The 72,089-nt window shown below is 46.7% G+C and overlaps 1 protein-coding gene across 1 annotated transcript; it reads left to right on the top strand.

The window, feature by feature from the left end:
* The first annotated feature begins 40,605 nt into the window (after nt 1-40,605).
* On the top strand, nt 40,606-46,769 carry LOC123450805 (LRR receptor-like serine/threonine-protein kinase IOS1). Its single transcript, XM_045127890.1, has 9 exons — nt 40,606-40,693; nt 43,224-43,806; nt 44,018-44,502; nt 44,609-44,725; nt 44,870-45,072; nt 45,174-45,300; nt 45,727-45,783; nt 45,906-46,095; nt 46,190-46,769. Exons 1-9 carry the CDS (start codon nt 40,606-40,608, stop codon nt 46,626-46,628), a joined length of 2,289 nt encoding a protein of 762 aa, XP_044983825.1. The 3' UTR covers nt 46,629-46,769.
* Nucleotides 46,770-72,089: the final 25,320 nt, after the last annotated feature.

Below are 72,089 nucleotides of genomic sequence, written 5' to 3'. Positions count from 1 at the left end.
TATTCCGGAGTGTCTCATTATCCCTGGTATTGTTTCTCGTCATCATTTTCAGCTTGGAAGACTGAAGGAGTGTTTCTCTCATATCTTGGTCCATTCTCTTGGAGATTCATCATTACAGTTGTGTGCCATCATCTTGAATTGTTCCAATCATGAGTAATCTCGTTCTTGCTATCTGGTGTTTTTCTGAGTTGTTTTCATTCTCGATCCTCCGAAGGCCATCATTTTAGAAGATTCTTCGTTCTCAGCTTTCAGCTTTCTTCCTCAATTCTTCTCCAGTGTTGCCTCTTCGTTCGTCGCTCGATTATCCGGTGCCTTGTTCTAGTTTTCTCTCAGGTGGCTCATGGTCTCTTCTTTCTCATGTATCTCCATTCATTCATGGTTGCCTCATTCATTTCAATTCTCACCGGTGTTGCTTTCAAGATTTCTTCTAGTTTGTCTCATATATCTCTCCTCAATCATTTGTAGAAGAATAAGTGGTATGCTAAATCCGTTGCTTGTCATCAATTAAACTTGATGAAGGATAAGCATAACATAATTCTTATTCTTGTTCATAGTAACCTGAATTCTTCTTCCGGAGTGGCTCATGATATCAATTATTTTCTCAAGTGCTTATCTCTCTTTTCCGGAGTTCCAAGTTCTTTTAAGTATCTCTTTGTGAGGCTACATCTAAATCTTGGCAAGGTCATAATCATATTCTTTTCTTCCTTCATATCCTTGCATCATTCATTTGTATACGAAGGTCTTCATGGTGGTTCATCAAGGTTTCAATCCATTCTCACGAGTTCTTCAAGATTCTTGCGATAGTAGTTGTCATTCTCTTATTCTTTCTTGTTCCCAATGATGTAGTTTTATTCTCTTGTTTTGGAGGCTTGTGATGTTGCTCTTTTGGGTCAATCATGTCGTTCTATCAAGATCATGATGTTTCCTTGTTCTATTTAGTTGTTTATTATGAATATTGTCTATTTCTCCCATCTTATCGATTTTTTTTTGTCCCATTTTCCTACCGAAGTGTTGCCGAAATTTTGTGTGAATTCTTGCTTGTTTCTCTTATCATTCCTCATCTCTTTGCAACCTTCAAGGATCGTCGTTTTGACTCGTTTGTCAAAGAAGCAACTAAGTTTTACCTTTTGCTTTCTCAACCTCCTCCCCTTTCATTCTTGGATCTCGGGGCGAGATCCTCTTGTATTGTAGGAGAGTTGTGACAGCCCGATGCCGACGTTCCAGAAGATTCCCCTTTCTTTCTGTTTTCGTCGTGTGTCTATTTTCTTTTGTCGCATCATCATCGCATAATGCGCATCATCTGCATTGCATCGGCATCTCCGTTGCCGCCAGTTTTTAAAAGTTGCATCCGTTGTTAGTTGCCGGTTCTCGTCGTTGTCCGTACCGAGCCCGACCACACACGCACGCGCCCGCGGCAACGTTTAAATCTTGTTTTCAAAAGTGTGCGTAAAACTTTCTCTGATTGGGTTGAGATTTGACGTGCGGTCTTATTTTAATATAGCTAGGCCGCTTGTCGAATTTCGTCACGATCGGAGTCCGTCTGGTACCCGAAGGGTCGACCGTAGTAGCACCGTATTCGGTCTATCGTCGGACGTGTGTCGGTGTTTTAAAATACGTTGTCGGGTCGCCCGTTTTCCCTCTCGTCTCTGGATAACTACTCTAGAAGGCCATTTACTCCATCCCGCGTTCGGAATTATTCGAATCCGACCGCGCGGTTGAAACCAGGGCGGAATTTCGCTAAACCTAGCCCCCCCATTTGTCTATAAATAGTCCCCATGTGCATTTTTAGACAGTCCCCCTTCCACCTCGGGATCCGCGCCACCTACCCCGAAAACCCTAGCCTCCTCCCGCAGCCTCTCTCTCCCCAGCGCCACGGGCTCGCGGAGCCCATCGCAGGCCCGCCCGGGCCCGAGCCGCAGCCGCCCCGTTCTGCCTCCCGTGCCCCGCGCCTCCTACCTAGCGCCGCCGGCCAGCCCCTTGAGCCGCAGCTCCCGAGCCCCACAGAACCTCCCGCTGCCCTTGTTCCGCGCGTGTGCACGCCCTCGCCGGAGTGCACCGCCCCTCCGGCCGCCGCGCTGGCCATGCACCACCGCCAGATCCCGCCGCCGCGATCTCTCCGTCCGGCCGCCGCCTTGAGCCGCCACCACCGGGAACGGAACCCCGGTGGCCGAATCTATCCCCGCCGTTGGTTCCTCGCCCGAGCCTCGCCTCCCTCCGCGTCTTCCCCGCCTCCAGCTGCAGCCGCCGCCGCCAGCAGCTCCCGGTTGGGAGGAGGACGACGAGGGAGGTGCCCGCTCACCAACCCCCCCACGTGGGCCGCTCCTGCGCCAGCAGCCCAGGGCACCAGCTCCTGCCCGAGCCGGCCCAGCTAGGACCGTCCCACCACCTCGCCTCCTCCCTCCATGCGGCCCAGGTGAGAACCCCCCTGTTCGGCCCATTAGTGAATTAGGTTGATTTCGGAATTAAAATATATTCCAGGAAAATAGATGATATTAGAACGTCCGTAGCTTTTTAACCATAAGTCGGATCGCGACGTGTAGCATATGTATTTTGTGTAGATTTTCGCGTAGAGTATGATTTTACAACTTGCATAATTTTTTGACGTAGTTTGACGAGCCAAATGCATAGTTTTACGTGCTGTCCCAATAGGATTCGTCCCGTATTTATTTTCTCGTGCGTGTCCGGATTGCTCGAATGTCGTAGTAGAAATGTCCATGTTTTAGGAACCCCTTTGCCATGTATTTTAGAGTAGACGTTGGTATTTTTGCGTGTATGTTTCCGATGCTAGTTTATTTTACCGCGTCGTGGACTTATTCTCGCATTTACGTGTGGCAATATTTTTGTGTTGCAACCCCACATGTTTTATATGTTTTCGGGGTAGAAAAATACATAGGATTTTTCTGTGTATTTAGTTTTAGCTTTTGAGTAAGTTAGTTCACGCGATATTTTGCCATGTTGCCCTCTTTTCTATTTCGTAGGTTTTTTTCCGTGCTTCGCTTGAAGGAGTTGTCAACTAGAGAGTTGACCTTTGATGTTTATTCTAGCCCCTGGTATTTTTGGTTGCAATAGAAATCCATGTTTAGGTGTGGTTTGGTTGTTATTTACTTGCTAGGAAATAGTGATGTTTTAGGGATGCTGAAATATTTCTAAGTCTCAGATCTGTCATATTTTGTTGCTGTCTTTGCATGAGTTTATCTTGTGATCTGTAGCTCTTTTGAGGTTGGTGCAATGGAGTTAGTTGTAGACTTTAGGATTCTCTAGCATGCTGTGAATTTTCATGCCTTTTGGAGTCCTGTAGCTTATGGTTTGCTGTTGTCAATATGCCTTCAGATTGAAAACTGCACTTTCATGAAGTGTTATTTTCACTAAGTCTGAAACTGTGTTTGAGAAGCCATTTTGTGACTTCTTTTCCTAGTGATCCAGGATGCCATGCTAGATGTTGTTGGTTGTATGTTGTAGTGCTTCTTGCCCTCTTTCGTGTCATGCTTTGGTGGAGCTTATTGGATTGGTGTAGCTTGTAGTTGTGGGGTGTAGAAAATGCTATGTGGCTGATTTTGGCAGATTGTAGTGATTTCTTATTTCGCTCGTAGTAGTTGAATCGTAGCTCTGTTTTGATCGTGCCCTATATGAAACTTGCTTAGAATCTCGGATAGTTTCATATTTTCTTGCTGGTTGTGTGTTTTGAAATGTTGCGGATGCCATTTGCACACATATTGCATTCATGCCATCATATCTTGCGGTGTCCGTATCTTTTGAACCGTAGTTTCGTTGGAGATGTTCTCTATGTGTAAATTGCTTGTAACGACGCGTAGAATCACGTGAACCTATTTGTTTTGCTGTTTAACAACTAATTAAATGTGTTAGTTCAGATCTGGACAGAATTGTAAATTAACATGTGAGGTCATTTTGGAGGTGCTATATGTCATTTACGACCTCATTTAAAATGCCTAGATAGGTAGATTAATTACGCTTCACCTCTTGCCATGTTTAACCACATTTAATATTGCCGTGTATCTAAACGGGATAGAACTAAATAATCAAATGTGGAGTTTCGTCAATATGCAACTCGTGCATATTGAACTTCACTTAATGTGTAGTGTTTGATTGTCGTGAATCGCCATGCCATGTCATGCATATATTCATCTGCTATTGCATCATATGTGCCGTGCTTCGCGTGGTGTATATCGTGTGTTGATTCTTGTTTCCAGTTTCCTCTGTCTCAATAGAGTTCCTCAAGCGTGTTGGATTGTGAGGACCCGTTCGACTACATCGGTTCGTCTGCTTCACGGAGTCATTCTTCTTCCAAGCGGGATCTCAGGCAAGATGACCATTTCCCCACATACCATTACTATCATTTCCATGCTAGTTTCACCATTTCTATAGTTATGTCTCGTTGCCTATCACATGTTAAATATCAGCCTCTCACCAATGCCATGAAACCTTCAACCTGTTCACAACCTAGCAAACCACTGTTTGGCTATGTTACTGCTTGCTTAACCCCGTGTTAGCGTTGCTAGTTGTAGGTGCATTGCTTCCATGTGAAAACATGGGTTCCTTGTTATATCACCATATTAACTGCTACTTAATTTAATGGACCTATATAATTGGTTAAAGGTGGAAGGCTCGGCCTTTCTAGCCTGGTGTTTTGTTCCACTTTTGCCCCCTTAGTTTCGGCTACCGGTGTTATGTTACATAATTGAGCGCTCCTAACACGATCGGGGTTGTTATGGGGACCCCCTTGATAATTCGTTTTAGATTAAAGCTGGTCTGTCAAGGCCCAACTTTGGTACTACATTTGCCTAATAACCTAATAAAATTGCATAGGGACTTTCCGGACCCCGAGGATAATTAATCAACCCCCCGGGCCAGTGCTCCGCATGAGTGTTGGTCCACCCACCTAGAAGTCGGCGGTGCCACCTCGGGGCAACTCGAGGTTCGGCTACCGTCCACTATGCATAGACGGTGTGTCCTGAGAAGGAGATACGCGGCTCCTATCGGGTTCGTCGACACACCGGGTGGCCTTGCTGGATTAGTTTTACCTTTGACGACATATCTTGTGCATCGGGATTCTGACGATGCTTTGGGTAAACTCAGAGTTGAGGTTTTCCACTAAGGAGTCCAACGAGATTGCGAGCTTCGTGATCGAGGATTTGTATGCGGCTTGTGGTAATTTGTGATGGACTAGTTGGAGCACCCCTGCAGGGTTAAATCTTTTCGGAAAGCCGTGCCCGTGGTTATGTGGCAACATGGAAACTTTATTTAACACTGGTTCTAGACAACTTGGAGTTAACTTAATTAAAATATGCCAACTGTGTGCGTAACCGTGATTGTGTCTTTCGTGAGTTCCTTCTTCGATCGAGGACATGGTGGGGTTATTTTTGACGTAGGTAGGTGTTCAGGATCATTCATTTGATCATCAGTAGTCACGTCCGCTATGCGTAGATCTCCCCCCACTTATTTCTTGTACTCGTAAGTTAGCCACCAAATATATGCTTAGCCGCTGCTGCAACCTCACCACTTAACCTTACCTCACCCATTATGCTTTGCTAGTATTGATACCTTTGGAAATGAGATTGCTGAGTCCCGTGTGGCTCACAGTTTACTACAACACCAGTTGCAAGTACAAGTAAAGGTTACTTGACGCGAGCGCGTTGATTTTTCATTTGGAGTTGCTTCTTCTTCTTCTTCATCATCAATCTAGGATGGGTTCTAGGACGGCAGCCTGGGATAGCAAGGATGGACGCCGTTCTTCTTTTCTCGTTTGTTTTCATCCGTAGACGGGCCCTGCTCTTCTACATGATATTTATGTATTGTACGGATGTGACTCTGATGTAGCTTGTGGCGAGTGTAAGCCAATTCTTTATATATCTCATCTTTTCAGTACATGTACTTGTAACGATATCCGTTCTTGCAAAACGACGAGATGCGCTTCTTTCCCTGACGAGGCCCTCGTGCCAAATTGAGGATAGGATCACATCTTGGGCGTGACAGAACCAACCTGATGGCATCGAGCGAGGAGGACGACGAGACGGTGAGCTGATTCAACGACAATCATGGACGCAAACGGGTTGGCAAGCAGATCCAACGATAGTGCGGGTCAGAGGGATGGTAGCGGTAGTCGAGGTGGATGATGGATTTGGAAGTGGGAGATGGGAGAGGAACTGACTGAGAGAGGGAAATGGAACTAACTGAGAATATGATAGGTGAAAATGAAAATTGATCCGGGCCGATATGGTAACTATTTGTGGAGAGCAGTGGCGGCCGATATGGTAACTATTTGAAGTTGGCCCTGTAAAATATTTCAAAATTGTATTAGTTTGGCGTGGCTTGCCAAATGGTAGTTGCGGCGGGCGCCGGAAATCGCCCACCATTGCTTTATGAGAAAGCAGTGGCGGATGTTCACTTCCTGTCCGACACTACACTTTTCATCCTGCATACTTATTTGGAAGAGCCTACGTGTGACGTCTGCGATCTCATGCCCGCTACTGGACTGCCGTTAGCTCTGGCGGGTAAGCCCTATTACATTCCACTGTCATTTTAGAAACGTAGTTGTGACGGTTATTCTGCCCCTCCTGCTACTATTTATAGTTCACCTATAAGCCCTTTCTCAATAGTGTCCTAGTTTTTTGCCCTAAAAGTAAGGTCCGAGTAAATTTAACCAATGTCTTCAACAAGGTAATGACGCAAAAATACTATCATTGCCAGGTATAACCAAGTAGGGGTCAAACCATCAGTTCTCACCCCAAAGCTCGACACGAGGTACTCGAGAAGCACCATCAAGTCATTGTCATCATGTATTATAGCCACCACTTTTCGTGATCCTACCATATACATGTGTAGCACAGTGTGAAGACCATGCTCGAAAAAATAGATAGTCAAGCCGCAACAAGTGCGAGACACCACCAAAGGCTCAGAACAACGAAGGTCACGGTCACAAATGCGATGAAATTGTTGAGGGAGGAAGGTCACCATCCTCATTTGTGACGGTGGAATTGGTTGACAAAATATACTCATTGTTGCCACTGGATCTGAAGGTCCAAAATCCTCTGGCATGTTGCAACAACCGTCTAACAACATAGGACCATGACACCATCCATGCACCTGAGCAGAAGACTGCCTTGTTGGGATGCAAAAGGTCACCGATGTCTCCCTTGTACCAGCAGATGGGATCATGGCCACCTATGCCTCACCATGATAGATCATTGGCTCACCAGAAACACCACTATCACTGCTCCATAGTCATAACTTCTACACGAGATCATCATTTGTAGAGCGCATCTCGCCGTTGAAGGCTACTGGACCAATGATCTCGCTGCTGACACGTTCATCGACCAGTGCAGATACTTAGATTAACTTACTTCGAATCTATCTAAAAGGAAGATAATCAAATATTTGTTTTGCTTTGTAGAAAAGAAAATTTTGGATACTGTCCTAATGAGGTGAAAGCTAAACTATGCATGGGGAAAATTGTCAATGGGATGAAAGCTAAACTTTTACTTTTTCAATGAACTTGTGATAATTATCTGTGTGAAGAAATTATATTATAAGGAAATATATGATTTAGCTTCTTAGTCAATTATGTATGTTCGTGTGGCTATGAAGTTAGTTATTGGACATGATTAAACCATAAGAGAAACTCCAACAGGGCGACCCATTTCATCTGCGCGCGTCTGTTCGGTTCGCCATGGACAGAAAACACCGCCCAACGCGTCGACCCAAACAGAGGAGCATCCACTTTTTGTTCGCAAGCGACCCATTCCAGGCTAAAATTGGGCCAGATTTGCCTCGATGCATACACAAGACGGACATCCGCGTCACCCACCCTTCTCTTCCCACTGGCCCACTAGTCTGTGGCACATAGGCCATTCTCCTCTTTTCCCTTCACCTCCAATGCGCCCGCCCGCCCCGTCTCCTACTCTCACCGCCCACTTCTGTCGTTGTCGCCCGCTTCCGCCGTTGCCGCCAGCCAACTGGCCATAGAGTGACCCCGTCCGACAGTCTCATTTCCCGCAGTTACTGTTCCCATAGCCCAGCTCCACTAGGGTGTCTCGGTGGGACGCGAGGCTCCTCACCGGCCGGATTTGCCCAAGACGCCAGCAAATTGTTCGACGCTTTGCCCACAAGGTACAAATGGACTCCCACGATGAGTCGATTGCCAGAAGGATGGCTTTGGAAAGATTGGCTTCTCCTCTTATCAAAAATGCACTACTGCCATTCGGATGCCTGCATACGGAGTTCCCGGTAATCTCATTGATGAGTATGTCTCAATTAGTGACTCCACATGCCTTGAGTCCACGTATAGATTTTGTAAAACTGTCATAGATATGTTTGGACCAGATTGATACAACACGAATGTTGGTCATGAATGTTAGTAGGGTGTTCCCAGGGATGTTTAGTAGCATAGAATGTATGCAGTCGAAGTGGAAAACTGTCCTTCTGCTTGGCAGAGCCAGTATAAGGGCCATGTCCGAGCTTGCACTGTCATACTTGAGGTCATGGCTTCCCAAGATCTCTGGATTTTGCGCTCGTCCTTCGGCATGGCCAGGTCTCACAAAGACATCAATGTGCTCCATGCTACTTCAATAAAAGACCTTCCCCGGCAACGGTGCCAGGAATCCTTCTGCTACTGGCTACGCCTATAGGGATTTACTTGGCAAATATGCAAAGGATTTCCCCGCGGCCTTGGAGCCTTGCGTTGGTGTTCCCTTGAAGAGGAAAGGGTGATGTAGCACAGCGGCGGTAAGTATTTCCCTCAGTTTGAGAACCAAGGTATCGATCCAGTAGGAGGGTCGCGTCAAGTCACAAATACCTGCACAAACACAAAGAGCTTGCACCCAACGCTATGAAGGGGTTGTCAATCCCTTATAGATTGTTTGCAAAGTGAGAACTGAAAGCAAAAAAGTAAACAAAGCAAAGTAAAAGTAAAAGTGGAGACGATAGTTGTGAATAGACCCGGGGGCCGTAGTGTTCACTAGTGGCTTCTCTCATGAAAGCAAGTAGACGGTGGGTGAACGAATTACTTTCAAGCAATTGATAGAACCGCGCAAAGTCATGACGTTATCTATGGCAATGATCATATATATATAGGCATCATGTCCAAAACAAGTAGACCGATACTTTCTGCATCTACTACTATTACTCCACACGTCGACCGCTATCCAGCTTGCATCTAGTGTATTGAGTTCATAAGAACAGAGTAACGCCCTAAGCAAGATGACATGATGTAGATGGACAATCTCAAATCTATGATGAAAGCCCATCTTGTTACCCTTGATGACAACAACATGATGTGTGCCTTGTCGCCCCTTCTGTCACTGGGAAAGGTCACCGCACGGTATGAACCCAAAACCAAGCACTTCTCCCATTGCAAGAATCATAGATCTAGTTGGCCAAACAAAACCCAAGACTCGGAGAGACTTACAAGGATATCAAATCATGCATATAATAAATCAGCAAAGACTCGAATATAATTCATAGATAATCTGATCACAAATCCACAATTCATCAGATCTCGACAAACACACCACCGAAGAGGATTACATCGGATAGATCTCCATGAAGATCATGGAGAACTTTGTATTGAAGATCCAAGAGAGAGAAGAAGCCATCTAGCTACTAACTACGGACCCATAGGTCTGAAGTAGACTACTCACGAGTCATTGGAGAGGCGATGATGTTGATGTAGAAGCCCTCCAGCTCCAAAGTCCCCTCTGGCAGGGCACCGTGAAGGGTCTCGAGATGAGATCTCGCGGAAACGGAAGATTGCGGCGGCGGAAAAGTGGTTTCGTGGACGCCTTGATTTTTTCTAGGATTTTAGGGACTATATAGGCCAAAGAGCTAGGGCAGGGGAGCTCCAGGGAGGCCACAAGCTTGGTGGCCGCGGGCCCCCTGGCCGCAAAGACAGGGCTTGTGGGCTCCCTCTGGGCCTCCTGCCTTAGCCCTCAATTCCCACGATCTTCTTCTGTTCTTGAAAAAATTATTTCGGGGATTTTATTCCGTTTGGACTCCGTTCCAAAATCAGATTTGAAAAGAGTCAAAAACACAGAAAAAACAGGAACTGACACTTGGCACTGAATTAATAAGTTAGTCCCAAAAAGGATATAAAAGGTATATAAAACATCCAAGGTTGACAAGATAACGGCATGAAACCATAAAAAATTATAGATACGTTTGACACGTATCACTCCACCACTCTCCGGTGTTTGCTAGGATGATAGAAGGCAATTTCCCAGAGGTCAATGTTGAAATCAATGGAGACTAATACACCAACGGATACTATCTAGCTGGCGGTATCTATCCGCACTAGTCTACTCTTATGAATACAATCTCCAACCGTGTAGGAGAGAAGAGAAAGAGATTCGCCCAAGAGTGAGAGAGTGTTCGCAAAGATGTAGAGCGTGCTTTTGGTGTTCTTCAATCTCGATGCAGCATCGTTCTCTATCACGCGAGAACTTGGAGCACCAAAAAGTTGTGGGAGGTGATGACAGCTTGTGTGATCATGCACAATATGATCGTAGAGGATCAGCGTCCGGAACATCTGTGTGTTAAAGGATTTCAGTTTCAAGGTAACAGTGTTGTGTCAGATCAACATGTTGAAGGGGCAACGTTTGCACAGTTCGTTGAGTTTTATCATAAGATGCGTGATCGAGAAACTCACATGCAGGTGTAAAATAATTTGATTGAGCATCTATGGATTCATGTTGGTAACCAGTAGATGTATCAGCAACATTTCCTTCTAGATGTATTTGAGATAATTTAAGAGTTAATTATCCTTTTGCACTCAGTGGTGTCTTTGTGCTCAGTTTTTCCCTCAGTTTTGAATCGTGCTCAGTTTTGCCCTAGTATGTCCGCACCGACTCATTCCATGAACACTGCCATCTCTGTCAGGTCAACATTTTGACTCGGCCCTTACAGGTGGGACCACGCGGTATGAATGCGCTACGCGATCAGACCGATGCTCTCGTGGCTTGTGGGACCCAGCAAAGAGCCATGGGTGTAATATATAAAGCAAATCATAAAGGAACAATTCAAATTCCATTCATTTTAAGGATATATTACATCGATTCGAATGGAATTTTATATAAAAAACTAATCTGATCCTCATTCGTGAGGTCGATAACCGCCGCGTAGTCACCACCGTCGCCCTCATCATCGTCGTCGTCGCCGTCGTCGTCGCTGCTGCTCAGAAGCCAGTCATCCTCCTCAGCCGCCGCGTCTAGCACCACGACCTCCTCCACCGCCGCCACGGCCTGCGCTTCGTCCAAAGCCTCCTTTGCCAACTGCGCCAGCGCCGCCAGCAACCCAGGCGTGTCGGCGGGGTCGCCGTCCTGGTGCAGTGCTGCCTGCTCGAGCGGGAGCGGGACCTCCAGTGAGGCAGGAGGGGCAGCGGCGGCATTTGCGGCTGTGCGGCGACTGGAAGGGGTGGTGGCGGCGGGCACGGCTGCGTGGCGACGGGAAGGGCCAGCCTCCCACGGGATGTTCCCGACGGAGAGACCACGGGCGACGCGCCAGAACGCCCCTATGACGTCGTCAAAGTTTTTTCCTATCCACAAGCGGCGTAGGCCTTTCCTGTCGTACCGGCCGCCGGGGTGCCTCCGGAGTTCCTCCCTTGATGTCGGTGGTCCGAGGGTTGGGTGGGCATCGGCGGAGATTCGACACGGCCGCAGCAGCTTTGCCGACGGCGGCACACGCAACCCGAACCGGGCCAGATATTTGGTCTGGGCGACGGTCAGGTTGGACGGCCAGACGCCGCCCGACGCCACACCGTCGCTATCGGAGTCGCTTGACATGCCGGCCGCGGCAGAGAGAATCGTGCACGAGAAGGAAGAGAGGAGGAGGGGTTGGTGCTGGCCGGGACGGGGACGACATCGGCTTTATAGCCCCGCGGGGGCAGGCGAGGCGTCGGGCGGCCGAACCACGCCGTTAGTGTGCACGGTAAGCGAGGTGTTAGGCGGCCAAACTGCGCGTTACTGCGCATGGCAGCCGAGGCGTCGGGCGGCCGAACCGCGGCATTACTGTATGCGGCAGCAAGGCGGCAGTGCGAGCGCGCGGGAGGCGAGGAAGGAAGCGGTGGTGCCAGCGCATGGCAGGCGATGAGGTGGTGCCAGCGCGCGGCAACCAAGGAAGGAGGCGGCGGTGCGAGTGCGCGGCAGGCGAGGCGGCCTGCTGGTCAGCGGGCACGGTCGTCGAGGAAGAAGGCGGCGGTGCCAGCGCGCGGCAGGGGAGGCGGTCGGCTGGTCAGCAGGCGCGGAAGTCGAGGAAGAAGGCGGCGGAGGAAGAAACCCCTCCCGCGCATGCATGCCCACGTCCGCCTCCCGTGCATGCATACCCACGGCCGCCTCCCCCGCATGCATGCCCACGTCCCCATACTTCCCATGCATGCAGGCCTGGAAAGGCATTAACAACGGTCACATGCCCAGACAGCGTGAAGGCCCAACGGTCCATCCAGCGCGTCCATTTTGTGTGTTGAGAAAAAAAATCGCACAACCAATCAGATTCTATCTCGCGGATCGCCCTCCTCCTCCCCACAGATCGACGTTCTTTGTTCGACGCTAGGGTTAGATGGAGGTCCTTGTTCAGCGCTAGGGTTAGCTCGGTTTGGAGCAGTCAAAGATAGGTTTGGCCGGATTCCAAATGAGGATAATAAATTAAATAAAAATCATAAAAATGAAAAATCAGCGCACATAGTATTCTTATGTCATAGACTAACAATTTAAGTTGATAAACAAGATCTATATACATTTAAATGAAAAGTTTTCATGTGTCTCATGTGATATCTCAAGTATCTCAAACTCTCTTGTATGAAGTGAAGAGAAGTGTTTTGGGAAAATGAACATGAAAATTTCAAAAACCTCACCACAACTTTATTTTGGAGTGACTAAGAAGGATTCAGGGTTAGTTTTTCATTTTCATGTTTTAAACTTGTTTAAATGTTGGTCAAAGTTAGGTTTGACCAGAATTCAAATGGGCATAAATTTTTTTAAAGAAGTTAGAAAAATGAAAAACGAGCGCACATAGTCTTCTTATGTCATATACAAGTAATTTAAGTTGATAAACAAGGTCTACATACATTCAAATGAAAAAATTTAACGTATGAAGTGAAGAGAAGTGGTTTGTGGTTTGGGACATGAAATTTTCAAAAACCTCACCACACCTTCATTTTGGAGTGACTAAGAAGGATCCAGGGTTAGATTTTCATTTTCATGTTTTAGACTTGTTTGAATATTTGTCAAAGTTAGGTTTGACCAGAATTCAAATGGACATAAAAAATAATTAAAAAAATGAAAAACCAGCGGACGTAGTCTTCTTATGTCATATACTAGCAATTTAAGTTGATAAACACGGTCTACATACATTCAAATGAAAAAAATGACGTATGAAGTGAAGAGAAGTGGTTTGGAGTTTGGAACATGAAATTTTCAAAAACCTCACCACAGCTTAATTTTGGAGTGACTAAGAAGGGTCAGTTTTTCATTTTCATGTTTTAGACTTGTTTAAATGTTGGTCAAAGTTAGGTTTGACCAGAATTCAAATGGGCATAATTTTTTTAAAAAAAATTCAGAAAAATGAAAAACCAGCGCACATAGTCTTCTTATGTCATATACTAGCAATTTAAGTTGATAAACAAGGTCTACATACATTCAACTCAGAAGTTTGACGTATGAAGTAAAGAGAAGTGGTTTGGGATTTGGAACATGATATTTTCAAAAACCTCACCACAGCTTCATTTTGGAGTGACTAAGAAGCATCCAGGGTTAGTTTTTCATTTTCATGTTTTAAACTTGTTTAAATGTTGGTCAAAGTTAGGTTTGACCTGAATTCAAATGGGCATAAAAATTAAAAAAAATCAGAATAATGAAAAACCAGCGCGCATAGTGTTCTTATGTCATATACTAGCAATTTAACATAGGTCCAACATCATTCAAACATAGTTCTAACATAGGTCCAACATCATTCTACATCTCTAATAAAATAACCCTACAAACCAGAAAGCGATAAGAACCGTTGATCTTGAATTTAGCAGCATGTATTAGATATTAGATCCCAAATTAGATGATCCAGGTTGAGCCACGTCGCCAGTCAAACACTAAAACTTCGAAACCCTATATCTTTTTTACCTACTTCTCTGATTGATATGACACTTCAAATTGTTCATTACAGCCGCTAATGTTCTGTCAATATAGGAAATCATGCGCTTTAAATCGTGACCATGTTTTTTTATTGTGTGATATAACGGAGAACAAGCATTTGCTTTAATTATTTCCTCGTGGATGAAAGATTGTCTGGTGCACAATCCAACCCCAATCCAAATGAAAGGCTTGTCCTGATCTACTTATTTCCGAAATGATAGTGCTATAAATATTTATGATAAAGGTGGCGGGTGGAGCAGGACGGCCGCGGTCGCGACCGCAGCAGCGCAGCTGGCAGCGGCACAGGTGGCGGCGGCAGCATAGGATGGCGGGGCGGTGACGGGACAGAGTGGCCCGGTTAGAACACTAGGATTGATTTGGGGACGTTGTTGCATGGTCCCACATGTAAGCTCCGGACCCACGTCCATGCAGTCCCACGTGTAAGCTCCGGACCCACTACTACTAACGCCAATAGAAGGAATGTGATCAAAACTGCTCGTTTGGCCTCGCCATAGTAGTTGCGCACAGTATAGGGGAAAAATTAAGGACGATTCACAACTGAGGTAAAACTGAGCACATGGACATCACTAAGGGCAAAAGGATAATTAGCCCATAATTTAATGTTTATTTGGGTTGTAAACTACGAGATATTTATTTGGCTTTTCAATGTATTTGAGACAATTTAATGTTTAGTTGTGCTTTTATTTAAACATATGTAATAAAAAGATCAAAATTAGTCGCAAGCCTGCCGCACGGATGAAAAATGAGTCGGCGCGTTGGAGTTGCTGACCCAAACGGATAAAACACGGACAAATCATGCGAACGTTTGGGTTGCCCGGTTGAAGTTGCTCTTTGTTCGTACATCTTTACCCCCTGTGTTTCCATCATGGGTCCGTGATACGTCCATTTTGCATCATGTTTTGATTTTGATATTTATCGCTTCTTGGGTTGTTATTTCACTTCACGGTACAATTCTTATGCCTTTTCTTTCTTATTTTGCAAGGTTTACATGAAGAGGGAGAATGTCGGCAACTCGAATTCTGACCTGAAAGTGGAGCAAAGTTGAGATACCTATTCTGCACAACTCCAAACGCCGTAAAAATCAAGGAGAATTTTTTTTCCCGATTTATCAAAAATACTGGGCTGAAAAGTGCCGGAGGGGCACCAGGGGGTACCCACAAGCCTACACGGCCCGGCCACCCCCCCCCCCCCAGGCCGCGCCATGAGGGCTTGTGGGCAACCCACTGACCCACTTGCTCCCCTCTTTTGCTATATGGAGGGTTTCGTCTAGAAAAAAATCACGGAGGAGCCTTTTCGTGGTTTCGCCGTTGCCACGAGGCAGAACTTGAGCAGAACCAATCTAGAGCTCCGGCAGGACGATCCTGCCGGGGAAACTTCCCTCTCGGAGGGGGAAATCGTCGCCATCGTCATCACCAACACTCCTATCATTGGAGGGGACTCGTCACCATCAACATCTTCATCGGCACCATCTCATCTCCAAACCCTAGTTCATCACTTGTAACCACTCTCTCTCGCGCGACTTCGGTTGGTACTTGTAAGGTTGCTAGTAGTGTTGATTACTCTTTGTAGTTGATGCTAGTTGGATTATTTGGTGGAAGAGTTTATGTTCAGATCCTTGATGCTACTCATTACCTCTCTGGTCATGAATATGATTATTCTTTGTGAGTAGTTACTTTTGTTCCTGAGGACATGGGATAAGTCATGCTAATAATAGTCATGTGAATTTGGTATTCGTTCGGTAATTTGATATGTTGTATGTTGTTTTCCCTCTAGTGGTGATATGTGAACGTCGACTACATAAGACTTCACCATTATTTGGGCCTAGAGGAAGGCATTGGGAAGTAGTAAGTAGATGATGGGTTGCTAGAGTGACAGAAGCTTAAACCCTAGTTTATGCGTTGCTTCGTAAGGGGCTGATTTGGATCCACTAGTTAAATGCTATGGTTAGACTTTGTCTTAATTCTTCTTTCGTAGTTGCAGATGCTTGCGAGAGGGGTTAATCATAAGTGGGATGCTTGTCCAAGTAAGGGAAGTACCCAAGCGCCGGTCCACCCACATATCAAACTATCAAAGTAACGAACGCGAATCATATGAACACGATGAAAACTAGCATGACAGAAATTCTTGTGTGTCCTCGGGAGCGTTTTTCCTCCTATAAGACTTTGTCCAAGCTTGTCCCTTGCTACAAAAGGGATTGGGCCACCTTGCTGCACCGTTGCTACTTTTGTTACTTGTTGCTTGCTACGAATCATCTCACCACACATCACTTGTTACCGACAATTTCAGTGCTTGCACATTTTACCTTGCTGAAAACCACTTGTCAGATCCTTCTTCTCCTCATTGGGTTCGACACTCTTACTTATCGGAAGGACTACGATTGATCCCCTGTACTTGTGGGTCATCCAGACTCTTTTCTGGCGTCATTGCAGGGGAGTGAAGCGCCTTTGGTAAGTGGAACTTGGTAAGGAAACATTCATATAGTGTGCTGAAATTTGTTGTCACTTGTCACAATGGATACTAATCCTTTGAGGGGCTTGTTCGGGGTATCTTCACCTCGAACGGAAGCATAAAGAGTTGCTCCTCAACCTGCTGCACCTACTGAAAATATTTGCTTTGAATTTCCTTCGGGTATGCTTGAGAAACTGCTTGCTAATCCTTTTACACGAGATGGAACATCACATCCAGGCTTGCATCTGATCTATGTAGATGAAGTTTGTGGTTTATTTAAGCTTGCATGTGTGCCCGAGGATGAGGTCAAGAAGAACGTCTTTCCTTTATCTTTGAAGGATAAGGCGTTGACATGGTATAGGCTATGTGATGATACTGGATCATGGGACTACAATCGGTTGAAATTGGAATTTCATCAAAAGTTTTATCCTATGCATTTAGTACATCGTGATTGGAATTATATTTACAATTTTTGGCCTCCTGACACAGAAAGCATCGCTCAAGCTTGGGGGAGGCTTAATCATGAGCTCTCGAGAGAAATTATCATTCAAAACTTCTATGCTCGGCTTTCTCATGATGATCGCACCATGCTTGACACTTCTTGTACCGGTTGTTTTATGAAGAGAGATATTGACTTCAGATGGAATTTATTGGAGAGAATTAAATGCAACTCTGAAGATTGGGAGCTTCAAGAAGGTAAGGAGTCAGGTATGAATTTCACGTTTGATTGCGTTAAATCCTTTGTTGAGACAAATACTTTTTGTGACTTTAGCGCTAAGTATGGACTTGACTCTGAGATAGTAGCTTAATTGTGTGAATCTTTTGCTGCTCATATTGATCTCCCCAAAGAGAAGTGGTTCAAATATCATGCTCCTTTAGAAGTCAATGTAGTTAAACCCACTCCAGTTGAAGAGAAAGTCATTGCCTATAATGATCCTGTTGTTCCCAGTGCTTACATTGAGAAACCACCTTTCCCTGTTAGGATAAAGGATTATTCTAAAGCTTCAACTGTTATACGCAGAGGCTATATTAGAACACCTACACCCCCTGAGCAAGTCAGAGTTGAACCTAGCATTGCTATTATCAAAGCTCTTCTTCCTGAAGAAGTTGAGGGACATAATATTCACTTCTGTGAAGATGCTGCTAGAATTGCTAAACCTCACGCTAAAGAAAAACATAGGCGTGTTGTTGGCATGCCTGTGGTTTCTGTTAAGATAGGAGATCATTGTTATCATGGTTTATGTGACGTGGGTGCTAGTGTTAGTGCAATACCTCAATCCTTATACGATGAAATCAAAGATGAGATTGCACCTATTGAGATAGAACCAATTGATGTCACTATTCAGCTTGCCAATAGAGATACTATCTGCCCTGTGGGAATTGTTAGGGATGTTGAAGTCTTGTGTGGTAAAACAAAGTATCCTGCTGATTTCCTCATTCTTGCTACTGCACAAGATAGCTTTTGTCCCATCATATTTGGCAGACCCTTCCTCAATACCGTCAATGCTCATATTGACTGTGAGAAGCAAACTGTCACTGTTGGCTTTGAAGGTGTGTCACATGAGTTCAATTTCTCCAAGTTTGGTAGACAACCTCATGAAAAAGAGTTGCCCAGTAAGGATGAAACTATTGCCTTAGCTTATATTGACGTGCCTCCTACTGATCCCTTAGAGCAATACTTGCTTGAGCATGAAAATGATATGCATATGGATGAAAGGGATGAGATAGATAGAATTGTCTTAGAACAATATCCTATCCTTAAGAATAATCTGCTTGTTGAACTGCTTGGGGATCCACCTCCACCAAAGGGTGATCCTGTGTTCGAGCTTAAACAGTTGCGTGATACTCTAAAGTATGCCTATCTTGATGAAAAAGAGATATATCCTGTAATTATTAGTGCTAGCCTCTCGGAGCATGAAGAAAAGAAGTTACTAAAAACTCTGAGGAAGCACCGTGCTTCTATTGGATATACTCTTGATGATCTTAAGGGCATTAGTCCCACTCTATGCCAGCACAAGATCAAAACTGATCCTGATTTCAAACCAGTTGCTGATCATCAAAGGAGATTCAATCCTAAGATGAAAGAAGTAGTAAGAAAAGAAATACTAAAGCTTCTCGAAGCGGGTATTATCTATCTTGTTGCTCATAGCGATTGGGTGAGTCCGGTGCATTGCGTTCCTAAGAAGGGAGGCATTACCGTTGTCCCTAATGATAAGGATGAATTGATCCCACAGAGGATTATCACTGGCTATAGGATGGTGATTAATTTTAGGAAGTTGAATAAAGCCACTAGGAAAGATCATTACCCTTTGCCTTTTATCGACCAAATGCTAGAAAGGCTGTCTAAACACACACACTTCTTCTTTCTAGACGGTTATTCTGGTTTCTCCCAAATATCAGTTGCACAATCTGATCAGGAGAAAACCACTTTCACCTGCCCTTTCGGTACCTTTGCTTATAGACGTGTGCCTTTCGGCTTATGTACTGCACCTGCCACCTTTCAAAGATGTATGATGGCTATATTCTCTGACTTTTGTGAAAAGATTGTCGAAGTTTTCATGGATGACTTTTCCGTTTATGGGTCTTCTTTTGATGATTGCCTCAGCAACCTTGATCGAGTCTTACAGAGATGTAAAGACACCAATCTTGTCTTGAATTGGGAGAAGTGCCACTTTATGGTTAATGAAGGCATCGTCTTAGGACATCAAATTTCTCAAAGAGGTATTGAAGTCGATAAGGCTAAGGTTGATGCAATCGAGAAAAAGCCATACCCCACATATATCAAAGGTATAAGAAGTTTCCTTGGTCATGCTGGTTTCTATAGAAGGTTCATTAAAGACTTCTCTAAGATTTCTAGGCCTCTTACCAATCTCTTGCAAAAGGATATTCCCTTTGTTTTTGACGATAATTGTGAGGAAGCCTTCGAAATACTTAAGAGGGCTTTGATAACTGCACCTATTGTTCAACCACCTGATTGGAACTTACCTTTTTAGATCATGTGTGATGCCAGTGATTGTGCTGTTGGTGCTGTTCTAGGGCAAAGAGTTGACAAGAAGTTGAATGTTATGCACTACGCTAGTAAAACTCTAGACAGTGTCCAAAGAAACTATGCTACCACCGAGAAGGAATTTCTAGCAGTCGTGTTTGCATGTGAAAAGTTCAGGTCTTACATAGTTGATTCCAAAGTCACTATTCGCACTGATCATGCTGCTATTAAGTACCTCATGGAGAAGAAGGATGCTAAACCTAGACTTATCAGATGGGTTCTCTTGCTACAAGAATTTGATTTGCACGTTGTTGACAAAAAGTGTGTTGATAACCCAGTAGCAGATAACTTGTCTAGCTTGGAGAACGTTCTTGATGACCCACAACCTATTGATGATAGCTTTCCCGATGAGCAATTGAATGTCATCAATGCTTCACGTAGTGCACCGTGGTATGCTGATTATGCAAACCATATCGTTGCCAAATACATACCACCTAGTTTCACGTACCATCAAAAGAAGAAATTCTTCTTTGACTTGAGACACTACTTTTGGGATGATCCTCACCTTTATAAGGAAGGAGTAGATGGTGTTATTAGACGTTGTGTACCTGAACATGAACAGGGACAGATCCTACAGAAGTGTCACTCGGAGGCATACGGAGGACATCATGCGGGAGATAGAACTACACACAAGGTATAGCAATCAGGTTTCTATTGGCCCACTCTCTTTAAGGATGCCCGTAAGTTTGTCTTGTCTTGTGACGAATGTCAAAGAATAGGTAATATTAGCAAACGTCAGGAAATGCCTATGAACTATTCACTTGTCATTGAACCATTTGATGTCTGGGGCTTTGATTATATGGGACCTTTTCCAAAATCCAACGGGTATACGCATATCTTAGTTGTTGTTATTACGTCACTTGTCGTGGGTATAAGCCTGACAGTAGATGTGTAGGGTACGAAAGGACGGGCAGAGCCTTAGCTACGGCGAGGTTGTATGAGTTCAGGCCCCTCTACGGTGGAGGTAATAGCCCTACGTCTCAGTGCTCTGGGAGCTTGTTGTCGAGTGGAATATGGATTACAATGAATTGCTAACCCCTGCACCAGTGGGGGAGGGCGACTTATATAGAGTGCGCTGCCCTCCACAATAGTTCGGTGCACAGGGGTGGAGTAGTGGCGAATAAATGCATACGTTACAGGTAACGTATGTCTTAAATGCTAATAAAGGCACATGGAAACATACGACTGTTTCCCTCCAGGGGGGTTACGACGCACAGAGTGGAATCCAGTCGGTTAGTTTGATATACTCCGAATGCTCACCTCCGACTGGATGGTGGAGGATCCGTTACCGACTGGATGATGGGAAGTCCTTAGTTCGGTCGGAACTGACTAAGGGCCTTGTCCCTTATGAGGGGTAGTCCTTGGGTAGGACCTACAGGGTAGGCCTATGACCCTACCCTAGGACTATAACCCCATCATTAGTCCCCGAATGGATTGGGGTTGGAACGACGAAGCGATGCTTGAAGTATGGATCCGACTGGTACGGATGCGACTTTGGCGTTGCTTGCCTCGATCCATTTTATCTTCTTTGACCAACGATCCGAGTGGAAGTATTTGTGAAACAAACTGTCGGAAACCGAGTGCTTCCGTAGTATCTTCTGACGTAACTAGTCAACTGACAGCGGCAGATTTTCCGGGATCCTCAAATTTCGGTTACCGCACGCTCAGCGGGGATGACGACATCGCGCTCGAGTAGTACCTGACGCCTCGATTCCCGCACCTTCATCTTCTCCACTGATATCGCCGCGACCGATCGGGGGATAAGATTTCGGGGCCACTTCCAGTGACCCAGTCGGAACCTTACTTAAACCTCAGCGACGAGGGTTTTTTCGTTACACTCGCCGGATATCTTGCACTTGCCTGCTCCGCTCCTCTCGCCACCTCCTGCACACCCCAAGCTCCTTCCTTCTTCTTCTCCCCCGCGGATCCGCACCCTCCGCCATGACCAAGGGGCAGACTAGCAAGCTAGAGGCGAAGAAGAAGAAGGGGAAGGCGGCGGCTCCTGCTCAGCGGCGGCAGCGAACGCTCCCGGCGGGGTGGATCCAGGGGGATTTCCTCCCCTCCACGGTGACGGAGGAGAACCTGCTGGAGTTGGTGGACCACGGGATGATCGCGCACAAGTCGTGGAGGTTGCCGGCGGAAGGCGAGACCGATCCGGCGCCCCGGGAGGGGGAGCGCGTCTTGCTCCTCAGCCACGTGTACCGAGGTTTTTCTCTGCCTCCACACCCCTTCTTCAAAGGTATCATGAACCACTTCGGGGCGCAGCTCCACCATTTTCGTCCCAATGCCATAGCTCATCTCTCTGCCTTCGTCGTATTGTGCGAGTGTTTCATTGGCTGTCCTCCCCATTGGGGCCTTTTCAAACATATCTTCTCTGCTAGATCCTAGACCATCAAACGGCTTAGCCAGTCGGATGACAAAACCCACCTTCTCCAGCTCTGCGGAGGCTTAGGCTTCCAAAAGAAGAGTAAAAGTAGCTATCCTGCTCTGAAGTTGAGTGAATCTATTAGGAACTGGCAGTCGACATGGTTCTACTGCCAGGATGTTGCCTGCCCGAATGCTACCACTGGACTCCCTCCTTTTAGCTTAGACCGACTGGCTCCTCCTAGGCAGCTCGCGCTCATGAAGGTGGAGAAAATTGAGATCAAGCCTCTGGTCAACGCGCTTGTAGAGGTCGTCCGAAAGGGAGTCACTGGCATAGATTTGCTGGAGGTTTTCCTGGGTCGGCGTATCCAGCCTCTGCAAGGTCGACACCACACCATGTGGCATTACACAGGGCCTGAGGACTCCACTTGGACCAACGTCGAGTGCGTGACCAGGGAGATGGTGGCGTCGTGGGTCCTCAACATCACCGGCGCCTGCGAAAACCCTAGAGGAGCTCGGCGAGTGAAGGCCTTCCGGGCGGACAACCCTCCTCCAAATGCAGTGAGTACAACTTGTCGAGTGCACACAACTGTCTTAGATTTATTGCTTTCTTGAATCACTGTCTGACGTCTGATGTCGTCGACTGTATCTTGTGCAGGAGTGGACTAACTGGTTTTCCCCCGTCTCGAACAGGAATCCGGCCGAGGAGGAGGAAGGCAGCCAGGAGGGCAGCGTGGAGAGCAGCGAGTACGTCTCCGACTGCGGGGAGACGGAAGAGGAGTCCGCAGAAGAAGAAGAAGAGGCAGATGAGGAGCAGAACTCGCCGCCTCCGCCGCCAGAGCCTCGGACTAAGCGCCGTCATGAATCGGTGGCTCCTTCAGCTCCTCCAACGTCCTCGAGTGCGCCGCCAGCTCCTCCAGCTGCTCCTGTGGCACCGAGTGCTTCGCCAGCCGTTCCCGTGGTTTCGAGCGTTCGGAGCGCAAAGAGGACCAGGGACTCTGCTGCTGAGCCCGCGGGCCAACCCTCCAAAGCAGCAAAACCGAGTGGATCTAAGCCTCGGAAGGCCTTACCGCGGATGAGGGTCACGGTTCCCGTCACCTCAACGTAAGTGCATTGTCCTTCTATCTTCCTTCAGTACTTGATTGAACTCCTTCTTATTGGTCGAATGTATTTTACTCGACAGAGTTGCCACCTCCGCCAGCTCTCCGACACGCCAGGGGGATGATCCCATGGACATGGACAACGTTGCCACATCCCAGCCAGGTGCGTCGTAGTGACTCCGAGAGCCTACGTTATTGCGTCACCAATTCTGTCTTTGGTCTTGCCTTTTTCCTGTGGTCTCACGCCGTTCAGTCGGGTTTCTCTCAGGGGTGATTTTTGTGGAGGACGACGACCATAGGAGGTCTGAGCAAGCTACGGTGCCTGTCCTTGAGGCTGTTCCGCCGGTTACTACTCTCGCCATGGACACGCCGCCGACTGAGGTGATGCCGTCGACTGAAATGGCGCTGATCGCTGCTGAACCGACTGGAGCGGGCCTTGGGATGCCCAAGGGGCCTCCTACGATGCCAGGCCCGTCGACTGTCGAGTACAACGTCCAGCGCCTCCCAGAAGATCAGGTGGGAGCTGCCAAGGGGGCCATGGTGCAGGCGGAGCTAATGGCGGGAGAGGCCAAGAAGGCGTACGACTCCATCGCGTCCCTGTACCAGCGAAGCTTGGAACTGCGGGACGATATCCGAGTAAGTGGGCTAGTAAGTATTTACTTTCCTCTTGTAACCCAGTGGGTGTGCTCGGATATCGTATGATTTTTTGCAATGGGTTCACTCTCAGTGAACCCAGTGGGTGTAGTCCCCGAAACTTCTGTCGAGTGCTTGCACCGGCAGTTGTCTTTATACACATTTTCTTTGACTTGATCAGATCAAAAATCAATCTGTTCGAATGCTAACAGTTGGGGCACTCGGAGTGCACCTACTGGATGAGTCCCCGAGAGTAATTTTACTCAGATCGGGTAGTAGTAGCCTCATAGACTTAGGTGTTGTCATGTACCTCAATAGGGCGGACCTGCTTGAGTTTCATGCCACTGGGGTCACTCTTAGTGAACCCACTGGGTGTAGTCCCCGAGACCGCTGTCGACTGCTTGCGTCGGCAGGGGTCTGAAGAACTTAGATTTTTTATTGACACTTGGAGAAAGTTAGTACTTAGGTGATTCTTGATCGTAGCTAAGTCCCCGAGTGCGACATTTAGTGCGCACTCGGAGAAAGTTAGTACTTAGGCGATTCTTGATCGCAGCTAAGTCCCCGAGTGCGACGTTTAGTGCACACTCGGAGAAAGTTAGTACTTAGGTGATTCTTGATCGCAGCTAAGTCCCCGAGTGCGACGTTTAGTGCACACTCGGAGAAAGTTAGTACTTAGGCGATTCTTGATCACAGCTAAGTCCCCGAGTGCGACGTTTAGTGCACACTCGGAGAAAGTTAGTACTTAGGCGATTCTTGATCGCAGCTAAGTTATTTTTTTGAGACCGGAGTCTGCGACCGCGGAAGAATTTTGAATCTCCAAAAACTCAATCTCCTTTGTATTATTTCACAAATACTTGTTCTTTACATTGCCTCAGTCGACGGTCACGTGTAGAAGCGCTTCAGGAGATCCCCGTTCCATGCTCGCGGCTCGTCTGTTTCCCTGTCGATATTGTAGAGTATGTATGCTCTGTTGTTCAGCACCTTGGAGATGATGAAGGGTCCTTCCCAGGCGGGAGCCAACTTGTGAGGTCTTTGCTGATCCACTCGGAGCACCAGGTCGCTTGCTTGGAATGTACGACTCCTCACGTGTCGCGTGTGAAAGCGCCGCACATCTTGCTGATAAATGGTTGAGCGAGTTAGTGCCATCTCGCGCTCCTCCTCTAGAAGGTCCACTCCGTCTTGCCTTGCTTGTTCTGCTTCAGCTTTGGAGAAGAGTTCGACTCGTGGAGCATTGTGGAGCAAGTCACTCGGAAGGACCGCTTCTTCTCCGTAAACGAGGAAGAACGGTGATCGCCCTGTAGATCTATTCGGCGTTGTGCGGAGACCCCAAAGCACTGAAGGTAGCTCGGTGACCCATGCGCCAGCAGCATGTCCCACCTCTCGCAGGAGTCGGGGCTTCAAACCTTGCAGAATAAGTCCATTCGCCCGCTCTGCTTGTCCGTTTGTTTGAGGATGCGCCACAGATGCAAAATCCACTCGGATACCTTAGCTTGCACAGAAACCTTTGAATCTGTCCGAGTCAAAGTTTGTTCCGTTGTCCGTGATTATGCTGTGAGGTACCCCGAATCTGGAGATGATGTCCCTGACAAACTTGACGGTTGTTAGGGCGTCGAGCTTCTTGATGGGCTTGGCTTCAATCCATTTTGTGAACTTGTCGACTGCCACCAACATATGTGTGTATCCCCCTTGGCCTGTCCTGAATGGACCGACTGTATCTAATCCCCATACTGCAAATGGCCAAACAAGAGGGATTGTCTTCAATGCAGACGTTGGCTTGTGGGACTTGTTGGAGTAGAACTGACAGCCTTCACATCGGTCGACCATATCTTTATCCATTTCGTTTGCCTGCAGCCAGAAGAAGCCAGCTCTGAATGCTTTGGCGACGATTGCTCTTGAAGAGGCGTGATGACCGCAGGTTCCCGAGTGAATTTCTTCCAGGATTAACTGTCCCTCCTCTGGGGAGATGCATCGCTGAAGAACGCCTGAAACGCTTTCCTTGTATAACTGGCCATCAATGACAGTGAACGACTTTGACCTGCGGACGATCTGCCTTGCTTGGACTTCGTCTTCTGGTAATTCCTGCCTCAGGATGTGTGCAATGATCGGCATAGTCCAATCGGGGATGACATCAAGAATCTCCATGATCAGATCAACCACAGCAGGTATGTCGACTTCAGTCGGATCCGTCGAGCTCTTTGGTTGTACTGGTTCCTCTGTAAAAGGATCTTCTTTAACTGAGGGAAGGTGAAGGTGCTCGAGGAAGACGTCACTCGGGACAGGTCTCCGAGTGGATCCGAGTTTTGCCAACTCATCGGCTTCTTGGTTCTTCGGTCGCGGAACATGGTGGAGTTCTAGACCTTCAAACTTCTTATCGAGCTTCCTCACTGCATTGCAGTATGTGGTCATGGTGGGGTTCCTGACGTCCCACTCTTTCATCACTTGATTAACCACCAAATCTGAATCGCCATAGACCATCAGGCGACGGACGCCGAGTGCGATGGCCATGCGCAGTCCATAAAGGAGAGCTTCATACTCTGCCTCATTGTTGGAGGAATCAAAGTGTATTTTCAGCACATACTTGAGTTTGTCGCCCTTAGGCGATACGATCACAACGCCAGCGCCAGAGCCATTCAACATCTTGGACCCATCGAAGAACATTGTCCAATGAGCCAAGTAGATGTGGGTCGGTTGCTGTTGTTCTACCCATTCTGCTATGAAGTCAGCCAGAGCTTGAGACTTTATAGCTTTCTTGGCCTCGAACTTGGTGTCGCAGTACAACATCTCCATTGCCCACTTCGCCACTCGGCCCGATGCGTCCCGATTGTGGAGGATTTCCGACAACGGAGCATCAGAAACGACAGACACTGAGTGGTCTTGGAAATAATGAGCCACCTTCTTCGCAGTCATGTAAATCCCGTAGATAAGTTTTTGATAGTGGGGATACCTCTGCTTGGAAGGAGTCAGGACTTCGGAGACGTAATACACTGGCCGTTGAACTTTATATGCTTTGCCTTCTTCTTCTCGTTCGACTGTGAGAACAGTGCTGACGACTTGATTTGTAGCCGCGATGTACAGAAGAAGGGGCTCTTTACTGAGCGGAGCAGTAAGAACCGACTGGGTGGAAAGTAGGACTTTGAGGTCGTCGAATGCAACTTGGGCTTCATCTGTCCACTCTAAAATATCTGATTTCTTCATGAGTCGGTACAAAGGAAGTGCTTTCTCGCCGAGTCGACTGATAAACCTGCTCAAAGCCGCTAGGCAACCTGTGAGTCGTTGAACATCGTGTATTCTGACCGGCCGCTCCATTCGGATGATGGTACCGATCTTTTCGGGGTTTACATCGATCCCTCGTTCGGAAACGAAGAAACCGAGTAACTTTCCGCTGGGAACGCCGAATGAACACTTGGCGGGGTTGAGCTTGATATCGTACCTACGAAGGTTGGCGAATGTTTCTGTCAAGTCAGTCAGCAGGTCGGAACCTTTGCGTGACTTGACTACGATATCATCCATATAGGCCTCCACATTCTGATCGATCTGGTCGAGGAGGCATTTTTGGATCATGCGCATAAAGGTTGCTCCTGCATTCTTCAAACCAAATGGCATAGTGATGTAGCAGAAGCACCCGAATGGGGTGATGAAGGCGGTTTTTAATTCATCGGGGCCATACAGACGGATCTGATGATAGCCCGAGTAGGCATCAAGAAATGACAAACGCTCGCAACCCGCAGTCGAATCGACAATTTGATCGATGCGGGGGAGCGGAAAATGGTCTTTCGGGCAGACCTTATTGAGATGCTTGAAGTTGATGCACATTCGGAGCGACTTGTCCTTCTTGGGCACCATGGCAACATTGGCGAGCCACTCGGAGTGGTGTACCTCGCGAATGAAGTTGGCCGCTAAAAGCTTGGCCACTTCTTCTCCGATTGCCTTCCTCTTGTGCGCGGCCGACCGACGGAGGTGTTCTCGAACAGGCCGAGCGGTGGGATCCACATGCAGTCGGTGCTCAGCCAACTCCCTGGGTACACGTGGCATGTCAGAGGGTTTCCATGCGAAGATGTCCCAGTTCTCACGGAGGAATTGGGTGAGCTCGGCTTCCTATTTGGGATCGAGGGTGGTGGAGATGTTCGTCGGGGCAGCGGTGTCGTCCGTTGGGTGGATGCTGACCTTCTTCGTCTCTCCCGCCGACTGGAATGCAGACTCCGAAGCTGGCTTATTCGCACGCATCAAGTCAGCGGGGTCGACTGTTTTCTTGTACTCGTCAAGCTCGAGGACAGCCATCTGCTGATCGGCGGTCCTTGACCCCTGCTGCAGACACTCTTCGGCCCGCTGTCGATTGCCTGTGATAGTGATCACACCTTTCGGGCCTGGCATCTTTAGCTTCAGGTACACGTAACATGGACGGGCCATGAAACGCGCATACGCCGAACGGCCCAGAATTGCGTGATACGCGCTCTGGAAGTCCACCACCTCGAACGTCAGCTTTTCCTTGCGGAAGTTCTTGTCGGAGCCGAAAACGACGTCCTACGCGGTCTGGCCGAGTGACTTGGCCTTTCGTCCAGGGACGACTCCATGGAACTGCATGCTGCTCTCGCTGAGTTTGGACATCGGAATGCCCATCCCCTTGAGAGTGTCGGCGTACATGATGTTCAAGCCACTGCCGCCGTCCATGAGGACTTTGCGCAGTCGGACTCCTTCCACCACCGGGTCGACGACCAGAGCCTGTCTCCCTGGGGTGGGTACGTGTGCTGGATGATCCGACTGGTCAAAGGTGATCGCAGTCTGAGACCATTTGAGGAATTTGGGGTTGGTAGGCGTGGCCATGTTCACCTCCCTGTTCACCAGCTTCAGTCTGAGATCCTCCTTGTCCTCCTCATCTTGTTCATTGTTCTTGTCACTCGGTTGCCCTTCGCCGAACACCTGGATCAGGAGGCGACATTGCCGAGTGGTATGCTTCGGATATATGGCGTTGCCCTCTTCATCCATCTTCGTGTGGATCGGACATGGCCGGTCCAGGATGGGGTTGTTGAACTGCTTCTTCTTGGGGGTGAACTGAGCCTTCCCTTTGCCCTTGAACTTGGCATTGGTAACAGCTGCGGCTTCTGCCTACGGAGTGGACGGAGCTTTCTGCTTCTGCTTCCGAGTGTTATTCCCATCTCCATCGGCGACTGTTTTGTGCTTGCCGCTTCGGATGTGGTCCTCTTCTTCGCCATTTGCATAGCGTGCCGCTATCTCCATCATCTTGCTCATGGAGATGTCGCCTGTTCGGCCGAACTTCAGGTATAGATCCATGTACCGCATGCCTGCCTTGAAGGCGCAGACTGCTTGATGCTCTGTGACGTTCTCCACCGTGTGGTAGAGGGTCGTCCAACGCTGAATGAAATCGCGCAGGGGTTCATTCTGCTTCTGGACACAGTGCTGGAGCTCCACGAGGCCAGCAGGGCGCTTGCACGTCCCTTCGAAGGTCCTGATGAACACTCGGGCCAGATCTGCCCAGCTGTAGATGCTTGAGGGGGCCAACTAGTTCAGCCACGCTCGCGCCGAGCCATCGAGCATCGGAGGGAGGTGCTTCATGGCGACGTGGTCGTCCCCTCCTCTGATCTGGACTGCCACTCGGTAATCATCCAGCCACGTTTCTGGCTTGGACTCAACTGTAAACTTGCTGATCCCCGTCGCCAATCAGAAGTTGGGAGGGATGTCAGCCGAACGAATGGCTCGACTGAAACACTCGGGACCAGAAACGATGGTCCTGCTTCCACTCGGACGGTCAATATCGTGACCATCGCGGTGGGCTCGGCCCCTGTCGACCCTCCGCTGGGCGATATGCCCTCTCGCGTCGGGCCTTGGGTCGTAAGTATCACCGACTGAACGCAGATCATCATGATGTCGGGGCCCATAGGGCCCACCCCGCGGAGGGGTGCGTGAACAGCGACGATCTTCGGGATTCATGGAACGGCTGCCTCCCCTGGGTCGCTGATGAGAACCAGGGTTGTGAACTGACCGATGCGTGTTCGCATGAACAGAACTATTGTGGATCCTGTTATGCGACTCGGAGACCGCCGAGTTTTGCTGCTGCGCCGTGTGCAGCAGGGCGCGGATTTGCTCGATCCCCGTGCCAGCCTCTGAATCAGTCGGCTGAAGGGAATCGGCTATTTTGGCAGCGGCAGCCAAGTTGAGGATGGGCGTGCGGAACAACTCCACGTTGCTCCACCGAGTGTGCCGACTGGCAGAACGGCGAGGTGGACGGCGAGCACCGGATGTTTCGCCGATCTCGTGCTCGTTCCAGCCAGTTTGGCGGGGACTTTCATGGGAGTTGGCCATGTGTACTTCTGCAGCAGGCCCGCGACCAAAGTACTCGTAAGGAAACTCAGTCGGAACCGAGTCCGAGCGCTGGGACAGTGGGGCAACCACAACCGACTCTAGGACCGCCACTTGTGAAGACGCGTTCTGGTGCGCCTGGGCGTGTTGTACCCAACGCTGGAGCCGCGGACGGCGGGACCGCTTGTTGCGGCGCGTGACGGCGGTGTAGGTCGACACCGGAGCCGACTGCTGGAGAAGAAGAATGCCGCGGGCGCCGGCATGGAAGTGCGTAGCCCCGCGATGGGGAAGCGCCTCGACGTCGAGAGGGGCGTCCCGAAGCCATGCCGAATCGTCTACGATGAAGGAGAGAGCGCCGAAGAGGATCTCGTGGCCCATGCTCGAATCTCCACCAGACGACATGACGAAAAGATGTAGTCGCAAACTCGCCGGAAGTCGCTTAGACGCCTGCCCCACGGTGAGCGCCAACTGTCGTGGGTATAAGCCTGACAGTAGATGTGTAGGGTACGAAAGGATGGGCAGAGCCTTAGCTACGGCGAGGTTGTATGAGTTCAGGCCCCTCTACGGTGGAGGTAATAGCCCTACGTCTCAGTGCTCTGGGGGCTTGTTGTCGAGTGGAATATGGATTACAATGAATTGCTAACCCCTGCACCAGTGGGGGAGGGCGGCTTATACAGAGTGTGCTGCCCTCCACAACGGTTCGGTGCACAGGGGTGGAGTAGTGGCGAATAAATGCATACGTTACAGGTAACATATGTCTTAAATGCTAATAAAGGCACATGGAAACGTACGACCGTTTCCCTCCAGGGGGGTTACGACGCACAGAGTGGAATCCACTCGGTTAGTTTGATATACTCCGAATGCTCACCTCCGACTGGATGGTGGAGGATCCGTTACCGACTAGATGATGGGAAGTCCTTAGTTCAGTCGGAACTGACTAAGGGCCTTGTCCCTTATGAGGGGTAGTCCTTGGGTAGGACCTACAGGGAAGGCCTATGACCCTACCCTAGGACTATAACCCCATCATCACTAATTGGGTAGAAGCTATCCCTACCAGTAGTGCTGATCACAACACCTCTATCAAGATGCTAAAAGAAGTTATCTTCCCTAGATTTGGAGTCCCTAGATATCTAATGACCGACGGTGGTTCACACTTCATTCATGGTGCTTTCTGTAAAATGCTTGCTAAGTACGATGTCAACCATAGAATTGTGTCTCCCTATCACCCTCAGTCCAGTGGTCAAGTAGAGCTAACAATAGAGAGATTAAACTAATTATGCAAAAGACTGTCAACAGGTCTAGAAAGAACTGGTCTAAGAAGCTCGATGATGCACTGTGGGCTTATAGAACTGCCTATAAGAATCCCATGGGCATGTCTCCATACAAAATGATGTATGGTAAAGCATGTCATTTACCTCTTGAGCTACAGCATAAAGCTTATTGGGCAATCAAATAGCTCAACTTTGATTTCAAACTTGCCGGAGAGAAGAGGTCATTTGATATTAGCTCGCTTGATGAGTGGAGAACACAGGCATATGAGAATGCCAAGTTGTTCAAAGAGAAGGTTAAGAGGTGGTATGATAAGAGGATACAAAAGTGTGAGTTCAATGTAGGTGATTATGTCTTGCTATATAACTCTCGTTTAAGATTCTTTGCACGCAAGCTTCTCTCTAAATGGGAAGTTCCCTATGTTGTTGAGGAAGTATATCGTTCCGGTGCTATCAAGATTAACAACACGGAAGGTAATTGTTCGAGAGTTGTAAATGGGCGGAGAATCAAGCATTATATCTCAGGTACTCCCATAAATATTGAAAGCAATATTATCAATACCATAACTCCGGAAGAATACCTAAGGGATATTTATCAACCTATTTCAGACTCCGAAAACGAAGATGTATGTGATTCGGTAAGAAAATAGAGTCCAAAAAATTTCGAGTAGGAAATTTTCTCCGTTTTGGAATATTTGAAAAAATACAAAAAATGGAAATAGTCCGGAAAGTGCGCGAGGAGGCGACAAGCCTGCACGGCGCGGGCCCACCCCCTGGCCGCGCCGTGAGTGCTTGTGGCCACCTCGTGCGCCTCCCGGACTCCGTTTTCGTGCAGGGGACTCCTTCTGGTATGGAAAAAATCATTATATATACTTCCGTTTGGTCTGACACCTGCATCACACAGATTTCTTTTGTTTTTCGTTTCGAGCCTGTTTCTGTGCAGATCTAGATCGCTATGACTTCTCCAAAAGCTCTCAAGGACAAGATCTTCGAGAAGGTCATCAACCCCTACCTCACGGGAGTGCTGCAACACCCTCAATCTATCGAGATGCATGAGGGGATGTTGCACATCCGTGATGTTGAGGGGCCTAAGAAGACCGGAAGCATGGAGACGAGGCTCGAAGTAATGGAGCAACAAGTCTTCAAGTGCCAAGGGATGGTGGAGCATGGACTCAACGCCAACCACATGATGATCACAGAGTTCACCAACAAGCACATGATTGATGTTAATGACATTGGGAAGCATCTCTCCAGGCTCTATGACAGGATTGATCAACTCCAGGGCCAGATCTATGACCTGCAGAACCTAAACTGTGAGTATGAGTACAGATTTAAATCAATACGGTTGGCAGCAGATTTGAGGATTCCGGAGACTCGTTCATCTTCCCATGATGGAGCACCTATGCCTTGGAAGACAGAGGATCAAACTCATGTTGCAACAACTCCACCATCACCACCAAGGGAAGACAACTGAGCATTGGTATGGGCAATCCCCTTAACTTGTGCCAAGCTTGGGGGAGTTGCCCCGGTATCGTATCACCATCACATCTTTTGCCTTTACCTTTGTTTTAGTTTTCCTTTTCAGTTTTATTTTTCTCTAGTAGTTTAAAAGTCTTAGTGTTTTAGTCTTGAGTTTTTCTTTGTGTCACCCCCGATGTATTCTTGCTCGTGAGCCTTATAATAAAGAGTGTCTTAGTTGAAGGGCTTTGCCTCTTGCCATGATAAAAAAAGTGAGAATAGAACAAAAGCATGAAAGATCATGTAATGATCTTATGGGAAGTGATGGCTTCACATATAAAAAGAATGAGGATTGAAACTTGTTGAGGGTAGGCAAACATAGACCTTGGTCATTGTTGTAATTAATAGGAAGTGATAAAGAAGGAGAGGTTCACATATAAATATATCATCTCTGACACCATCTATGATTGTGAACACTCACTAAACTATTGCATGCCTAGAAGTAGATGTTGGACAAGGAAGACAACATAATGAATTGTGTTTGCTTGGCTCCAAACAATGTTATATGATTAGAGATCCCTTAGCATGTGACGATTGCTTCCACCTCATATTAGCCAAACCTCCTGCACTAAGTAGAGATACTACTTGTGCATCCATAAACCTTCAAACCAGTTTTGCCATGAGTGTCCACCATACCTACCTATGGATTGAATAAGATCCTCAAGTAAGTTTTCATCGGTGCAAGCAATAAAAATTGCTCTCTAATATGTATGATCTATTAGTGTGTGGAAAATAAGCTTTATACGAACCTGTGATGAGGAAGACATAAAAGCGACAAACTGCATAATAAAGTTCTTTATCATAGGGGGCAATATAAAGTGACGTTCCTCCGCACTAAGAGGACACGAATCCAAACCTTAAAAGCGCATGACAACCTCTGCTTCCCTCTGCGAAGGGCCTATCTTTTACCTTTACTTTTTGCCCTTGAAATAGTCATGGTGATCTTCACCAATTCCTTATTTCGCCTTTGTCTTGGCTACCGTCACATGCTTAGGAAAGATCTATATTCATATGTCAACTTGGAGGTAAGTATTCATGAATTATTATTGTTGACATTACCCTTGAAGTAAGCAGTTGGGAGGCAAAACTATAAGCCCATATCTTTCTCTGTGTCTAGCTAAAACTTTGATCTCATGAGTACCACGTGAGTTGTAGCAATTGTAGAGAACGAAAGAATGATTGAGTATGTGGATTTGCTTTACAAGCTCTTATTTGACTCTTTCTGGTGTTATGATAAATTGCAATTGCTTCAATCACTAAAGTCTATCGGTTGTTACTTCTCGGTAAGGTTCTTGATCCATGCTTTACTTTGTGAAGGAATTATCACTTTAGCATGTGAGATTATATGTTGGTATTGCTGTTCTGATCATGATCATGATGCATTCATGTTCGTATCTTGTTTTGTCGACACCTCTCTCCCTAAACATGTGGACATATTTATTGAGCCAGGCTTTCGCTTGAGGACAAGCGAGATCTAAGCTTGGGGAGTTGATACGTCCATTTTGCATCATGTTTTCATGTTGATATTTATCGCTTCATGGGTTGTTATTTCACTTCACGGTACAATTCTTATGCCTTTTCTCTCTTATTTTGCAAGGTTTACATGAACAAGGACAATGCTGGCAACTGGAATTCTGGCATGAAAGTGGAGCAAAGTTGAGATACCTATTCTGCGCTACTCCAAATGCCGTAAAAATCAAGGAGGATTGTTTCCCCGATTTATCAAAAATACTAGGCCGAAGAAGTGCCGGATGGGCACCAGGGGGTGCTCACAAGCCTGCACGCGGCGCGGCCACCCCCCAGGCCGCGCCATGAGGGCTTGTGGGCAGCCCACTGGCCCACTTGCTCCCCTCTTTTGCTATATGGAGGGTTTCGTCCAGAAAAAAAACAGGGAGGAGCTTTTTCGTGGTTTCATCGCCGCCAACAGGCGGAACTTCAGCAGAACCAATCTAGAGCTCCGGCAGGATGATCCTGCCGGGGAAACTTCCCTCCCAGAGGGGGAAATCGTCGCCATCGTCATCACCAACACTCCTCTCATCAGAGGGGACTCGTCACCATCATCATCTTCATCAGCACCATCTCATCTCCAAACCCTAGTTCATCACTTGTAACCAATCTCCGTCTCGCGACACCGATTGGTACTTGTAAGGTTGCTAGTAGTGTTGATTACTCTTTGTAGTTGATGCTAGTTGGATTATTTGGTGGAAGAGTTTATGTTCAGATCCTTGATGCTACTCATTACCTCTCTGGTCATGAATATGATTATGCTTTGTGATTAGTTACTTTTGTTCCTGAGGACATGGGATAAGTCATGCTAATAATAGTCATGTGAATTTGGTATTCGTTCGGTAATTTGATATGTTGTATGTTGTTTTTCCTCTAGTGGTGTTATGTGAACGTCGACTACATAACACTTCACCATTATTTGGGCCTAGAGGAAGGCATTGGGAAGTAGTAAGTAGATGATGGGTTGCTACAGTGACAGAAGCTTAAACCCTAGTTTATGCGTTGCTTCGTAAGGGGCTGATTTGGATCCACTAGTTTAATGCTATGGTTAGACTTTGTCTTAATTCTTCTTTCGTAGTTGTGGATGCTTGCGAGAGGGGTTAATCATAAGTGGGATGCTTGTCCAAGTAAGGGCAGTACCCAAGCGCCGGTCCACCCACATATCAAACTATCAAAGTAACGAACGTGAATCATATGAACATGATGAAAACTAGCATGACAGAAATTCCCGTGTGTCCTCGGGAGCGTTTTTCCTCCTATAAGACTTTGTCCAGGCTTGTCCCTTGCTATAAAAGGGATTGGGCCACCTTGCTACATCGTTGCTACTTTTGTTACTTGTTGCTTGCTACGAATCATCTCACCACACAATCACTTGTTACCGACAATTTCAGTGCCTGCAGATTTTACCTTGCTGAAAACCATTTGTCAGATCCTTCTGCTCCTCGTTGGGTTCGACACTCTTACTTGTTGAAAGGACTACGATTGATCCCCCATACTTGTGGGTTATCAGTCCGCTCCTGGACTTAGTTCGGCCATTTGTCTCAATCAGCGGCGAGTGGAAGGGAGAACAAAGAGGTAGGAGACAGCGGCCATGAGAAAGGGAGGAGGTGGCGGCAGTGGGAAGTGAGTTGAAGCCGTTGTTGTAAGAGCATCTACAGCCGGACCCCTTAAATGTCCGGACAAGCCGCGGCCCGGTCACGAAAATGCGACCCACACAACCCTCTAAAACCGGCCTCAAATGCCTGGGCTGACTGGCAACCCATATTTCTAGCCCAAATATGGGGCGGATGCAACCCAGACTGGCCTCTAAAACTGGCCTCAAATGCCCTGGCTGACTGGCAACCCTTATTTTCAGCCCAAATATGAAGCGGATATGGGGGAGCCTGGGCGCGCCCGGGAACACCCGACTGACCCGCACTCGCCCGCATCGACCCCACAAATATTCGTCCTCATCTGTTGGTCAGACCTAACCCTAACCACTTCACTCCACTCCAATACAGTCCCATCCGCCACCCCTCACCTCCGGCGATCTCCCGCCTTCTTCGGCATGGCCTCCAGCGGATCCGACTCCGACCAGTCCGGATCCACCAACTGAGGTGTCGTCTTGTGCGAAGTGGAGGAGGCAATGGCGGTTCACATTGCACTCGTCGCCCCCGCGAAGCCATCCGCGACCGCATTTTGAAGAAACAGCGATGGCGGAACACGTGCACCCTCGCCCGCAAGCAGAATCAGGCGGTCCGTGAATGGTCGGACAGCCACCGAGGGAGGTGAGCGGCGGCGAGGAGAGCTCCGATGACGAGCAGATTCGGCTCGATCCGTACTGCATCCTCGACCGGTACTTCCACGACAAGGATGCCAAGGGCGCCGGAAAGGACAAGGGCAGCCGTGGATGATCTTTATCATAGCCAAACATGCCAAATTTTAATAGTCCGATGGCATCTTAGTAGTGATGGAGTAGCCGGATGGCATCTTATTGTATGGATTTACGATATAAAACTTGAGGTGTCCACACGTAGAATACATTATTTAAGACGTGATACGCTGGTTAGTGTCCTCGGATGCACCCAAACACGTTTCGATATTTGCGGACATTTGAGGGACCGGATTTGCAAGGTTGCTCTTAGTTCAGCCGCTCCTCGTTCCGTGGATATGACGCTGGTGTGATGTGCTCATGTGCTTCGTTTGTGAACTGGTCAGATCCAGGCCCGTCGTATGAAGTAAGTATGAACCAGCTGTTGTGTTTGGCTTCTCTTCTTTGGTGGAGGGGATTACTATGCCATTTGCTGACACGAATTCCTAGAGCAGGTTTGGTCTTAATTTGTGTGGCGTCATTATGTCATCGTCTTTGTGGAACAGTCCGCCTTCATGCATGCCCTTGTCTTGTAGTCTTGCTATATATAGTGAGACCTTTCTCATGGAGTATAGTAATGTGTATCATATTCCACGCCTGATCCCGTCGCAATGGGCCACCTCCCTCTCAGCAGCGTATGGCCGCCGGTGATGGTTATGTTGTTCTTGCTCACGCCAAGCTTCATCATTTGTATCCATGGCCAGCTAGACGAACATGGTAACTTCCCTTTGCTCCTTTCCCAGTTTTCCACCATGCATGTATGTGAAATGTATGCATGATAAATGTTGAATTTATTTTTCAAATTAAAGAATGCTGGTACTTCCTTCTTAGTTCTCCACGGCCGCCGTATCCTTCCTAGTTTTCCACCATGCATGAATCCGCAAGGATCGCAGTACAAGGGCTGCGTATCTCTATGATGTCAGTGCAATCATTTATCAATTCTAGTGAGCCTGACTCAACAAAAATGGTTATCTTAACCTAGTCGTAATGAAAGTACTACATATTAACTAGTCAACTTTAATGAGGTGTCACAGAATTAAATAAAAAAAAAGTGGGTTGAGTATTATATCATGATATCGTACCATATTAAATGATGTGCTACTATGTGTCATACATGACAATAAATAAAATATCTTTATAGTATTATTGTTGTTAGTTTTACTTTGAAGGAAATTTTAAGGGATAGGAATACCCATCATGTACTTAAACTACTCCCTCCATAACGGTTTAGAAGGCATAATTAAATTTATGTGGGTTTTCACAACAGACAAGGTTTAAGGCGTCAACGCAATTACACCTACTAATTAGTACTACTCCTGTATGCATGCGTCGTGTTAATTTCTCAATTCATTAGGCGCATGAGTATGTTAATGCTATTTTTCAGCTCATCTCACAGTTCATTTATAACTATCTAGGTTTGAGATTTTTTTTTAAGCATGTGACGGAGAGACTAACAAGTTTGTCTAAAGAAACTCAAACTAACCAGTGGAAAACATGTAGGAGCCGCTGTCAATAACAGTTGGGGTTCCCCGCCAAAAGAAACAGTTAGAGTTAACCGTAGTGGAAACGGAACACGCTTGATTTAATACTACTGCCTCCTGTAGAAGAGTGACAAAATGGAGTAGAATTTTGCAAATAGGAAAGGGAATTAATTTAAATCATCGACCGATCTGGATTTCCGCCGGTCACTCTTGCTCGCTAAGGCTGGTCATAGTGGGGAGTATCATATAGTAGTATCATGCATATGATACTATTGTATGATACTACTTTCATAATGCATAGTATCATAAACTAATATCATAGATGACCTAATGTATTAACATGCATGACACATAGTAGCATAGCATTTAACATGTTACGGTATCTATCTATGTTACTCTAATCTCCTCTCTCTTCTTTAATTGTCTGCCACATCAGCATGTTTGCTAGTCCCAAGTACATGATACTACCTAAGTTACTTTCACTATGGCCAGCCTAAATGCTTTCGATGGGTCCCATGCCTAGAACGAAGTGGTGCTCCTCCCATCCCTAGGCCAACTCGAGCGCTAGACCCCAAATGGATGCGGCCATTTGTTCGTTTGGGCAGTGAGATGCACACACTCTCCGATGCCGCTGCTGGTAGAAACTGGACAGCACGCGTGTGCACATGGATAAATCTACGACGACGACCCGGGGGGGACGTTTGGACGAACCACACACTCTCCGATGCCGATGCTGGTAGAAACTGGACAGCACGCACGTGCACATGGACAAATCTACGACGACGACGACGACCCGGGGGGGGGGGGGGGCGTTTGGACAAACCACACACTCTCCGATGCCGCTGCTGGTAGAAACTGAACAGCACGCGCGTGCACATGGACAAATCTACGACGACATCGAGATGGGGCGGCGCGTTGGACGAGATGCGGCGGCGGTACGAGGGGCGCCTTCGTCCGCCTCAACGTGGATTTAAACGCTGCATCACCAACCTTCGTCCCTCTCCCGCACAGCGCCGCTGGCCATCGTGTCTTTCTGCTTCCCTAGCGGGCCAACGGTGGTGACCCTATCGTCCTCAGCCTCGACGTCGCTGCGGTGCAGAGGCTCTCGGGCCAACCCTCCGAGCTTGTCATGACCGTGCACACGGGCCAGTCAAAGGGGGCCACAAGCATCGGTTGTGGCGCAGGTGAAGCCCGCGCCTTTGGGAAGGGGCGCATGGCCTTTGACATGGCGCACACCGCGGTTGAGAAGGCTGTGGTGGCGGGCGACGCGTGGGTGGACATGGGGAAGCCAGCATAGACCGAGGCGAAGGAGCGGCGGCATGCGCAGCGAGCGGAGGGACAATGACGTGCGCGGTGAGCTGGGAGGCGGAGGGACAACGGCCCTGTTTGGATACTCTAACTCGGTTAGAGGTTAGAGTTAGATTCTAACCTTGGACTAACCCTAAACTAACTCTAACCAAAAAGGTGTTTGGATGGAAGGGTTAGATTGTCAATAAATGCACCTTTTCCAATCATTTGGCTCCTTTATCAATGATTTGGTATGGTGGAGGTATAGAGAAAAGTAACTTTTTGTGGGCCCAACCCAACTCTAACCCAAATAAGCACCTCTTGGGTGGGTTAGTTTTTTTGGATGGGTTAGATGCATCTAACCAACTCTAACCCTCCCTGTTTGGATGTTTTGGGGTTAGATTGGTCCAATCTAACCAACTCTAACTCTAACTCATGGATCCAAACAAGGCCAACGGCATGCACGGCAAGCGGGGGAGCAGGGAGGGAGAGTTAATGTGGTCATTGATTTTTGGGGTAGATAGCGGACAACAGCAGACGCAATAGACGAGAGGCAAGGGGTGAAGGAATCTGTTCGTATCGAAAAAGACACATTTGTGGCCCAAATGTGCTCAAGGTTTGGGGTCAGACCGAACAAAAAAGGTCAGGCAAAAATTTGTTTGGGTACTCCCGTTGGGCTAAGTTTTGTGTCCGGATGACCGAAACAGACAAACTGAGGTCTAGCATTGGAGTTGGTCTTAGCACTCACGCGAATTCTCCTCCGTTGCATTGGTTTATTCTCCCTCATATCTCTCTATCTCTATATCTACCTCTCCAAGAAATAAAGCAAAATCAGCTCCCTTTCTTATCACGTGCCTGCTTTCTCCGACGATATCCTCCACCTTGTCTCCATTCCTCTCTCAATTATCTTATCCTCCCCTCTTTCTTTCCAAGCGCCGGCCAACTCCACTCCCATGCCTTGGCGTGTCGGAGATAGAGGGTGGATGCTCGAGGTGATGGCATGACAGGCGACGGGGAGCAGCGTGTGCATCTGGTGCCAATGCCACACTGGTAACGAATGATCGAAGCGGCGACAGGTGATGTCGGGGTGCTGCGAGCGTGGGGCAAGCCCCCAACGTCAACTGCAACCATGTTGGGCGATGGCAGCAAACATCAATGAGCGGATGATGCAACTGTGTTGGTGGTCAGATGCAACCGACATGGGAGCAAGTTGCCACCGTGCTGGGGGTGAGCTGCAATCGTGTTGGGCGACGACAACAAACATTGGCGAGCGGATAATGCTACCGTGTTGGCCGACGACGCTGAACATTGGTGAACAGACGTTGTTAACCGTGTAGGTGGTGAGCTACAACCAACATGCACTAAGCTGGAAACCAGATTGTTGTGATTGGTGTCGGTGAAACTGTGAATGACGGCAATGGACGTTGGAACCGATGAAGATGCAATTGGCGATGAAAAACACCTCAACCAAAGACAATGGAAGGTGCAAGCCGCCACTGCATAAACTGCGAAAGTTGTGACCAGCAATGAAGGAAGATGCAACATATGACGAAAAAGCTTCTATCGGTGCATGGTGGTTGTACGACGTGCTACGACTATGGAGACTGGGTGTTGCAACGACCAACACCATGTCTTGAGGCATCATGGTGATGTTGTGCCAATGTGAAGGTGATGCACATGGAGGGTGTTGCAGGAGGAGGCCGACAAGGTAGTGGCTAAAGCTGTACGAGAGGGGTGATGAACTGCTCACGGATGCGTTCGTCGTTCTCCTCTATTTATGGAGGGCGCTAAGCGCCAACCGCCTCGAGGTAGGAATAGATCATCTGATGCCTTTGCATTTGACCTTTTGATTCTCTCCTTTGCTCGCGCCCACTCACATGCAAGTACGCAAGACCACTCACTCCCAGTCATCCCTGTGTTCTCTCCATCATCATAACACCCACCATCTTCGGCCCACTTGCGGCAGTCACACCAGTCTTGTAGCTCTGACGGCCTCGCATGAGTGGTTAGACCATTCACCGGATGACCACTACAACATTGTAGTTTGGTCCTGCCCGGAATAACCCGCCTCCCGTCGCATCAGTGCTTGCATCATCATCGAGCAACCTCATAGCAGCGTAGCCCCCAGCGGCATAGATAGTCGGCGTTGCTGCAAGCAACCTGCCTCCTGTCGCAGCAGCATTAGTGGTCGCCATGAAAGTCATCGTAGAGTCATCGATTGTAACACCAGCGTTGCAACACCGACAACCGCCTTCATTGCGAACACATGGTCGTTGCTTGAAGCATGTCATCGTAGCATCGGTGGACGCCCTTGGAGCCCCATCGAAGCAACCCGCCACACTAGATGCATCTGTGTGGCCGCTTGCAGCAGCTCACCACCGAGCATTGTCAAGGACATCAAAGCATCACCACAGCATCAAAGCCTTGCAACACATCTGCATCGGTCGATGCCATCGTAGCATGCCTCGTCGTCGTCGTTGTTGTCGCCTTGCAACTTCCTACACCGCCTCTAGCATTGCATTGCAACACCGTCGCCAAATCTACCGTCATCCTGCAACCATAGTGATTGCCGCTTCCAGCAGTAGCCATCTCCCGCTCTCGCAATAGTCGTCATCTCTCGCACTAGGGCATGGCGAGCTCCGACGGCCAAGGAAAGAGAGGGCAAGAAGAGAGGGGGATCTATTTAGCGCGGTGATGTGAAGGAGGAGTGCAATGAGAGATAAAAGATGACAAACGGTGCAAGAGCATGAAAGAACGACCGGATGAGGATCGGGGAAGACGACTAGGCGAGACGATTAAGGTCTCATGAAGACAAGGACGCATGGGTCTGCTAGACACCATCGTGTGTGTGTGTGAGGCGAGAGCATGGTTGTTAATAAGCTATAGCATGTTGTCATATCATCTATAGCCAATGTAACATGCAATACGTATAGTAGTTAGCTATAAGAAAGTACTCCGCATCATACGTATAGTAGTTAGCTATAAGGAAGTACTCCCTCCGTCTGTAATTACTTGCCATGGAAATGATTTAAAATGAATGTATCTAGAATTAAAACATGTCTAGACACATTAATTTCACTTACAGGTATTTCGGACGAAGGAAGTATCTTTCTTAGGCATCATACATGGGGTGGGAAAATGGGTGACTTTTACAAAAAGTTAATCTGACGGTTGACGATGGCCCTATCCAACGGCGCAGGATGCGACCAGCCAGACACCGGGCCAGTCGACCAGCGGCTAGCAGCGCCCAAAATGAACAACATAAATAGAACCGAGTTTCTTGTCGTTGCTTTATGATGAAAGAAGTGAACGGCCACTCCCGGCGTATGCATCTTGACGGCGCTCCCGCCGCACACCGGTCACCGATGCTCCGCTCACCGGTTAGCGTGTCTCCGCCCGTTTGCACAGCATGCTTGGGGCTTCTTTTGTCTCCACGGTCGGTCCTCTCTGCCCAACCCCCTAGTCACCCGGCTAGGGTCGCTTGGGGGCCTGTTCGGTTGCAAGGGGTTTAAAGGAGATTAGAGTAGATTGGAGAGGATTAAATCCCCTGCATGTTAAAGAATTCCCCCTCAATCCAGATAAGAAGGTTTAAGCAGAAAATGAAGTATACTGTATGATATTGCATTTGTAATCCCAATGGTAATTATCTTCTGAAAAGAGAAAGAAAAGACATGGACTCATTTCAGATGTTACAACCATATTGGATCACAGATTCATGCGTGTTTGTCATATATCTTTCTTGTTCTTCTTTTGGCAGGTTTCATAAGCATTGACTGCGGATATACAGCAAGGCCTGAGTACACTGACCGCAAGACAAATTTAACGTATGTAAGCGATGCGGGTTTCACTGATGCAGGATTAAGCCACACGGTTGACTTGGGTAGAGTGTTGAGAGCCGACCTTGCACAACGCTACTCTACTGTCCGCTTCTTCCCCAACGGAACGCGCAACTGCTACACGATGCGGTCCCTGGAATCTGGTGGCAAGTACTTCGTCAGGGCTGTGTTTGCTTATGGTGACTATGACACGCTAAACAAACCCCCAACCTTTGATCTTTATTTTGGGGTCAACTACTGGACGACGGTGACCATTGTCAATGCCAGTATGCCATATGGGTTTGATATGATCGGCATATCCCCTGCCAACTACTTGCAGATTTGCTTGGTGAACACAGAATCAGGAACTCCTTTCATCTCAGGGCTTGATTTGAGGCCGCTCGCAGCAAACCTCTATCCGGAGGTCAATCTGACACAGTCCCTGGTTTTGCTCAGCTTTTTCCGTCCGACAGTCGCTTTTGGGTTCAACCGCTACCACTTTGGAACAGACGATCACCACATTAGGTAAAGTTCTAGTATTCAGTAATGTTCTCTCACCTCTAATTGTGTTACATATCGTATACCCCGTTCGTCCGGAAATACTTGTCATATGAATGGATGTATCTAGATGTATTTTAGTTCTGGATACATCCATTTATACTCATTTTTATGACAATTAATTCCGGACAGAGGGATTAGTTATTAAGCCTGCTCGATCTTCTTTGAAACCAATTAGGTACCCAGTTGATCCCTACGACCGTGTGTGGCAGAAGTATGAAGATGTTCCCAGCTGGACGGACGTGTTGAACAAAACCAACGGGACAGTCAAGAATCCTCTGACCGACCAATACGGTCCACCATCTGCACTGATGCGTAGTGCGTCCACCCCATTGAACGCCTCGAGAATGGACATATCGTGGAGCACGGATTCATCCATGAGTCCTGCTGCTGACACCAGTTACATTGTGCTACTCTATTTCACTGAGTTGGAAGTAGTACAAGGCACGAGACAATTTCATGTCTTTGTGAATAACAACCCGTTAGAGGCTGCATTCAGTCCGACCTTCTTGGAGACTACTGTTCTTCGGGGGACCGTGCAAGGCCCTGGTCCTCATATTGTCTCTCTTGTAGAGACATCAAGCTCCACGCATCAGCCTGTGATTAGTGCCATGGAGATCTACATGCTGCGTCCGTTTAATCAATCTAGCATTGACTCACAAGGTATATGTTTGTAACTTTCAGAGGCTTTCTTTTCCTCATTTTTATATTAATTGGTCTTTTTTTTAGTAAATCAACCAAACTTTATTTTCACATTCTTTAATTTCAGATAAAAAGAAGAACAAGACAATACTCGTGCTCCAGATTGCTGTTCCACTAATTGCTGCAATGGTTCTACTGTTTGTGGCTCTACTTGTGCTTTGGCAGAAAAGTAAGAAGAAACCAGGTAACTAAACTACTAGCATGGAGGAGTGGCATTACTATATATGGGAATTTAGAATTAATGGTTGCTTATGCGTTCTTTCTAAAATGTGAAAGCAATATGCATGTATATGTACTTAAATGTCACAAATGCTTATGCTACCTCCAGATTTGGCTCGTTCCACTCGTCCATTTGAGAACCGGAGGTTCAAGTACAAGGAGCTCAAGCGCATCACAAATAACTTCAACCGTGAAATTGGAAGGGGTGGGTTTGGCCCTGTCTATGTCGGTTATTTGGAGGATGGAACTCCTGTTGCAGTGAAGATGCAGTCTAAGGCATCTTTACAAGGGAAAGAAGAATTTCTGGCTGAGGTATACAACCCTTATTGAATAGATAATTAGCAGCTTTATGCATTGCTAGCATATAGTACATATCTTAGTATCGTGAAATATCTATCATCTACATATTGTAGGCTCACCACCTGGCTAGGGTTCATCACAGGAATTTGGTCTCTTTGGTTGGTTACTGCAAGGACAAGAAACATCTATGCCTTGTCTACGAGTACATGGATGGTGGGAATCTACAGAATCGGCTCACAGGTTGACAAATTTTGCCGACATCATGTTGCATGAGTGCAAAATTAGGATACGCTTCATTATGGAACATGTGATGCTCTAGTAATGCCATTGTGTTATCTACTAAACAGATTCAATTATCTTTACTTATGCATGGCTGCATGACCGAAACATGATAGTAGAATTCTGCAAACACTCCAAATTCCTTTTTCATGACAGATTTTTCTATTATATTTACTTTGGTGACTAGACATGCATCTTGAAATAGATCATATTCACAAGCAAATTATTTGCCAAATGTTAGCAGGGTATGATATATATTATTCACGATTAGTTACTATATATAAGATCAAGCATAAAATGGTTACATGTGGTCTAGTACCTCATCAGGTTACGAGATCATTATTTGACAAGCTAACGAGATTCTCTTATTTATTGTTTTGTTCACAGGTCAAGAACCACTTAATTGGCTGCAACGCCTTAATGTTGCGTTGGACTCTGCCTATGGTACGCAATAAATTTTGGTTTTTTGTACATGTCTCCGTATGCACATCCAAACATTTTCCTATACACTTCAATGTTACCATCATCTACTTGTTCCATCTCTAAAGCTTTATTCAAATGTGTAGGGCTGGAGTACTTGCACAAATCCTGCAGCCCGCCGTTGATCCATAGAGATATTAAGACCGGGAACATCCTTCTAACTGCCAATCTGAATGCCAAGTTGTCGGATTTTGGGCTGTCAAAGGCTTTCAGCAGTGAAACCAGAACACACACGACCACCCGGGTGGCCGGTACCCCTGGATACCTTGACCCGGAGTACGCATGTTCCGAACCCAGTTTTCACATCTACAGTATGTTTAAACCAAGTACTACTACATAATAACCTTATGCGAGTGTCAACCCTGAGCAGGTACCATGAGACCTCCCATCTAAGAGAGAGCAGCGATGTGTACAGCTTTGGGACTGTTCTCCTGGTGCTCATCTCGGCGCAACCAGCGATCATCACCGTCGGCACAGAAAGGAAAGCCATCGGCCGTTGGGTGCGAGTCAGGCTCTTGGAAAGCGATATCGAGAGCGTGATTGACCCAAGGATAAGGGGAGATTGCGATCTCAACTCGGTATGGATGGTGGTGGAACTGGCTCTGCACTGCACGGAGCACAAGGGGCAGGACCGGCCAAAGATAGCAGAGGTTGTGGAGCGGCTCAAGGACAGCTTGCAGCTGGAGACGTCGTCGCGCTCTCTGAGGTCCAACTCCAACTCGAGCGGGGCAGGTGGTTCTGTGTCTGCGGACGCCGAGTCTGTTGGTGTCCTTGACGCTGAACTCAGTGGAGAGGCATCAGCGCGGTGACATGCGTGCTTGGATCGTCGCTGAGGCTCGCTCAACTGACCGGACAAACATCGGCACTGTAGCCGGAGAAACTTGTTAGCTAAGAGCATCTTCAACAGTCCGTATGTTCAATCGTTGGTATAAGGGCATCTCCAATGGTTGTATGATCATCGTTGGTAATATTGCCACATAGATGATTTTGATGACATGGCGCATAATAAAAAAAGAAAGAGAATGAAATCGTATGAACTTGAAGCAACGGTTCACGCACAAGCTCCGAGGCAAGCATTGTTATTTCTTTCATGTTTAGTGGACCCGCTTAGTTATTTTACATACGATTAACATACACTCCATTGAAGAGCTTGTATGATGTGTTGTTGATTGTTGATGTGGACACTTATACCAACGATTGAACTCCATTGAAGAGCTTGTATGATGTGTTGTTGATTGTTGATATGGACACTTATACCAACGATTGAACATACGGACTGTTGAAGATGCTCTAAGTGTCCACATCAACAACCAACAACACATCATACAAGCTTTTCAATGAAGTGTATGTTAATCGTATGTAAAATAACTAAGCGGGTCCACTAAACATGAAAGAAATAACCATGCTTGCCTCGGAGCTTGTGCGTGAACCGTTGCTTCAAGTTCATACGATTTCATTCTCTCTCTTCCTTTATTATGCGCCATGTCATCAAAATCATCTATGTGGCAATATTACCAACGATGATCATACAACCATTAAAGATGCCCTAATAATCTAGCGGCTGTTGTTGGTCGGTCAGGTAGTGTTAGATTCAGTTTCGTCAGTTGTTTTCTGATTCAGTTAGCGCCCCGAGGACGCGGTGTGTGCGCTCCGGGGGCCGTAGCTAGCGGCGAGCGCGCGCTCCCGATCGTGGGATGACACGATCTAGTAGAAGGAGTCACCTCGATCTGTTTTTCCCTTCAACCGAAAAATAAAAGAGGAACAAAAAAGCAGTAGTAAGTGCGCTGCACAAAACATCACAGCTTTAGTCGTCTTCCTCCTCCCGCCGGTGATCTGAGTTCCTCTCTCTCCGGCGGCTAGAGTTTAGTGACAACAATTGACATCAGAGTGAGGTTAGGGGATGGTGGATGACGACTTGAACAAGGTCAGGATTCCCCAGGCCTCGGGCAGCACGCCGCGAACGCAGATCACCGTCGGCGATGAGGTGTCGGTATATCTAGCCATCGCTCGGGCCGGGCAAACCAAGCCCGACGTAGAAAACCTAGGCCCGAGCCCGGCCCGGCCCGGCCGTCGGGCCTAGATTTCAAGCCCAGGCCCAGCCCATCACTGCTAAATCCCGTCGGGCTTCAGGCCTCGGGCTGGGCCTCTTCCTTAAAACGTAAAAACACCAAGCCCAGGCCCGGCCTGAAATACTCTTCGGGCTCAAAATTCAGGCCCGAGCCCGACCAATGGGCAAGGTCCGGCCGGGCTGGGTCAGGCTTTTTTGGGCCGGGTCAGGCCGGGCTGCCCATGGCCAGATATAAGTGTCGAGGCAGGTGGCGCAGGCTCGGGTAGTGCACGAAAACGGGAGGGCGTGGCTTATGCTCTCCCGTACGAACTACGGGGATTGGGCCCTCGTGATGGAGGTGATGCTCAAGGGGAGTCACCTGTGGGATGAGATCAAAAGCGGCACGGCGGTGCGCAGCGGCGACCGACTCGTCGTGGCGATTCTTCGAGGGGTGCCACCGTACCCGAGATGGTGGTGACCCTCAGAGCCAAGGGCATGGCAAAGGAGGCGTGGGACACCCTCAAGACGATGTGCCTCGGTGTTCCCCATGTGCGCGAGGCCAAGGCGGCCACCCTCAGCAAGCAATACACCGTCGTGGTGTTCAACGATTGTGAGTGCATCGATGAATTCGCCATGCGGCTGACGGGTATGGTGAATCAGCTAAGGCCCTGTTTGGTAACAAAGTAGTAAAAAACTAAAGTATTAAAAACTGCAGTAATTTTACGTGTAGATAGAAAATACCATGGTTTTAATATAACAACATTTTTTGCAGTATTCACAATGTAGAGAAACTGTTTGATTACGCCACATATTACTGCAGTTTAGATCGAGCAAGTACACGTGAAGAAGATAACGACGTCCCACCCCTTCTTTTCGCTTCTCTGTTTTTTAAAAATAGGTGTGGGGTTCTTTTTTTTATGCAGAGAAAAAACCACAGTTTTTCCAATACTGCAGTTTTAAAATCACAATTCTTAGAGGCAACCAAACACCTCATTGTAAATAAAACTATGATAATCTCCAAAACTGCTGTATTCTAAAAATACTACAAAAATTCTTCGTTATCAAACAGGGCATAAGTCTTCTTAGTGAGTCGATCCCGGAGAAGAAGGTCGTGCGCAAGTTCCTTTCCGTCGTCCCCCGACAATACTCTCAGGTTGCACTCTCTATTGAGAACCTTGTCGACTTCGATAATCTCCCGATGGAGGAGCTGATCGGGCGGTTGAAGGCGCGGAGGAACGCTATGGCCTGGACTCCACAGACGCGGGCGGGGGCCGACTCATCATGACGGTGTAGGAGTGGCACGCGCGCTAGGAACGCCCCGAGAACGACGGATCTAGAGGCAGCGGCTCTGGATCGGGACACGGCGGCGGACGTCGCGGGCGCGGCCGTGTGCGCGGCTCCAGCAGTCCCGCCAAACCGACGGACCAGTGCCGGCACTACATAAAATACGGGTACTCACGTGAGTGCCGGACCCGTCTGCGCAAGGAGGCGAACCTCGCTGAACAAGCAAGCCAGGCCGCCGACGGGCACGACGAGGACCTGACGCTCTTGATTGCGGTGATCGCCACAAGCCCGCCGCAGGCGCGGGCGTACAAGTGCAGCTCGTCAAGGAAGAGGCATAGGTAAACCTTGGCACGGAAGACGCGCCATGCGACGACCAGTGGTTCTTGGACACTGGCGCGTCCAACCATATGACCGGCAACCGCGCGGCGTTCGCGGAGCTGGACGAGAGGATCACCGGGAGCGTCAAGTTCGGGGGTGGCTCTAGCGTGGCCACCCATAGGCACAGTACCATCACCTTCACCGTACGTAGCGGCGAGCAAAGAGCACTCACCAACGTCTACTTCATCCCTGCCTCAAGACAAGCATCATCAGCCTCGGGCATTTGGATGAGAACGACTGGACCACCAAGATTCACGTCTAGGTCTTGACGACGTACGATCGCCGCTAGCATGAGTGGGCTGAGTTATGTCATAATGGCAAGCACATGTACGTAGTTCGTCTTGACATCTCGCATCATGTATGCTTGGCGGCACATGGAGGCGACGAGGCATGGAAATGGCATGCCAGGTTCGGCCATTGGCACTTCGACGCGCTCCAGCGCATGGGGCGCGCGGACATGGTGCGCGGGATGCCACTGGTGGATCACATCGAGGAGCTCTGCGACGTGTGTCTGGTGGGGAAGAAACGGCGCGTGTCGTTTCCTTCACACGCGCGCTACCGCGCGACGAGGGCACTTAGCTCGTCCACACCGACCTGTGTTGGCCAATCACTCCGGCAACCCCCAGCGGGAAGCACTACTTCATGCTCGTCATCAACGACTACAATCGTTACATGTGGGACCTGATGCTGCCCACGAAGGACGCAGCCACGGCCAACATCAAGCACTTCGTCTCTGCGGCCGAAGCAGAACAGGGGGCGCGCTTGCGCACCTTTCGTATGGACCGGGGTGGTTGTTGGAAATATGCCCTGCAATGATAAATAGTTATTATTATATTTCCTGTTTAAAGATAATCGTTTATTATACATGTTATAATTGTATTGAATGAAAACATAGATACATGTGTGGATACATAGACAAAACAATGTCCCTAGCAAGCCTCTAGTTGGCTAGCCGGTTGATCAATGATAGTCAAGGTTTTCTGGCTATATGCAAGTGTTGTCACTTGATAACTGGATCACATCATTAAGAGAATCATGTGATGGACTAGACCTAAACTATGAACGTAGCATATTGACCGTGTCGTTTTATTGCTATTGTTTTCTGCGTGTCAAGTATTTGTTCCTATGACCATGAGATCATATAACTCAATGGCACCGGGGGAATACCTTGTGTGCATCAAACGTCACAACGTAACTGGGTGACTATAAAGGTGTTGTACAGGTATCTCCAAAGGTGTCCGTTGAGTTAGTATGGATCAAGACTGGGATTTGTCACTCCGTGTGACGGAGAGGTATCTCGGGGCCCACTCGGTAATACAACATCACACACAAGCCTCGCAAGAAATGTGACTAAGTGTAAGTCACGGGATCTTGTATTACAGAACGAGTAAAGAGACTTGCCAGTAACGAGATTGAAATAGGTATGCGGATACCGACGATCAAATCTCGGGCAAGTAACATATCGAAGCACAAAGGGAATGACATACGGGATTATATGAATCCTTGACACTGAAGTTCAACCGATAAGATCTTTGGAGAATATGTAGGATCCAATATGGACATCCAGGTCCCGCTATTGGATATTGACCGAGGAGTGCCTCGGGGCATGTCTACATAGTTCTCGAACCCGCAGGGTCTGCACACTTAAGGTTCGATGATGTTTTAGTATAGTTGAGTTATATGTGTGGTTATCGAATGTTGTTTGGAGTCCCGGATGAGATCACAGACGTCACGAGGGTTTCGGGAATGGTCCGGAAACGAAGATTGATATATAGGATGGTTTCATTTGGTCATTGGAAAGTTTCGGGCAATTCCGGCAGTGTACCGGGAGTGATGAATGTGTTCCGGGAGTTCACCGGGAGGGGCCCACCCACCCGGGAGTGATCCCAAGGCACTAGGGTGGCGCCACAAGTCCTTAGTGGGATGGTGGAGTCATCCCAAGGGGCCATGGCGCCACATAAGAAAATACCAAAGGAAAATAAAAGAAAAAGGGAAAGAGGGAGGTGGGAAGGAAGAGGAGGACTCCTCCTTCCCAAACCGAATTGGAGGAGGAGTCCTCCTCCTCCCCTTGGCCGGCGCACCTTGAGGGCTTATCCCTCAAGGCTAGCCCTCCCCCTCCCTCCTATATATAGTGGTGTTTTAGGGCTGATTTGAGACAACTTTTGCCATGTGCAACTCAACCCTAGACCACATAGTTTTACCTCTAGATCGGATTTCTCCGGATCTCGGGCAAAGTCCTCCAGGAGTAGATCATCACCACCACCGGAGCGCTGTCACACTGTCGGAGAACTCATCTACTTCTCCGTCTTTCTTGCTGGATCAAGAAGGCCGAGATCATCGTCGAGTTGTACGTGTGCTGAACGCGGAGGTGTCGTCCGTTCGGCGCTAGATCGGAATGGGTCGTGCGACGGATCGCGGGACGGTTCGTGGGACGTGAAGATGTTCCACTACATCAACCACATTTCTTAACGCTTCCTGCTGTGCGATCGACAAGGGTAAGTAGATCCAAATCTCCTCTCGTAGATGGACATCACCATGATAGGACTTCGTGTGCGTAGGAAAATTTTTGTTTCCCATGCAACGTTCCCCAACAGTGGCGAGTTCACCTCCAACGTGCTCGGTCAGTACTTCACGGACCAAGGCATACACAGGCACCTGATGGCACCCTACTCTCCATAGCAGAACGGCGTGGTGGAGCGTCTCAACCAGACCGTCGCCGACATGGATAGAAGCATGCTCAAGGCCAAGAACATGTCGAGCTGGTTTTGGGGGGGGGGGGGGGTCCATGGCAACCGCAGTCTTAATCCTCAACAGGTGCTATACACACAACATCAACGGCAAGACTCCATCTGAGGTGTGGTATGAAAAGAAGCCCGACGTGCACTACCTGAGCGTGTTCAGATGCATCACGTACATCAAGAACACGTGGCCATGGCTGAAGAAGCTCGGCGACCACAACATGAAGATGGTCTTCATCGGCTATGAAGCGGGCTCAAAGGCATACAGGCTGTACGATCCGCTCACCAAGCGGGTATACACGTCGTGCGATGTGGTGTTAGACGTGGGAGCCAGCTGGGACTAGGGAGCCGCTCGCGAGCCCGCAGCCAAGCCACTCGTCATTCATCACTCGCTTTCGCTAGCCACCGGAGGGCGGGAGGTGCTCCTCGCAACAGACGATGCGAGCAAGCTCCAGGAAGACAATGACGACACCTCGGCGGCCTCTCCAGCCGCGCCCACGAGCGCTGCCAGGGCCAAATCTCCAGCGACGCCGCGGTCCGACACATACGCGTCCTCCCTAGAGGCATCCAGCAGAAGAACACCCTTGGGCGAGGCCCTAGGTGCAGTGTGTTGGGGAACGTCGCATGGGAAACAAAAAATTTCCTACGCGCACGAAGACCTATCATGGTGATGTCCATCTACGAGAGGGGATTTCCGATCTACGTACCCTTGTAGATCGCACAGCAGAAGCGTTAGTGAACACGGTTGATGTAGTGGAACGTCCTCACGTTCCTCGATCCGCCTCGCGAACCGTCCCACGAACTGTCCCGCGATCCGTCCCACGATCTAGTGCCGAACGGACGGCACCTCCGCGTTCAGCACACGTACAGCTCGACGATGATCTCGGCCTTCTTGATCCAGCAAGAGAGACGGAGAGGTAGATGAGTTCTCCAGCAGCGTGACGGCGCTCCGGAGGTTGGTGATGATCTAATCTCGGCAGGGCTCCGCCCGAGCTCCGCAGAGACGCGATCTAGAGGTAAAACCGTGGAGGTATGTGGTCGGGCTGCCTTGAAAAAGTTGTCTCAAATCAGCCCTAATTGCTCCATATATATAGGAGGAGGGAGGGGAGGCCTGCCTTGCGCTCAAGGAGCCCCAAGGGCTGCGCCACCAAGGGGAGGAGGAGTCCTCCTCCAATCCTAGTCCAACTAGGATTGGAAGGTGGAGTCCTTCTCTCTTTTCCCACCTTTCCTTTTTTTCTTTCTCTTCTTTTGGTTTTTTCTTTCTCTTGCGCAAGACAGCCTTGGGCTGACCCCACCTACTTGGTGCGCCACCCCCAAGGTCCTTGGGCCCTCCCGGGTGGGTGGTCCCCCCTCCCGGTGAAGATCCGGAACCCATTCGTCATTCCCGGTACATAACCAGTAATGCCCGAAAACCTTCCGGTAACCAAATGAAGTCATCCTATATATCAATCTTCGTTTCCGGACCATTCCGGAAACCCTCGTGACGTCCGTGATCTCATCCGGTACTCCGAACAACATTCGGTAACCAACCATATAACTCAAATACGCATAAAACAACGTCGAACCTTAAGTGTGCAGACCCTGCGGGTTCGAGAACTATGTAGACATGACCCGAGTGACTCCTCGGTCAATATCCAATAGCGGGACCTGGATGCCCATATTGGATCCTACATATTCTACCGGCAAGTCTCGTTTACCGGCAAGTCTCTTTACTCATTCCGTAATACAAGATCCCGCAACTTACACTAAGTCACATTGCTTGCAAGGCTTGTGTGTGATGTTGTATTACCGAGTGGGCCCTGAGATACCTCTGTGTCACACGGAGTGACAAATCCCAGTCTCGATCCATACTAACTCAACGAACACCTTCGGAGATACCTGTAGAGCATATTTATAGTCACCCAGTTACGTTGCGACGTTTGATACACACAAAGCATTCCTCCGGTGTCAGTGAGTTATATGATCTCATGGTCATAGGAACAAATACTTGACACGCATAAAACATGACCATCTTTGATCAACGTTATCCAGTGACAACACTTGCCTATGGTCAGGAAACCTTGGCCATCTTTGATCAACGAGCTAGTCAACTAGAGGCTTACTAGGGACAGTGTTTTGTCTATGTATCCACACATGCACTGTGTTTCCAATCAATACAATTATAGCGTGGATAATAAACGATTATCATGAACGAAGAAATATAATAATAACTAATCTATTATTGCCTCTAGGGCATATTTCCAACAGTCTCCCACTTGCACTTGAGTCAATAATCTAGTTCACATCACCATGTGATTCCAACGAATCCAACACCCATATAGTCATGGGGTCTGATCACGTCTTGCTCGTGAGAGCGGTTTTAGTCAACGGTTCTGAAACTTTCAGACCCGTGTGTTCTTTACAAATCTTTATGTCATCTTATAGATGTTGCTACTATGTGCTATTCGGAAATACTCCAAATATCTACTCTACTATACGAACCCGTTTCACTACTCATAGTTATTCGGATTAGTGTCAAAGCTTGCATCGACGTAACCCTTTACGACGAACTCTTTAACCACCTCCATAATCGAGAAAAATTCCTTAGTCCATCAGTTAGTAAGGATAAATTTTGACCGCTGCTAGTGATTCAATCATGGATCACTCTCTGTACCTCTCAACAGACTTTGAGTCAAGGCACACATCAGGTGCGGTACCCAGCATGGCATACTTCAGATTCTACGGCCAAGGCATAGAAGACGACCTTCGTCTATTCTCTTTATTCTGCCGGGGTCGGGTTTTGAGTCTTACTCAAATTCACACCTCACAATGCAACCAAGAACTCCTTCTTTGCTGATCTATTTTGAACTCCTTCAAACACTTGTGAAGGCATGCATCTTGTTGAAACTTCTATTAAGCGCTTTCGATCTATCTCCATAGATCTTTGATGCTCAACGTTCAAGTAGCGCAATCCAGGTATTCCTTTAAAAATCCTTTCAAACAACCTTGTATGCTTTACAGAAATTCTATATTACTTCTGATCCACAATATGTCAACCACATATACTTATCAGAAATTCTATAGTGCTCCCACTCACTTCTTTGGAAATACAAGTTTCTCATAAACCTTGTACAAACCGAAAATCTTTGATCATCTCATCAAAGTGTATATTCCAACTCCGAGATGCTTGCACGAGTCCATTGAAGGATCGCTCGAGCTTGCATACTTGCTAGTATCTTTAGGATCGACAAAACCTCCTGGTTGTATCACATACAATGTTTGCTCAAGGAAACCGTCGAGGAAACAATGTTTTGACATCCTATGTACAATATTTCATAAATAATGCAACAACTACTAACATAATTCTAACAGACTTTTAGCATCGCTACGAGTGAGAAAGTCTCATCATAGTCAACTGTTTGATCTTGTCGGAAACATCTTTGCGACAAGTCGAGCTTTTCTTAATAGTGACTTATCACCATCATCGTCTGTCTTCCTTTTAAAGATCCATCTTTACTCAATAGTCCTATGACCATCAAGTAGTTCTTCCAAAGTCTACACTTTGTTTTCATACATCGATCCTCTCTCGGATTTCATGGCCTCCAGCCATTTGTCGGAATCCGGGCCCACCATTGCTTTCTCCATAACTCGTAGGTTCATTGTTGCTCAACAACAAGACCTCCAAGACAGGGTTACTGTACCACTCTGCAGTAGTACGCGACCTTGTCAACCTACGAGGTTTGTAGTAACTTGATCCGATGCTCGATGATCACCATCATCAGCTTTCACTTCAATTGGTGTAGGCGCCACAGGAATAACTTCCTACGCCCTGCTACACACTGGTTGAAGTGATGGTTCAATAACCTCATTAAGTTCTACCACCCTCCCACTCAATTATTTCGAGAGAAACCTTTCCTCGAGAAAGGATCCGTTTCTAGAAACAAACACTTTGCTTTCGGATCTGAGATGGGAGATGTACCCAACTGTTTTGGATATCCTATGAAGATGCATTTATCCGCTTTGGGTTCGAGCTTATCAGACTGAAACTTTTTCACATAAGTGTCGAAGCCCCAAACTTTCAAGAAATGATAGTTTAGATTTCTCTAAACCTCAGTCTATACTGTGTCATCTCAACGGAAATACGCGGTGCCCTATTTAAAGTGAATGCAGTTGTCTCTAATGCATAACCCATAAACGATAGTGGTAATTCGATAAGAGACATCATAGCATGCACCATACCAAATAGTGCGTGGCTATGACGTTCAGACACATCATCACACTATGATGTTTGAGGTGGCATGAACTGCGAAACACTTTCCACATTGTCTTAACTGCGTACCAAAACTCGTAACTCAGATATTTATTTCTATGAGCATATCGTAGATCGTTTATCCTCTTGTTACGACGAACTTCACTCTGAAACAGAATTGAACTTTTCAATATTTCAGACTTGTGATTCATTAAGTAAATACTCTTGTATCTACTCAAATTGTCATTGAAGTAAGAACATAATGATATCCACTGCGTGCCTCAGCACCCATTGGACTGCATACATCAAAATGTATCACTTCCAACAAGTTACTATCTTGTTTCATCTCAATGAAAACAAGGCTTTGCTCATGTGGTATGATTTGCATGTCACTAGTGATTCAAAATCAAGTGAGTATAAAGATCCATCAGCATGGAGCCTCTTCATGCAATTTATACCAACATGACTCAAGCGGCAGTGCCACAAGTAAGTGGTACTATCATCATTACCTCGTATCTTTTGGCACCAATATCATGAACATGTGTAACACTACAATCGAGATTCAATAAACCATTGAAGGTGATTATTCAAGCAAATAGAGTAACCATTATTCTCTTTAAATGAATAATCGTATTGCAATAAATACGATCCAATCATGTTCGTGCTTAACGCAAGCACCAAATAACAATTATTTAGGTTTAACACCAATCCCGATGGTAGAGGGAGCGTGCGACGTTTGATCATATCAACCTTGGAAACACTTCCAACACGTATCGTCACCTCGCCTTTAGCTAGTCTCCGTTTATGACGTAGCTTTCATTTCGTGTTACTAATCACTTAGCAACCGAACCGGTATCCAATACCCTCGTGCTACTAGGAGTACTAGTAAAGTACACATCAACATCATGTATATCAAATATACTTCTTTCGACTTTTATCAGCCTTCTTATCTACTAAGTATCTACTAAGTATCTAGAGTTGCTCCGCCTCAGTGACAGTTCCCCTCATTACAGAAGCACTTAGTCTCGGGTTTGGGTTTAATCTTGGGTCTCTTCATTAGTGCAGCAATTGTTTTGTCGTTTCACGAAGTATCCCTTCTAGCCCTTGCCTTTCTTGAAACTTAGTGGTTTTACTAACCATCAACTATTGATGCTCCTTCTTGATTTCTACTTTCGCAGTGTCAAACATCGCGAATTGCTCAAGGATCATTGTATCTATCCTTGATATGTTATAGTTCCTCACGAAGCTCTCACAACTTGGTGGCAGTGACTTTGGAGAACCATCACTATCTCATCTGGAAGATTAACTCCCACTTGATTCAAGCGATTGTCGTACTCAGATAATCTGAGCACACGCTCAACGATTGAGATTTTCTCCCTTACTTTGTGGACAAAGAATCTTGTCAGAGGTCTCGTACCTCTTAACAAGGGCACAAGCATGAAATCACAATTTCATCTCTGTAGAACATCTCTTATGTTCCGTGACGTTTGAAAACGTCTTCGGTGCCTTGCTTCTAAGCCATTAAGTAGTTTGTACTGAACTATCGTGTAGTTATCAGAAACGTGTATGTCGGATGTTCACAGCATCCACAGACGACGCTCGAGGTGCAGCACACCGAGTGGTGCATTAAGGACATAAGCCTTCTACGCAGCAACAAGGACAATCCTTAGTTTTACAGACTCAGTCCGCAAAGTTTGCTACTATCAACTTTCATGTAAAATTTCTCTAGGAACATATTAAAAACAGTAGAGCTATAGCGCAAGCTACATCGTAATTCGCAAAGACCATTAGACTATGTTCATGACAATTAGTTCAATTAATCATATTACTTAAGAACTCCCACTCAAAAAGTACATCTCTCTAGTCATTTGAGTGGTACATGGTCCAAATCCACTATCTCAAGTCCGATCATCACGTGAGTCGAGAATAGTTTTAGTGGTAAGCATCTCTATGCTAATCATATCAACTATACGATTCATGCTCGACCTTTCGGTCTCATGTGTTCCGAGGCCATGTCTGCACATGCTAGGCTCGTCAAGCTTAACCCGAGTGTTCCGTGTGTGCAACTGTTTTGCACCCGTTGTATGTGAACGTTGAGTCTATCACACCCGATCATCACGTGGTGTCTCGAAACGAAGAACTGTCGCAACAGTGCATAGTCGGGGAGAACACAATTTCGTCTTGAAATTTTAGTGAGAGATCACCTCATAATGCTACCATCGTTCTAAGCAAGATAAGGTGCATAAAGGATTAACATCACATGCAATTCATAAGTGACATGATATGGCCATCATCATGCGCTTCTTGATCTCCATCACCAAAGCACTGGCACGATCTTCTTGTCACCGGCGTCACACCATGATCTCCATCATCATGATCTCCATCAACGTGTCGCCATCGGGGTTGTCGTGCTACTCATGCTATTACTACTAAAGCTACGTCCTAGCAATATAGTAAACGCATCTGCAAGCACAAACGTTAGTTTAAAGACAACCCTATGGCTCCTGCCGGTTGCCGTACCATCGACGTGCAAGTCGATATTAACTATTACAACATGATCATCTCATACATCCAATATATCACATCACATCGTTGGCCATATCACATCACAAGCATACCCTGCAAAAACAAGTTAGACGTCCTCTAATTGTTGTTGCATGTTTTATGTGGTGACCATGGGTATCTAGTAGGATCGCATCTTACTTACGCAAACACCACAACGGAGATATATGAATTGCTATTTAACCTCATCCAAGGACCTCCTCGGTCAAATCCGATTCAACTCAAGTTGGAGAAACCGACACTCACTAGTCATCTTTGAGCAACGGAGTTACTCGTAGCGATGAAACCAGTCTCTCGTAAGCGTACGACTAATGTCGGTCCGAGCCGCTTCGATCCAACAATACCGCGGAATCAAGAAAAGACTAAGGAGGGCAGCAAAACGCACATCACCGCCCATAAAAAACTTTTGTGTTCTACTCGAGAAGACATCTACGCATGAACCTAGCTCATGATGCCACTGTTGGGGAACGTCGCATGGGAAACAAAAAATTTCCTACGCGCACGAAGACCTATCATGGTGATGTCCATCTACGAGAGGGCATTTCCAATCTACGTACCCTTGTAGATCGCACAGCAGAAGCGTTAGTGAACGCGGTTGATGTAGTGGAACGTCCTCACGTCCCTCAATCCGCCCCGCGAACCGTCCCACGAACCGTCCCGCGATCCGTCCCACGATCTAGTGCCGAACGGACGGCACCTCCGCGTTCAGCACACGTACAGCTCGACGATGATCTCGGCCTTCTTGATCCAGCAAGAGAGACGGAGAGGTAGATGAGTTCTCTGGCAGCGTGACGGCGCTCCAGAGGTTGGTGATGATCTAATCTCGGCAGGGCTCCGCCCGAGCTCCGCAGAGACGCGATCTAGAGGTAAAACCGTGGAGGTATGTGGTCGGGCTGCCTTGAAAAAGTTGTCTCAAATCAGCCCTAATTGCTCCATATATATAGGAGGAGGGAGGGGAGGCTTGCCTTGAGGCTCAAGGAGCCCCAAGGGCTGCGCCACCAAGGGAAGGTGGAGTCCTTCTCTCTTTTCCCACCTTTCTTTTTTTTCTTTCTCTTCTTTTGGTTTTTTCTTTCTCTTGCGCAAGCCAGCCTTGGGCTGACCCCACCTACTTGGTGCGCCACCCCCAAGGTCCTTGGGCCCTCCCGGGTGGGTGGTCCTCCCTCCCGGTTAAGATCCGAACCCATTCGTCATTCCCGGTACATTACCGGTAATGCCCGAAAACCTTCCGGTAACCAAATGAAGTCATCCTATATATCAATCTTCGTTTGCGGACCATTCCGGAAACCCTCGTGACGTCCGTGATCTCATCCGGGACTCCGAACAACATTCGGTAACCAACCATATAACTCAAATACGCATAAAACAACGTCGAACCTTAAGTGTGCAGACCCTGCGGGTTCGAGAACTATGTAGACATGACCCGAGTGACTCCTCGGTCAATATACAATAGCGGGACCTGGATGCCCATATTGGATCCTACATATTCTACGAAGATTTTATCGTTTGAACCTCAGTGCCAAGGATTCATATAATCCCGTATGTCATTCCCTTTCTTCTTCGGTATGTTACTTGCCCGAGATTCGATCGTCAGTATCAGCATACCTATTTCAATCTCGTTTACCGGCAAGTCTCTTTACTCGTTCCGTAATACAATATCCCGCAACTTACACTAAGTCACATTGCTTGCAAGGCTTGTGTGTGATGTTGTATTACCGAGTGGGCCCCGAGATACCTCTCCGTCACACGGAGTGAAAATCCCAGTCTCGATCCATACTAACTCAACGAACACCTTCGGAGATACCTGTAGAGCATCTTTATAGTCACACAGTTCCGTTGCGACGTTTGATACACACAAAGCATTCCTCCGGTGTCAGTGAGTTATATGATCTCATGGTCATAGGAACAAATACTTGACATGCAGAAAACAATAGCAACAAAATGACACAATCAACATGCTACGTCTATTAGCTTGGGTCTAGTCCATCACATGATTATCCTAATGATGTGATCCCATTATCAAGTGACAACACTTGCCTATGGTCAGGAAACCTTGACCATCTTTGATCAACGAGCTAGTCAACTTGAGGCTTACTAGGGACAGTGTTTTGTCTATGTATCCACACATGCACTGTGTTTCCAATCAATACAATTATAGCATGGATAATAAACGATTATCATGAACGAAGAAATATAATAATAACTAATTTATTATTGCCTCTAGGGCATATTTCCAACACAGTGGAGTTCGTCATGCCGCCGACGACGCGGCCTGACCTCTTCGACTTCGATGACGATCCGGCTATTGGCCACTGCTTCCGTTATGTAGCGGACCTCCTCGGTGGACCGGGCAAGCCACCGCAACCGGCTGAACGCCTGCTGCTCACTAAGGAGGGGGAGCCACTCATCTTCAACGAGATCGAGCTCCACGAGTGATGGCGACGTGCTATGCTGGACGAGTTGGCCTCAATTGAGGATAACGGGACCTGGACCCTCACTGACCTTCCTGACGGTCACCGGCCCATTGGTATAAAGTGGGTGTTCAAACTGAAGAAGGAGGCGGCAGGAGCCGTGATCAAGCACAAGGCAAGGCTCATGGCAAGAGGCTTCGTACAGAAGGAGGGCGTGGACTACGACAACGTATTTGCTCCCGTGGCAAGGCTGGACTCAGTGCACACCATGGTCGGTGTGGCTGCGCGACATGGTTGGGAACTACATCACCTCGACGTCGAGTCAGCCTTCCTCAACGATGAGCTCAAGGAGGAGGTCTACGTCAAGCAACCCCACGGCAAGGCGGGGAGCACAAGATGTATCGCCTCCACAAGGCACTCTATGGGTTATGGCAAGCACCACGAGCGTGGAACGCCAACCTCGACAGCACCCTGCAGCAGCTTTTGGGTTCGTGAGCTGCCCCTCAGAGCATGCTATGAAAGCGCGCGGCAAAGGGCGAGCACGGCTACTAGTCGTCGTGTACGTCTACGACCTCGTCGTCACTAGAGCCGATGATGAGGCGATCCGTAGCTTCAAGACGGAGATGATGGGTATGAGCGATCTTGGCCTACTCGGCTTTTACCTTGGCCCACAACCTCCTTTGGTGCACAAATGATACTCCAATGAATCATGTGGTACTTCTATTTCCTAAGTTCTTTACCCCAACATGTTCGGAGCTGCGCTACTAGCAAACAACCTAGGAAAAGTAATAGCAAGTGAATATGCGAATATTGCTTTTGGCTCCCGAGCTCACTCGAGGCCTTTAAATTCAAACTTCAAATTCAGTGAAAATTTGTACTTTAATGTTTCAAAAAATTCTGAAAAAAAATACATAGATAAATGAAGGTATAATACACAAGTGTGTAAATTTTCAGAACAAAATACGTTGAAATGAGGGCTGTGCAAAAAAGACAAATCTAAGGCTGTTTAACACATAATACTATTCATCATTTCATACCATGAATTTGTCTTTTTTGTACAGATCACGTTTTAAAGTATTTTGACCTGAAATTTTACACACATGTCGGTTACATCCTTACATACATGCATATTTTTTTCAAAATTTTTTGAACCATAAAAATTTGAATTTGAATTTTTCAAAAATAAAGGCCTTCATGGAGCTCGGCCTCCAAAACGCCATTCTCGTGAATATGGGCCTAACCACATCTCTAGTCAGAAAACGGTGAGCTTGTCGTTACCGATAGAGCATTGCACCAACACGAAGAAGGCGTCGTATCTTCACTATTGCCTTCAATTAGGATCCGCTTCTACAAGAGAACCTTGATACAGGAGCATGTCATAAATACTTGTATCGGATAATATACAAACACAGTCCACCTTGACATGTCTACATTTAACCCATCAGGCACCGGCCCATATGTTTGGTATTCACTAGCACAATGCCCGTGTGTTGCTATGAAACTATAAAATACGAGGAGTTAGGTCACTGGCTTAGAAAATTATTAAAATACGGTGGCGCCATACAGAATTTGCTCGTGGTTCACTATTAAAAAGATCACAAATACCACAAAAGATCACATGTCACGCATTGGAGAATCTTAAGTGACCATGATCCTTTACAAACATAACATTTCGAATGTTGAAACATATGAGAATAGACAATGATACTGCACACACGTTCGTGGATCAGGTAGGAGGATAAGGTCTATCATCGTTTTCGAATTACAATTTGTTCACTCTCTAGTTTTGTGATATAAAAATGAAATAACTTGGCTAAAAAAAAGAAAAAAAACAAGAGCATTATATTGAGTTGGAGTCGCATTTCTTCATTTGTTATTTGTGCCCAAGTGTTAGTCTCACATGAATAGTAGTGTATTGTTTATTTGTGATTGGTCACACATGTGAACATAAGTACATTTGTTTATTTATGTTCATCGAAGGTTGCTATTCTCAATGTAGGTAGGGATGCATTTGTTTATTGGTAAAGGTTGTTGGTTCCACATGTAAACTCACCATCAACTCTAATCTTTGTAAATAGGAAAGATAATAGCGTGTCCGCGAAACCCCAACCTACTTTGGTGTACAAATGGTACTTCAATGGACCATTTGTTACTTCTGATTTTCATGTTATTTATCCCAAAAGAATTGTTCTTTAATTGTGATCTATTTTACTTTCTTTAATAAATTGTTAAAGCCATATCGTTGTGCACACAAATAAAACTTTGATGATATATACCATTACTTTTGAATAGTTGAAAGCGCATACTAGTAATGTACAAGTGGTCATGCATGTAGCAAAGAAAAGCATGGGATAAAGGTATTTAATTAAATAAAATAAAAACATGCTTAATATGTATATTATCATATTGTAATAAGGACGTCTAGCGAGCAACCGGCTGTTCGCTAACCGTCCCGAGCAGCCGGCCAAATAGAAATTTTTGGTCCTTAATCTATAATAGATAATAATTAGTGTTAAAAATTATATAATAAAAAAAGTATCATGTAAACAAAAAATTATTATAAAGCATCCATATAAAACAGATGTGAACGTATTTAATTTGAGTTTTAAAATTTAAAAATCACAATTTAAAAACCACGCATCAGAATTAAGATTCGTTTTCACCATTGGAACCCTTGCGATGTGTTCTTCGAAACTAGAACCCTCATGAGTATGTTTTGGCAAACTTTTTTGTGTGCAATTTACTCTTCATTTGATGCAACTGTTTAGTCACTGATTTACAACTAATTGAAAGTCGATGTGCAAGTTTTCCCTTTAATCATGGATGTGCAGTTTTCATTGATGGTACATCTACCCCCAAACTACCTCCTCCTAGTAAGATGTTCAAATTCGTGTTTTGCCCAGGCCAACTGCCTAGTAGTTCATGTGCAGCTTTCTCCTGTCTGTGGTTGTGCTTTCACTGTTTGATGCATCGATCAACTGTTTAGCCGTGGATGTACTACTTCGGATACTGTCATCGTCGATTGTCTACCAATGATGTGCAACTATCCCGCATACCTCATGGATATGTAATTTCTCTACTAATACTCGAAACTACCCCTTTAATGGGATGTGCAACTTTAGCACCCCATTTATATGCATCTTTTACTATCCTCATGAATATGCAACTTTTCACTACCCTCAAGAATGTGGGATTTTCACCATCCAACTATCCCTGCCTGTGAGATGTGCAATTTTATATGTTGGTCCGGCCAACTGCCTAACAGACTTTGTGCAACTCCGTTTGATACCCCCGCCAACTGAAACTACATATCCACAAATAGAAAGGAAAAGAAGTTGCACATTGAGTAATAGAAAGTTGGCTCAAACAACAAACTAAGTTGCACGTATCATTGGTAGGGAAGGTGGGGGCATGGTTTGTCAACTGTAAAAAAAACTACACATCCACAAGTAGGGACAAGGGTTACACATCGGCTACTACGTAGTTGGTCGGGACAGTATAGTTGCACATCAAGTTTTCATGGTTGCTAGGTTGCAACCTCATGTGAAGTTAGACTATACAGCTTCAACAATTGTTCTTAAAAAAATACACCTTATAGTATTAAAGTTGCACCATATAGCATTAAAGTTGGCATAAAAAAATTCATCAAAACATATCCATGCGGGATCTAGTTTCAAAGATTTGATCGCGAAGAATCCAAAGGTGAAGACGGATCTGAATTTCGACGCACGGATTGAAATATATGTCTTTAAAAAATCAGAAACCCAAATAAATGAACGTGACCACCTGACACCGATGACCTGACGTGTGGGCTGATCGAACGGCTAGCGTTCACCCGCTCGTTTTGCCTGAATGGTGAGCAGCCACTTTTTAGATTTTAGGTTGTAACTAGTAAGCGTGTACATGCAAGGCACGTCTCAATCAAAGTGTGCGAAGTTCATGTGAGCATAAAGTTCTACATTCCTATCTTGCGTTACCTTTCTCTCTAAAGAAAAGAGGAAGTACAAATCCATCAATTATATTTCGAGGATGTCATGAGAAGTTCAAGCGGATCAAGAATAAACCACAACCATATGGTAAACGTTATAGACCAAGGACAACAATAAACCAGATGAACAATTTCTTCATAGAGAAGATAGGGCGTAGCATTTTTTTAGGTCATAGCATATTGAGTCCATTGTATAGTAAAAATAGAATCAAATATCTGACGAAGGTTCCACAAAGCCTACTTTTCTTGGGTGAACTTGAAAAGAACATATAAACATTATCCCAGGGAGCATGGGAGAGATACAAACTAATTTGAACAAAATTACAACAAAATAATAGTAGTCTTGGTAGAATTGAATTAGTTTTTTCCTGGATTTGTGTTGCTTGTTATCTTGAGAGCTTGAAGGCTCCACGAAAGAGGTGAGGCCACCCATGTTAGTGATATGGAGTATCGTCGGTGAGCTTGTGAGTTCGAAGAGTCTGGCGGTAACCGGAACAATTTTGTTGTCATTCTTAGTTTCTCTCAATCTTCTCCTCGACAGGAAATACGATTTGGACATATTGTATCCTTTTTGTATTAGTTTCAGAATATTTTAGAAGCCAAAAACAATCAATAAAACATAGGCTTCATTTTCGATATGGCATGGATGCATGCAAGCCACATTTTCTCTAAACTAAGCTTAGCTCCAGCATGATCGAACATGACCTAAACATGTCGGGCGCTATGAACATCTTAGCACTGGAAAAGGGTACTGTTCTAGAATGCAAATTTCACAATAACAAAATTGTCCATGATCAGATCATAGGCTACAAAAATTATTGTTTCAGAAAGTTACCAGGAAATAAAAAAGAATCCACAAAAAGTTTAGGATGATCAAAGCCAGACAAAAACCTTCCTAACAAATGTTTACAAAGTATTATGATGGCTCGATGCTTTGCACACAGTTATCCGAAAACGGCGCATGGACAAACGGATCACAAACCTCCAATTCCACGTGCGCAACACATTGAAGTGCCTCTGGAAAAAATACTACCATGTACTAACCATGGTGATCTGTAGTTCTGTCCATCACGCCGGGTAGACAAGCATATGGTTCTTGGCATGGTCAAATTGGTACTTCCTCCGTAAACTAATATAAAAATATTTAGATCATTAATTTTGCAATATAAACGCAGGAAGCAAGCACACACTTGTAAATGGTAATGTGGCTATGAACAAAAACAGAAGAATATGCTCAAAATTAACTCAATGGTGCAGTGAATGTACTTTCGAAAATAATTTTGAATATTTGTCATGCATAAATCAAATAAAATCAAGAACGCAGAGGGAGTACTTATTTCGAATATTTTATATCATTAGAGACAAGAACGAAAATGCACCTTGGCTAGGCCGCTATCGATCTTTGCTCTCATCTCTCTCTAATCGTTGTTGTTGGCTCCCCCCTAGCTGCTCACAGGGCTCATGGCTCCGTTTCTCCCCTTCTCCGTTCCCTGCAGCTGCATCCAAGCTCATCCCAACACTCTGTCGTGTCTCTGCAGCACCCGACCGCTCATTGATCTGCCGCAGTCCACCTCCATCTCATGTGCGCCCTGCGGCACTCCCGTTGGGTGGATGGATGACCGGAGCCCCCATTGGTGTTGCCTCTCGTCCCGATGACAACAGTTTTGCAATCTTCTTCTACGATCCCAATGACTACCACAGCCACACTGGTTTCCTTCATAGAACAATTAACACGGAAGTCTCGAATAACTCCATAAGGGCCATCTCTTCCAGAATTCATCAGCAGAAACAGGATCTACCTTCCCACCGTAGTGCCCATGCGGCATCCGTGGCCCCCGTGTCGGGTCGTTGTCTCACCGGGTGTGGGCCGGCGGCAGCGATGCGCGGACATGCTGACAGCGGTGTCATGCTGAAGGTCGGAGACATGTTGATCTATGACTGATACGTCTCAAACGTATCTATAATTTTTGATGGTTTCATGATGTTATCTTATCATCTTTGGATGTTTTCTGTACCTTTTATATCTTTTTGGCACTAACTTATTAATTCAGTGCCAAGTGCAAGTTCCTGTTTTTTCTGTGTTTTTGGCTCTTTTCAAATCTGATCTTGGAACGGAGTCCAAACGGAATAAAATCCCCGAAATGATTTTTTCCCGAACGAAAGAAGATCAGGGGGTGATACGTCTCAAACGTATCTATAATTTTTGATGGTTTCACGCTGTTATCTTGCCTTCTTTGTATGTTTTATGTACCTTTTTATATCTTTTTGGGACTAACTTATTAATTCAGTGCCAAGTGCCAGTTCATGTTTTTTCCGTGTTTTTGACTCTTTTCAGATCTGATTTTGGAACGGAGTCCAAACGGAATAAAAACCCCGAAATGATTTTTTCTCGAACGAAAGAAGACCAGGGAGCCTTTGGGCCAAGCCAGGTGGGCCCTAGGGAGCCCACAAGCTCCCACCACGCCACCACGGGGGAGGCGGCGGTGGGCAAGCTTGTGGCCACCCTGGCCGCCCCCTGACCTAGATCTTGCGCCTATATATTCCCAAATATTCCGCAAAAAATCAGGGGAGCCTCGAAAATACTTTTCCGCCGCCACAAGCTTCCGTTTTCGCGAGATCTCATCTTGAGACCCTTCCCTGCACCCTGTCGGAGGGGACGTTGGAGGTGGAGGGTTTCTTCATCATCATCATCGCCCCTCCAATGACTCGTGAGTAGTTCACTTCATTCCTACGGGTCCGTAGTTAGTATCTAGATGGCTTCTTCTCTCTCTTGGATCTTCAATACAAAGTTCTCCATGATCTTCATGGAGATCTATCCAATGTAATCTTCTTTGGCGGTGTGTTTGTCGAGATCCGATGAATTGTGGACTTGTGATCAGATTATCTATGATATATATTTGAGTCTTTGTTGATTTCTTATATGCATGATTTGATATCCTTGTAAGTCTCTCCTAGTCTTGGGTTTTGTTTGGCCAACTAGATCTATGATTCTTGCAATGGGAGAAGTGCTTGGTTTTGGGTTCTGCCATGTGGTGACCTTTCCGAGTGACAGTAGGGGCAGCAAGGTACACATCAAGCAGTTGCCATCAAGGGTAGAAAGATGGGGTTTTTATCATTGGTTTCAGATTATCCCTCTACATCATGTCATCTTGCTTAAGGCGTTACTCTGTTCTTATGGACTTAATACACTAGATGCATGCTGGATAGCGGTCGACGTGTGGAGTAATAGTAGTAGATGTAGAAAGTATCGGTCTATTTGTTTCGGACGTGATGCCTATAGAAATAATCATTGCATAGATATCGTCACGACTCTGCACAGTTCTATCAATTGCTCGACAGTAATTTTTTCACCCACCGTCTACCTGCTTTCATGAGAGAAGCCACTAGTAAATACTACGGCCCCCGGGTCTATTCACATCCATCGTTTACATCTCCGCTTTACTTTGCTTTGTTACTTTGTTGCTTTCAGTTCTCACTTGGAAAACGATCTATAAGGGATTGACAACCCCTTCATAGCGTTGGGTGCAAGCTTTTGTGTTTGTGCAAGATCTTGAGATACTCTTCCGCCGGATTGATACCTTGGTTCTCAAACTTAGGGAAATACTTACCGTCGCTGTGCTACATCTCCCTTTCCGCTTCGAGGGAACACCAACGCAAGGCTCCAAGGCCACGGGGGAAATCCTTTGCATACTTGCCTAGGAAGTCCCTTAAGGCGTAGCCGTAGCTGAAGGATTCCTGGTGCCGTCGACACAACTACTTCGTGGCGCCGTTGCAAGGGATACACAGCAGAACAATCAGAAGTATTTCCGACACCGTTGCCGGGAATCTTTTTGAGATAGCAGAAGTATTTCAGGCGCCGTTGCCGGGGAGGAAAAATCAAGATCTATCCAAGTAGGTCTCACAAACTCTTCTCTTGCATTTACTTTTGTTGCCAGTTGCCTCTCGTTTTCCTCTCCCCCACTTCACATTTGCCGTTTTCATTTGCCTTTTTTCCGTTCGCCCTTCTTCCGCTCGCTTTCTGTTTGCTTGTGTTACCATGTGCCTTCTTTAGCTTGCATCTTTGCTTGCTAAAAATCCATTGATATGGATCATCATCCACTAGCTAATCTCTTTAAGAGACCCACTCGTGTGGAACAAATTGCTAGTGAGTTGAGGGCAATTGATTATTTCTTTGGAGTTTTGCGTAAGATGCGTGAATCTAAAAATTGTGTGGAAGAAATTCATGAAGTGATTCACGAGGGCTCCTTGGATGAAAAGCATGATTGCAATGATTTCACTACAAATCCTATTAGTGACAGTCATGCTAAAATTATGCAAAACCCTAAGCTTGGGGATGCTGGACTTGCTATAACCACAACTTGTTGCAAACATCATGATTGGTGTGATGATTTTTCTTTTGATCTTGAAAATTTGTTCAAGCCTCAAGATGAATATGATATTTGCAATATTACTGAAAGTGGGTTTGGAGACGTCATGACTTTAGTTGATGATAATCCCACTATTTTTGTAGAGCATCAACTTTGCATGCATGTGGATCATGAAAAGAATATCCTATGTGATAGTTACATTGTTGAATTCGAATATGATCCCACGTGTAATTACTATGAGAGAGGAAAATATTTTGGTAGAAACTTTCATGTTACCAAATTACCTCTCGTTATGTCGAGATTACTATTGTCTCTTTCTTCTTCCTTGCATATGGCAACCAATGGTTGTCTTGACAATCTGTTTTCCTATAAAATGCCTATGCATAGGAAGTATGTTAGAATTATATGTGGTTTTCACGTGCTTTAGGTGTTGGAATTATGCCCTAGAGGCAATAATAAATATAGTTATTATTACAATTCCTGTATCAAGATAATCGTTCATTATCCATGCTATAACTTTATTGAATGAAGACTTATATACATGTGTGGATACATAGACAAAACACTGTCCCTAGCAAGCCTCTAGTTGGCTAGCGAGTTGATCAAAGATAGTCAGGGTCTTCTGACTATGTACAAGGTGTTGTTGCTTGATAACTGGATCACGTCATTAGGAGAATCACGTGATGGACTAGACCCAAACTAATAGACGTAGCATGTTGATCGTGTCATTTTGTTGCTACTGTTTTCTGCGTGTCAAGTATTTGTTCCTATGACCATGAGATCATATAACTCACTGACACCGGAGGAATGCTTTGTGTGTATCAAACGTCACAACGTAACTGGGTGACTATAAAGATGCTCTACAGGTATCTCCGAAGGTGTTCGTTGAGTTAGTATGGATCGAGACTGGGATTTGTCACTCTGTGTGACGGAGAGGTATCTTGGGGCCCACTCGGTAATACAACATCACACACAAGCCTTGCAAGCAATGGAACTTAGTGTAAGTTGCGGGATCTTGTATTACGGAACGAGTATATAGACTTGCCGGTAAACAAGATTGAAAAAGGTATGCGGATACTGACGATCGAATCTCGGGCAAGTAACATACCGAAGGACAAAGGGAATGACATACAGGATTGTATGAATCCCTGGCACTGAGGCTCAAACGATAAGATCTTCTTAGAATATGTGGGATCCATTATGGGCATCCAGGTCCCGCTATTGGATATTGACCAAGGAGTCACTCGGGTCATGTCTACATAGTTCTCGAACCCGCAAGGTCTGCACACTTAAGGTTCGACGTTGTTTTATGCGTATTTGAGTTATATGGTTGGTTACCGAATGTTGTTCGGAGTCCCAGATGAGATCACGGACGCCACGAGGGTTTCCGGAATGGTCCGGAAACGAAGATTGATATATAGGATGACCTCATTTGATTACCGGAAGGTTTTCGGAGTTACCGGGAATGTACCGGGAATGACGAATGGGTTCCAGGTGTTCACCGGGGGGGCAGCCCACCCCGGGGAAGCCCATAGGCCTTGGGGGTGGCGCACCACCCCTTGGTGGGCTGGTGGGACAGCCCAAGAAGGCCCTATGCGCCATAGATAGAAAATCAAAGAGAAAAAAAGGAGGTGGGAAGGGAGAGAAGGACTCCACCTTCCAATCCTAGTTGGACTAGGATTGGAGGAGGAGGACTCCTCCCCTTGGTGCGCAGCCCTTGGGGCTCCTTGAGCCTTAAGGCAAGCCTCCCCTCCCTCCTCCTATATATATGGAGCTATTAGGGCTGATTTGAGATAACTTTTTCAAGGCAGCCCGACCACATACCTCCACGGTTTTACCTCTAGATCGCGTTTCTGCGGAGCTCGGGCGGAGCCCTGCTAAGATAGGTCTTCGTGCGTGCAGGAAAATTTTTGTTTCCCATGCGACGTTAACCAACAGTGGCATCATGAGCTAGGTTCATGCGTAGATGTAATCTCGAGTATAACACAAAAGTTTTTGTGGGCGGTGATGTGCGTCTTGCTGCCCTCCTTAGTCTTTTCTTGATTCCGCGGTATTGTTAGATTGAAGCGGCTTGGACCGACATTACTCGTACGCTTACGAGAGACTGGTTTCATCGCTACGAGTAACTCCGTTGCTCAAAGATGACTGGCAAGTGTCGGTTTCTCCAACTTTAGTTGAATCAGATTTGACCGAGGAGGTCCTTGGATAAGGTTAAATAGCAATTCATATATCTCCGTTGTGGTGTTTGCGTAATTAAGATGCGATCCTAC

The sequence above is a fragment of the Hordeum vulgare genome, chromosome 4H (assembly GCF_904849725.1).
Source record: "Hordeum vulgare subsp. vulgare chromosome 4H, MorexV3_pseudomolecules_assembly, whole genome shotgun sequence".
Classification (NCBI taxonomy): domain Eukaryota; kingdom Viridiplantae; phylum Streptophyta; class Magnoliopsida; order Poales; family Poaceae; genus Hordeum; species Hordeum vulgare.
Note: the sequence above shows the minus strand (reverse complement) of the source record. Positions and strands in the feature narration are given on the sequence as shown.

What these genes read in the sequence shown, in the direction of transcription:
- LOC123450805 (XM_045127890.1), top strand. Translation starts at nt 40,606, where the DNA reads ATGGCAGCAAACATCAATGAGCGGATGATGCAACTGTGTTGGTGGTCA. An exon ending in AAGTTGCCACCGTGCTGGGG is followed by an intron (nt 40,694 to 43,223) that starts GTGAGCTGCAAT and finishes TTCTTTTGGCAG; the next exon opens with GTTTCATAAGCATTGACTGC. An exon ending in TGCGTTGGACTCTGCCTATG is followed by an intron (nt 45,784 to 45,905) that starts GTACGCAATAAA and finishes TCAAATGTGTAG; the next exon opens with GGCTGGAGTACTTGCACAAA.